The 72,089-nt window shown below is 37.1% G+C and overlaps 1 protein-coding gene across 2 annotated transcripts; it reads left to right on the forward strand.

Annotated features, from left to right (window-relative positions):
* The first annotated feature begins 2,158 nt into the window (after window positions 1-2,158).
* Window positions 2,159-42,774, forward strand: FAM174A (family with sequence similarity 174 member A). Of its 2 annotated transcripts, XR_011964458.1 has the most exons (4): window positions 2,159-2,598; window positions 27,811-27,919; window positions 30,003-30,177; window positions 36,425-36,484. XR_011964458.1 is itself a non-coding variant. In XM_072597370.1 (3 exons), exons 1-3 carry the CDS (start codon window positions 2,159-2,161, stop codon window positions 42,154-42,156), a joined length of 579 nt encoding a protein of 192 aa, XP_072453471.1. In that variant the 3' UTR covers window positions 42,157-42,774. The 2 variants fall into 2 exon arrangements, 1 of the variants encoding a protein (XP_072453471.1); XM_072597370.1 differs by lacking the exons at window positions 27,811-27,919; window positions 30,003-30,177 and adding an exon at window positions 42,153-42,774 and having other exon boundaries at window positions 36,425-36,559.
* The last annotated feature ends 29,315 nt before the right edge of the window (window positions 42,775-72,089 follow it).

Genomic DNA, 72,089 nt, shown 5'->3' on the forward strand with positions numbered 1-72,089 from the left:
AAATAACTAAGCTAGGGATGCTAAGACAGAACAGGGAGGAGGATAACAATTCCCAGAGTGGAAAAAAAAAGGGAGGTCACATACAAGGAATAGCATGTGGACAAGTTTATCTAAAAAGTAGAATGAGTGAAGCACAGTCATATGAAAAAAAACCTGGAAAGATGGATTGAAGCCAAATTGTGGAGGAATTGAAATAATAGGTTGAGAAATTTCTATTTTATCTTAGAAGCAATGAAGAAATCAATGAAGCTTTTTGAACAGAGGAGTGACATAGGTGTGTGCTTTAGGAATAACAATTTGTTAGCTATGTTGAGGATGGACTGGAGAGGGTAGACATTTGCAGGTAGCAATACCAATTAGAAATAATTTCAAATAGTAGAGGTATGTGGTGATAAGGGAGAACAAGTGTAGTGACTGAGTGAAGACTGAGTGAAGGTAGTGAATGCAAGGCACAGTGAGATTGACATGATAAAATTTGGCTACTGATAGTTTATGGATAGTGTGGAATTATGATTTTTATATTAATCTACATAATACATGTAATGAATATATTAATAATTCAGAATTCTCAAAAACTGCCTTGTCTAGCTTGTGAGTCAGAGCTCACAATGCAGCTGAAAACAATTTATCAAATTTTGACAAGGCTCAAAATCACAGGCATCGTTGTGCCTGTGTACCTGAAGTGAATCAAAATTTGTAGAACCTTTTCCTGTCACAGAATTCTGGTCTTGTGACCCACCAAGTCAAGATCCCCAAAGACTGGACTCCAGAATTGTTGTATTGTCTTCCATTATGGGAAACCCTGGGAAACTCCTTGTCCCTGGAAACCATTGTTTGTGATTCACCTTCCCCCCACTCTTTCCATTGTGATTTACGTATACAATCCCTGTCTTCACTTCAGCAAGGTGGAATTGTGATCAGGAGAATTCCCAATTTGCAAATGTTTCCTCATAATGAAACTAATTAATTAAATGGCTACCTGATTACTGCCACTTTGTCTCTGGCCTTTTCTTTCATCCTTTGGTTAGAGACTTAAAAATAGAGTGAAGAGTCTGTCATGAAACAGGGTAGCTGGAAGTACAATTGTGAAATAAAATATTGTAAAACCTTCCCAGAAATAGTGAAGTTAGGAAGAAGGGTGGATTTAGGGAGATAGCATTTCACATAAACTGAGTACGAAGTACCTACGAGGCATTCACAGAGCCACGTTCAACAGGCAGTTTGGAGGCACAAATCTTTAGCTACAGAAAGAGATGAGGACAGGATCCATAATTGTGGGAGTCTTTTGTGTAGAGCTGATGCCTGATTCCATGAGGTCATCCAGAGAGCGTATACAAAAGAGAACTCAAGGCATGATTTCCACGGAAGGACACAGAACAAGAAACAGAGTTTAATAAAGAAGGTTAAGGATGATGAGCCCAGAAAGAACTGGGAAAGAGAAATGTCATGGAACACCGGGGAAAAGATAGCATGTAGGAGCAGCTGGTGGTGACAGGGTCAGGAGCTCCAGAGAGGTCCCAGAAGGAGGAGGATTAAGACCATTGTATGGAACAGCTGGGATTGTTCTTGGTAGAATGGAGCATTTTCAGCTGAGAGCTGGCGTTGGGTGGCAGATGGCATTAAGGAGAAGAGAAGAGAGTAAGCCACTGAGGAGCTTATTCATTCACCCAGCCTTTATTAAGCACGTACTGTGTGCCAGCTCTGGTTCCGATGGCCTTTTTTTTCTAGGAGTTTGACTGTGACCGGGAGGGCAGACACAGAAGTACAACTTGGACAAATACGCTCTCCTCCAGCAGCCACAGGCTCGGCCCGTCCACGCACCAGCTCTATGGCGACGCTCTGCACGCTCGGCTCAGCCCCTCCCCACATCGGCACGTGGCCGCCCCCTGCGTGTGACGTCACCGGACGTTTCCGAATCCACCCTTCCTGCCGTTTTATGGCAACAGCCAGCGTCCCTAGTAGCCGGGGCGTCTCTGGAGATGTGCAAACTTCCGGTTCCCCCCGTGGCCCGGGCCTGGCCTCCGCCGGCGGTTCCTCCTCCTGGGCGTCCGCCTCCTCCGCCGCGGCACCCATGGTTCCTCCCGGAGCCCGGGCCTGGGCCGGGGCCGGGGCGCTGGGGCCGGCGAACGCGGCGTGGTGAGCGGGCGGCGTGGGGAGGATGCGGGCCTCGCGTTGCCGCCGCTGCCGCTGCCGCCGCCGCCGCCTGCTGTCTGCCGCGCTGCTGCTCGCGCTGAGCGGGCAGCTGTCTTCGCTGCTGCCGCTGCTGCTGCTCCTGGACGGAGCGGCCGCCCAGGGCCCCCGGCAGTCGTCCCCGGGGGCCTCGTTGACGCTTTCCCAGCCCCCGCCGCCCAGGGCCTCAGGCACTGGGCTCCCTGCGGGGCCCGGCCTCCCGGGCGCTGGCAGGACCGTGTCCCCTTCCGGGCAGCCTGGGCTCAGCGGCAATGGCAGCGGTCCGGGAGCTGGGCCTGCCGGGGTCGGAGGGGGCGGGCTGGCCGTGTCCCCGAATTCCGGCGACAAGCCTATGACCCAGAGGGCCCTGTTGGTGCTGATGGTGGTCAGCGCCGCGGTCCTCGTGTACTTCGTGATCCGAACTATCAGGTGAGGCCGGCCTGTTTAATCCAGACCCTGCGGGCGACCTGGGGATGGTGACCGGGGGTGGTGACCCTGCGAGCCCTTGGGAGCTACCAGCCGTGTCCAGGTTCATTATGAGAGGGCTCTGATGACTCCAGGGATATTCCAAGTATCAGAGCTGTCACATAGGAGTCATTCCAGATTATAGTAGGGATACAGCTCCATGATGATGAATGTTTAGTCAGAATTCCCTCCACAGATGGTGTCTGTCATGTGGAGAGCCACCCCTCCAGGTACAGCAACTCTGGAAACAGTGAAAAATTAGCAAAATCATGCTTCCCTTATAATGTTAAAATAGAATGATCTACAACACTTACCTTTGATGAAGACTTTTTACAGTTTTACACAATGATGAGTAGTACTTTCATGCTTTTGACAGCTTTCATTTTAGTATAGAGCTAAGAGGATGGAGGTAAGGCAGCTCTCACTGACTCTGAACTCAAGAGATCTTGGGGAAGTTACTTCCTGAGCAGTTTCCACATTTATAAAAGGAGGAGGTTAGATAAGGTGACCTCTACAGACTCTTCCAGCTGCGTCTGTGATTGTGCGAGAGTCCTGCTATGATTTGCCATGCTTAGAACATAACGTTAATATTGAGTTTATTTTATTAACTACATTGACCAAGTTGGTGCAGGAGATGGTTGTCACCAAAATGATGAGGATACTCAAAACCAGCCCCAGAAGATGTTACTATGAATATTTAGACTGGAGAAGAAATTACGTGTTTGGGGTATGATGACAGCTCTTAAAATATTTCAAGAGAACTATGTATAAGATGAATTAGACTTTTTTTTTTTTGCTTTTACTCAACAGAGAACTATATGAAGTTACAAAGAGGCAGCGCCAGCTAATGAACAACTTACTAAAAAATATCCTTGTTGTATTGGAGGTCTTCAAACTGAAGAGCTACCTGTCTAGGATATTTTATAGAAGGTTCATGCTTATATATGGTTATCTCTTAGGTCTTTTCTAAGCCAACCATCTGAGAATCTATCAGTTCATAGATACTTTTATAGAAAAGCTAGTAAGTCACTTTTTATTCTCAAAGGGCTTACATTTTAACACTGAAATGATACTTTTGTTAACTAACAAATGGAATGTTAACTATTTGTCAAGTTAAGTGAACATTATTTGTTTTTTGAGACAGTATCTTAAGCACTGGGGATTCAATTTATATTTGACTCCCTTAAAATGCACCACAGGAAACTGAAGCAGTGAAATAAATAAGGAATTTTTAAAACTATTTTTCCCCATGAACAAAATTCTATTTCCCTCTCCCTGCAACTTCCATTGAGGAAAATGAAAAAAGAAAAGGAAAAACAAAATCCTTATAAAAAATACATAAAGTCCATCAGTACATATATCTTACAGGGGCAGCTAGGTGGTTTAGTGGATAGAGCATTAGTGCAGGAGTCAGAAGAACCTGACTTCAAATCTCACCTCAGACACTTGACACTAGCTGTGTGACCTTGGGCAAGTCACTTAACCCCAACTGCCTCATCCTGGGTCATCTCCAATCATCCTGGTGAATATCTGGTCACTGGATTCAGATGGCTCTGGAGGAGAAGTGAGGCTGGTGACCTGCACAGCCCTCCCTCATTCAAAACAAAGTCAAGTGCAAGTCATGACATTATTTCTCTGATGGCGTGGTCGTCTTTGGCGAGGAAGAATGAACACACATATATCTTATATAAGCGTTGCAGGTAGATAATGGGCTGGTCTCAGAACTGAATAGGAGGAAGAAAGCAAATTGAATTACTTTTGCTCCCTTATGTTGCATTTCATTGTTTTTGAAGTTTTATTGATGTATTTTTGTTGTTACGTTGCAGATATTTCAAGATTATCCTTCTCTGTGAGAGCTTTCTTGTATAGATTAAATAATTAAGCAAAACTAATCACTATAGGAAATTCTTCCATTTGGACTCTGCTGAAGATCTACTTTATGAAAGTAATGAGTACCTTCTTATTTTTCATTTGATATTAATTGACATAATAAAAAGATTAATAAGCAAAACCTAAATTCACATAGAACGTAGGAAAGCAAAATAAATTCCAGCATCAGCCATATTTCAAAAAATGTATCACTCATTCTGAATCTAGAGTCCTTTCTGTTAAGAAATGAGAAACATGGTTCTTCACTAGCCCTCTGTAATTGTGACTGGTCATTGGGCTGATCGGAATTCTTAAGTCTTTCATAGTTTGTCTTTACAATGTTGTTATTGTATGTTTTTATTTTCTTCTAGTTCTGCTCACTTTATTATGTATTAATTTATTCAAGTATTGCTAGGTTTCATTGAAACCTTTCCTTTTATCTTTACTTATAGCACAGTAGTATTCCATTATATTCATATCATTATAATTTGTTTAGCCATTCCATTATTGGTAGATTCCTGCTTAGTTTCCAGTTTTTTATGACTACAAAAAGAGTTTCTATAGGTAATTTTGTACAAATTGGTCCTTTTTTTCCCCTCTTGATCTGTTTGGTGTATAACCCCAGGAAGATTATTCATGGCTCAAAGAGGATGCAAAGTTCAATAACTTTGTGGGCATAGTTGTAAATTACTTTCTGGTGTGACTAGATCAATTCATTGGTCTCCCAACATTGCAATAATTTGCTTATTTTTCCATAATTCTTCCAAACATTTGTTATTTTTATTTTTTTAATCACCTCTGCTAATTGTATGCATGTGAGATGTCTCCTCAGAATTTATTTAATTTGATTTTCTTCAGTTTTTAGTAATTTGGAGCCTTCTTTCATATAGCTTTAGATAATTTTATTTTTTTCTTTTGAAATCCACCTGATCATATGGTAGGTACACTTATTGGGGGATGGTTCTTATTCTTATATTCATGAATCTGTTTCCTGTATATCTTGGAAAAGAAACCTTTGTCAGAGATTACTGTGAAGATTTTTTTCCCCAGTTGCCTTTTTGTCCCTTCTAACTTTAAGCTGTTAAGCTTTGTGCAAAAATTTTTTAATTTTTTGTGTTTTTTTTAAATTTGTTTAATTTTATGTAATCAAAATTGTCTATTTACCAAAAGTCTTTCTATCCCTCGTTTAGTTAATGAGCTGTGTCCCTATCCATGGATCTGAAAAATCATTTTTTCCATGTTCCTCTGTTTGTTTAATAATGTTATTCTTTATGTCTGTTTCATGTCCATTTGGATTTATTTTAGTATACAGTTTATATGTTTGTCTATACTTAGCTTCTAGTAAACTGTTTGCCAGTTTTCTCAGCAGTTTTTTTTTTCCTTAAATGGTGAATTCTTGTCCTGTTAGCTAGGGCCTTTATCAAATACCAGGCTACTATGTTTGTTTATTTCTCTATCTAGTGTACCTAATCTATTCCACTTATTTATATTTTGGTTAACGAGTACCAAATAATTTTACATTACTGTTTTGTAGTATAGTTTGAGATATGGCATTACTTGACCTTCTTTCCACTTTTTAAATCTCTTGAGATCCTATGCCTTTTGTTTATCCCAGTGAAGTTTGGCATTTTGTTTTCTAGCTCTATAAAGTAATTTTTTTTTTTTTTAAATTTGATTGATTTGGCACTGAAATTTTATAGATTAATTTGTTAGTATTGTAATTTTTATTATATTAGCTCTTCCTAACAATGAAGAATGAATATTTCTATGAATATTTGTGTAAAAAGTGTTTTTAGTTTTATGCACTTATCCTGTGTATTATTTTATGAAATTTTTCTATCTCTTCCTGCTGGGTTTTGGTGGTGGTAATATGTAGAAATACTGATAATTTAAGTAGATTTATTTCCCATCCTACAACCTTACTGAAATTATTTCAGTTACTTTTTAGTTAAAGTTCCAGGATTTTATATCATCATTTACAAAAAAACAATACTTTTATTTGCTTCAGTTTCTTTTTCTTTTTGCTGTAGGTAACATTTCTAGCACTATATCAGATGGTCATGATGACAGTTCTTGTTAGAGAGGATTCTAGTTTGTTACCATTTCATTTAATGTTGGTTCTTTACTTTAGATAGATATTATTTATATTAAGGAAATAGCTGTATATTATGTTTTCTTACGTTTTTTTTGCAGGAATGGGAATTTTACCTTGACAAAAGCTCAGTGATGCAGTGGATAAAGAGCCAGACTTGGATTCAGGAAAACTTACTTTCCTGAGTTCAAATCTGGCCTCAGACACTTACTAGCTGCATAACCCTACACAAGTCACTTAACCCTATTTGCCTCAGTTTCCTCACCTGTAAAATGACCTGGAAAAGGAAATGACAGACTACTCCAGTATCTTTGCCAAGAAAATCCCAAATGGGGTAATGGGGAGTCAGACATGTTTGAAACAACTGAATAGCAACAACAAAAGCTAAATTAGGAATTTTTGGAAGATAATATTTATTTAAAATGATTGTACTTTTTGAAATGAATTTTATTACAAAAATGTGTTTGTTGGACTTTAAGATCATTTCTTTCATTCTAAAAATATTTTATTTAGAACCTACTATTGTTAATACCATCGACTGGGAAGAAATATAAAAACAAATCATTGAATGGTGGAAGGAACACTGCCTTTTAAGTCAGAAGATTTATGTTTTGAATTCTGGCTTTGTCACTCATTGTTTCTTGACCTTTAACAGTTTTACCTCTTTGAGCCACAGTTTCCTCAAATGTAAAATGAAGGTATAAGAGCAGATGATGTAAGATTACTAGCATCTGTGAATTATATGGTCCTGAATAAGATGTGGTCCCAGTCCTTAAGTAGCTTCCAATTTCGTACATATTTGCAAGAGTCATAGTTCATTTTATTGATTTAGAGCTTTCCGCAGGGAAAGCTTCATTTTTTCTATGGGACCCTCAAAGTCCAGGGAAAGAGGGCAACAAAGATTTCTGGGTTCAGTCCTGAGGATAGAGGTCTGACCCCAAAGAGAAGTCAATTTTCTGAGTCAGCCAAGAAGCACTTATTAATGCACCAGAAACTATGTAAGTGCTGGGTATCCATAGAAAGGCTAAGAGATCCCTGCTTTCAATGAGTTCACATTTTTTTTTATCATTTTTCTTTTCTATTATATTAGCCAGTCAGATAGGTATGAAGTGGTACCTTAGAACTGTTTTAATTTACATTTCTCTAATCAATAATGATTTACATTTCTCATATGACTACTGATAGCTTTGAATTTGTCTTCTGAAAATCACCTATTCATATACTTTGACCATTTATCAGTTAGGGAATGGCTTAACTTTATAAATTTGGCTTAGTTCCATATATATTTCAAAAATGATGCCTTTAGCAGAGAAATTTGCTGTAAAAATTTAGTCACAATTTTCTTCTTTCCTTCTAATTTTGGCTACACTGGTTTTATTTGTGCAAACCCTTTTAAATTTCATATCATCGAAATGGTGTGTTTTATTTTTCTCATCATCCTCATTATCCCATTCTATCATAAATTCTTCCTTTATCCCTGCATCTGATAGGTAAAGTTTTCCATGCTCCCCTAATTTGCTTATGACATCACTTTTCACATCTAAATCTTGTACCCATTTTGTTAATAATAACTTATCTTGTTATATTATATTTGAAATGTTGATCCATACCTAGTCTTTTCCAAATTTTCTCCAGTTTTCCAAGCAATTTTTTGTCAGATGTTGAGTTCTTGTTCCAAAAACTTGAATCTTTGGGTTTATCAAAGACTAGATTATTCCGGACATTTATTAGTACCATACCCCTCTTGACACTAATCATGTTCTTCCTTATATTGTAGTTATTTGTGCAGGTATCCTATTCTGTTTTCTAGACCATCTTAGGTATTACTGGTGCAATATCCCTCAGGGCCTGATCCAGGGCCCTATAAATAATAGGCATTCAATTTCTTGAATTGAATTTGTCTGAGTTAGGCAGGATGACTAGAGTGGGAAGGAGTACTCATGAATTGAATCTGTTATTTTTTTCTTACTTTTTCTTTAATATATAATTTATTTATTTTTCAGTTATCCACATTCACTTCTACAAGAATTTGATTAAAAATGTTCTCCCCATCTCTCCCAACCCTAGGACAGCATGCGCCTTGTTCACCCCTTCCTCCAGTCTGTCTTCCCTTCTATTATCTACCTTTCTTCCATCCCCCCTTCCCCTCTCTTTTCCTGTAGGGCAAAATAGATTTCTATACTCCATTGCCTGTATAATTTAATTTCCAGTTGCATGCTAAAACAATTTTTAGCATTCATTCTTAAAGCTTTGAGTTCCATATTCTCTCCCTCCCTCCCCACTCACTCTCATTGAGAAAACAAGCAATTCAGTATAGGTCACACATATGTAACAATGCAAAATAGTTCCATAATAGTTATGTTGTGAAAGACTAACCATATTTCCCTCTGTCCTATCCTGCCCTCAATTTATTCCATTCTCTTCCTTGACCTGTCCTCCCACAATAGTGTTTGCTTCTGATTATCCCTTTCCCCAATTTGCTGTCCCTTCTATTATCTTCCCTCTCCTATCCCCTTCTCCCTTGCCTTCCTGCAGGGTAAATAGATTTCCATATCCAATTGAGTGTGTGTTATTCCCTCCTTAAGCCAATTCCTATGAGAGTAAGGCTCACTTGTTTCCTTTCATCTCCCGCCTCTTTCCCTCCATTGTAAAAGCTCTTTTTTTCCCTCTTTTATATGAGATGATTTGCTACATTCTACCTCTCTCTTTCTCTTACTTCTAGTACTTTCCATTCAGCAGTAACTATTTTTTTAAGTATTGTCCCTTCATGTTTCAGCTCACCCTGTACATGCGCGCGCGCGCTCTCTCTCTCTTTCTCTCTCTCTCTCTCTCTCTCTCTCTCTCTCTCTCTCTCTCTATATATATATATTACACACACACACACACACACATATATACACATACACACCCACATACAAATACATACCTACACATACATAATATATACTTATATACATACCTATACATACCTTCGTATATATGTATGCATGCATGTCTGTACACACACACACATATATATATATATATATATATATATGTATATATATGTATATGTATATTCCCTCTAACTACCCTAATACTGAAAAAGGTCTTATGAATTACAAATAAGATTTTTCCATGTAGGAGTGTAAACAGTTCAACTTTAATGAGTTCCTTAACGCTTCTCTTTCCTGTTTACCTTTTAATGTTTCTCTTGATTCTTGTATTCGAAAGTCAAATTTTCTATTTAGCACTGATCTTTTCAACAAAAATGATTGGAAGTACTCTATTTCATTGAAATTCCATTTTTTACTCCTGAAGTATTATACTCGGTTTTTCTGAGCAGGTCATTCTTGGTTTTAATCCTGTCTCCTTTGACCTCTGGAATATCATCTTCTTCCGTTATCTGTATTTTCACAGTACTTGAATTGTTTCTTTCTGGCTGCTTGTAATATTTTCTCCTTGACCTGGGAACTCTGGAATTTGGCTACAATATCCCTAGGAGTTTTCCTTTTGGGATCTCTTTCAGGAGGTGATCAGTGAATTCTTTCCATTTCTATTCCAGAATATTCTAGAATATCAGGGAAATTTTCCTTGATAATTTCTTGGAAGATGATGTCTAGGCTCTTCTTTTGATCATGGTTTTCAGGCAGACCAATAATTTTTAAATTATCTCTCTTAGATTTATTTTCCAGGTCAGTTGTTTTTCCAATGAGATATTTCACATTGTTTTATATTTTTTCATTCTTTTGATTTTGTTTTATAATTTCTTGGTTTCTCATAGAGTCATTAGCTTCCATCTGCTCAAGGAGTTCACATTTTAATGGCCTTTCCTGCCCGTACCCCCAGTACCTTAAGAGAAATCTCTGAAACCAAGGTAGGTATGGCTTATGGATGGGGTCTCCACCAAATGAGGATAATATGGTAACTCCTTAAAAAATACATTCCAGCATACAATGTGGAGATCAAGCAGCTGTTTATTTCCTTTGACAGAAATCATATAAGAACTATAAAAACACACAGGCATACATTAACTGATACATAATACATCTTGTTTCACCTATTGTACTCCCTCAGGAAAGTCCTGACAAGTAGTGTTAAATGAACATTTTACATTTCCCTTAGACCTGTACTATTTAAGCAATTCCAAGTTCTAGTTCTTCTCTCCAGCCAAAGCATGACTGTTTAGTCTTTCAGCTATGGAATAATACTGCCCCGGTCATCTCCCCTGACAAGCATGCTGTTAAGAGACTCTTCCCTCTGGTTCCCTCTGGGCCAGTCTCAATCACTGTCATTTTTATTTTTTTGAGATATACAACAAGGTTGTAAATATCCAGTTCTCAAAATCACCAGACAAAAATGTAGAAAGCAGCCAAGGTACTCAGATACACTTGGGTAAATATGTCTCTCATGCCCTTGTGCTTATGCTACAAACTACTGTTAATACTCGGGAGAAGAAAAGAAAGAAGAAAAATCTCCTCATTTCCTTCACAATTGCTGGAAATCCTAGGGATAAAAAAAATAAATAAATGAATGAAAAGAGTTAGGAGTCCAAAAAATTTGGGACCAATATTTGAAACTTGATTCCACTTCTTACTATATGATCTTGCCAAGGAAATTCATCTCTCCGGGTCTCTGTTTCTGCATATGAGAGACTGGACTATCCCAGAATTACAGAAATTGGGAGTTGAAATAGACTTTATCAGTCATCTAGTCTAGCTTGTTCGTGAAAAGAAGTCATCCAGCTTTTGCCTAAAGATTTCCAAGGAACAAAACCTACCAACTCTCAAAGCAGCCCATTTGTCTATTGGACAGCTCCATCCAACCTTAGGAGATTTTCCCTGATATGAAGTCTTACATTTTCCTTTTTTTACCTTCTTTCATTTCTGGTCATACTCTCTGGGACCATAAAAGTCAAGTCTGATCTCTTCTTCACATGACAGTCATTCAGATACTTTAAGAAACCTCTTATGTCTTCTTCAAGTATTCTTCTCTCTGAGCTAAAACACCTTTCAGATCTTCAACTGCTCTTCAGTGTCTTTCAACATCCTGGTTTCCCTCATCTGTACATTCCCAACTTTTCAATATGCTTTTTGTTTGTTTCATTGAAAAAATATTTTATTTTAATTTATGGAATAAATTTATGGAATAAACAAATAAATAATAAAATTATAGAATAAATAAGTAAATAAGCATTTCCATAACCATATAATAAAAAAGATAATTGTACATAAAATGGCAGATCTATGATGTACAACTTGCTATGCCTTTTAAATATATAATAGTTACCACATAATTTTTTTCTTTTTTTCCTCCTCTCTCCCACCTATCCTCCTCCAGAGAGTGCTACCATAAATAGGTATATGTATGTATATGTGTGTATATGTAAAATTACTCTATACGTACTTTCATTTTTCAGGTCTTTCTCTGGGTGCAGATAGGGTCTTTCTTCAGGTATCCTTTGTAGTTAATTTGGGTATTTATGATAGTCAAAATGACTTATTCTCCCAAAGTAGTTCTTAAAACAGTATTACTGTTATTGTATACAATGTTCTCTTGGTTCTTAGCATTTCACTCTTTAATAATTTTGTGCAAGTCTATTCGTGTTTTTCTAAGCTCATTGAGCTAGCCATCAAAGTCTGAATCAATGGCTGAACAAGTTGTGGTATGTGATTGTGAAGGGATACTACTGTGCTATAAGAAGTGTTCAATATCCTTCTAAAACTGAAATATTTAGATGAGTACAGTCTTCCAGGTCTGACTAAGAGGAGGGTGGGTCTGTGCATTCCTTATTGTGAAAGCTGCATCTCTTTTACTTCAGTCCAAGCTCAGATAGGCCTTGTTAGCCAATATATCACTTCTGACTCCTTGGGGCAGCAGTCCACTAAACTCTCCACAACTTTTTCAGATAAAAAAATTAGAACCTTTTGCCCTTGTCTCATTTTGTGGTTATGTAAATGAGCCAATACTGCGAATGCTGCCTATCATCTCTTAGAGACTGGCAGAAAATAGTAACTGGGTGATTACACGTAAACTTAAGTATTTGTGTAAAATTATTCCATTATTCACTTTACAACCAAAAAGTGGTCCCTGTTTGACATAGCCTCTCCTAATAGAATGGAAGTGGAAGAGAAGAAAACTTAGTTTAGTTGTTTCTAAGTAAATTGAATTTCTCTGGATATAGATTGCCATGTAAATGGAAATACAGTTTCTGCTACTCTGTTAAATGCTAGGGAATTTAGAACGTTAAGGGGCTTTTCAGTGCTTGCCGTGGAGCTTCCTTAGCAACTTCTGAAGATGCATGTGGCTCTTTGCTGAAGATGACAAAGCAGCTTTCCTTCTTAACCACAGAGTGGGAAGGGCTTATGACTCAGTGGCTGTTAAAAAGCCAGTGAATCCTCCCTTTGTCTCTTGATTTCCTATGAGAACTGGTAGACTTTGAGTGCATGTTAGCTTAGGCAAGCCTGAGCCTAGACTCTGGCTGCCTCTCCTTTTTTTGTGTTTCTTTCTAAGCCCAGGTGATTAAGTTTGGGATGGAAAGTTCCAACCTTAGAGGCAACCTTGTATATTCAAGTTTGAGACTTTGGTTCCCTCAGAGCTGACTAGTAGCAGGGGTCTCTGCATTGAAGAAGGGGATCACTAATAAGAAGAGCTCTTCCCATGGCCTACTTTGCACTTTGTTTTAGGGTCAGGTTCAGTGAAGGACTCAACAAGTCACTGAACTTTAATGTGCAAGGATACAGGACCTTTAGTTTCTCTAGATGAAGGGGGAAGCGAAAAAGCATTTATATATTTATATAGAGCCTAGCATGGTCAGACACTGTGCTAAGTGCTTTACAAAAATATCTCATTGGATCCTGACAACCCTGTGCGGTAGGTGTGATTATTATCCTAGATTTACAGATGAGGAAACTAAGGCAGATAAGAAGTTAAGTGAGGTCAGATAGCCAGTCTGGCATTTGAACTTGGGTGTAGGCACTCAAAGCCTGGTCATTGTGTCAGCAGAGTTTGGTGACCTATGTGGTTTTAGGCACCTACCAAGTATGAGAGGCCTAGACTTCACATGACTGGGACTTTTTTTTAATACCTCTGAGTGACCCAGAAAATCAATCAGGTAAGGCAGGCCCAATCAGGTCCTGGGCATCTTTGTCCTGAGCCTACCCCATGTATACTAAGACAGTGAGGAAAGAAACTATATATCCGGGAAGCTAAGAAAAGGCCATGGACCTAGAGATGAGATTTAAAGAAAAAAGATTTAAAAACTTAACATTAAGAATCAATACAAAATCTATATTATGTTTAAATTATTTGACCAGTTTCATTTTGTGTCAAAACACTTTTTCAGGTTAGTTCTCTATAATTTTTCATCAACATTCTCTGTCCATTCTCATTAGCCTTTTCTCATATAATTTTAATTACTGTACTCTGTGTGATTCTGCAAATTTTGCTTTGCATTATTTCATAAAGTACTTTTTAGATTTCTTTATAGTCCTCATATTTGTCCACTTAAATTGTTTTCTATTATTCCATTACTTTAATGTGTCATTAGTTACATTAACATACCATTTTCTGATTATTGCAATTTAATATGCTTTCAGCTTTTTTGATGGTTTTGTTTGTTTTTGCAATTAAATAAAATACTCCTATGAAATGAATGGGCAGCTCTTTTCACTGTTTTTGATAATATTTTCTGGATATATTTGTAAAGGAATCATTGAAATCAAGCAGTAGGATTTTTCTCTTTGGAATTTTTACTTAGTTTTTCATATTTTAATATTTCCTTTGCTTTCCAGTTTTTATTTTCCTCTGAAGGATCCTTTATTTGACCATATAAATGTGAGTTATATTTATAATATTAATATGGATTTATGGTATCTTTTTCTTCACCTGGAGCTGGAATAACAGAAGAGATAGGGGGAATGATAAGGGGAGAAAAGACAGATTACTGTGAATGGTAAAGTTAAAAAATAAACCAAACAGTGGCACAAAAACAAAGCGTGGTACCCCCATTTTCTTTGAGAAAATGCCAGCAAAGCTGGCATCACCTGGTTAGTAATTGTTTTTTGCATTCCCAGCTTAGTGTTCAGTGTATCAGTCATGACTGACTGATAAATTATAAAAAAGTACAAAATGGTCCAGTGAATAGAGTACTAGGGTTGGTATCAGGAAGAGCTCAGTTCAAATCTAACCTCAGAAATATACTGGCTCTGGGCAAGTCATTTAATCTGTCTCAGTTTCCTCAGCTGTAAAATGAAGGTGATAATAGGACCCACCTTCCACTTTTGTTGTATCAAATGAGAAAACGTTTGTGAAGCTCCTAGCACAGTGCCTGACACAAAGTAGGAATGTAAATGCTTATTACTTTCCTTTTTCATAGAAATCACATACATTAGAACCAAGGTATTGCTAAAGATTTGTTTGGAATAGAGCAGACACTATTCCTATCTTCTTAAAGACAAAAGGTTATTGTTGGCTTTTAGATATAGAAGCACACATTTTGATTGTTTATATGGCTTACTGTGTAGAGATTTGCTTTATAGAGGCTTTGCCCTAGGAATTTTTGTGAGATAATTCCCAGAGGTTTCTTTTACCCCAAGGTTGAAAATGTGGAGCCAGTGAGCCATCTTGTACGTGTGTGTATGTGTGTACAACTTTATTTATAAATTTTAACTATTTATATTCAGATATCTATACTTCATACTTTAAAAAAAAGTACTACCAAAGATTATTATGTTCCTAATGGGGGTGGAATTCCTACTGAAAATTCTTGGCAATTGTCAAAAATTTGTGAGTTGGTATTTTTTGTTTGTTGTTTTTTCTGACTGTAGAGTAATAAAATCAGTTTGCCTTTTTTTGGACAGTTAACTAGAAACAGAGAGAAAAAATTTCCAGAATACCTTTTGAACAAAAAAGGGCCAAAAATCAATTTGATGTCCAGTGTGAAAAATAAATATTTTTTATATTTATTAACTAATTTTGGTATTAGGACCAAAGTTTGTTTTTTTTTTCCTTTTCTACTTCCTCATCTAGAAATCAACCAGCATGGGTGATCTCAAAGATTTACCCAGGCCATGGTCTAATCAGACAGTAAAAGAAATTCTAAATTTAAGCTGGTGCGGGTATTCTTGTTCTTTGTGTTTACATGGACAGGTCCTGGGAAAATGTTGATTCTTCCTATTATCAAGGCATGTGATATGGAAATTGATGTCTCTTTGACCAAGATTTGAATGACCTAAGTTATAGTACCCCAAGGTAGCCCACTTTCCTTTTAATTAACCAGTCAAAGGTGATTAGGCTTCCCTCAGGAACACCTCCTTTTCAAAGGGCCGATAAACTGTGACCCCACCACCATTAGGAGTCTTTAGTCTAAGAGAGATGGCTAAATGAGCATTTTTGTTAGTAGCCTACAGGTCTTATTAATAAAATTATTAAATTACCCAGAAATTATCCCTCAAACCTTTTTAAACATCATGCAAGGCATAATAAAAACACCCAGGCTAACCATTTTTCCAGTGTTTTATCAGTAGTGTAGGTTTTTGTTGTATAAAATACATGCACTCTCTGTATATATACATTTTCCTCTAGCTTAGTTCTTAACTGTGCTAAGTGTTAACTTGAATTTTTTTTTCATTTATACATATTTAGTGCTTGTTACATAAAAAAAAAAGTTCACATCTAATAAAAAACCACAGGTAGACTCAGTGAATTACATTGATATGCTTGCTCTCTTTAACTGTCAGAGTAGTAAAATGAAATAGACTTTTATTTTGTTATGTTTAGTTTATCTGCAGCATATACTTTTGCGTAAAATTTTATCATCCTTGTTTTAGTAGTTTAGTTTTATTTTTATACTGTAGCTTATGAGAGTCAGTGTAGGCTTAGTGGATAGAGAGCAGGATCTGAAATAAGGTTACGCAGCAGGTTTTCTGTTATATTTCAGCTGTGTAACGCTAGGCAAGTCGCTTCATCCCTCAATGAGACAACTCTTTAAAATTGGGTTTCTTAATTTGGAGTCCTTAAATTTATTTTACTACATATTTTGATAACTAAATTTCAGTAATTTGTAATCCTATGTGTTTTATTTTATGCACTTAAAAATATTTAGAGAAGAAACCCATAGATTTCACTACATTGTAAAAGGGGCCAGTGTCACACAGGTTTAGGGGTAGGTAGCCTGCAACTATGAGGGCTACATGTGCCCTTCTAGGTCTTGGGTGTGGCCTTTTGACTGAGTTCAAGTTTTACCGAACAAATCATTTTATTAAGGGGATTTGTTTTGTGAAGTTTGGGTTCAGTCAAAAGGCCTCATTTGAGGACCTAGAGGGCCACATGTGGCTTCCAAGGCTGCAGGTTCCCCACCCTAGTTAAGAACGAAGTAAGTTTCAGTATGAGGTGGTGATCTGCATTGGTAGAGAGATTTTTCTTACTTGAAGTTCCCTAAATCAATAAAATCACAAGTATGGTACAAAAAAAAAATCCTCACCTATTCAGAGGTGTAAATTATATAAAATTTCATTGTGTAGGAAACTCTTTGTGTTGAAATTGCCCTCTACCAAGGTAAACCATTGTAGCCCAAGCTATATAGCTTAACCTTCAAGAGCTCCACATAAATGCCCAGTGACTGGAGTCATTTAGCTTGTAAGTGACAGAGGTAGAATTTGAATTTTACTTTGTTATTAAAAGAAATGATACTTACAGAATTTTACATTTGAAACATGCAAGCCACAAATTACACAAAATAGCCAAACAGGAGAAAACGTGAATATCTGTTTAGGGAGTACCGATCATAAGTCGCTATGGACTCTGTCATGTCGTGCTGTCTTCCAGATGTCATTGCTTTAATCCTAGTAGTTGTAGGTAGTGATTCCTATATTCATTGAGTCATTTTTTTCTTATTTTTATGAATAATGTCTCATACATAACAGTGACAAATTTTTACTTGAAATGTTTTCCAAATGAAAATGTGCATTTTTAAAGAAATATAAGTGCTTCTTAAAATCACAAATCCAGTAGTTTTTAGTAATTTTTTTTCCCTTCGTGTTTGAGGACAACAGTTGCAATAATAATAATAATAATAATAATAATAATAACACTAAAATAATGCACAGTCCATAGTCTAAACTTTTGTGACTTTCAATATTGTCCATGATTTTCTGTATTTAATATCTGTTGGTCATTTTAAATTTAAAAAATCATGGAAATGACATAATTTTAGGGTTGTAAAATTTTGTTGATCTTTGTAGTAAGACATCTTATTTTTACTGTAGGCACTGCATTTTAAAATATTTTGCTGGAATTTTATTATTTTACTTATTTAATAATAGTACTATCTCTGCTGTCTCATTTAGTGACTTTTTTTTCTTGTGACAGAAAATAGCTTTTAAGAATTGGTGGAGTCATTTTTTGAAAGAGATTTCTGAAGCTTCATTTCACCTTCAAGGCCCATGAAAAGTTTAAATTTGACCAATTCAGTTAAAATAAATGTTGAGATTAAACAGTTCAGTTAAATTCAGCAATTATTTATTAAGCTTCTACAATAAATGCAATATACATATATACACAACAATTTTTTTTAAAAGCATACTCTATGTTGGACACTGGGAGATATACATAGAAGATACAGATTCCTAACCCTCAAAAAGATGTTTCCTTGGCAGAAAAGTTACCAATGTTGCTATAATAAATGTATAAATGTATTTTTAATTACATTGAATTTTATTAACTGTATATGTACACATACACACACACACACACATACATGTTGTACTCTATGTGAGACACTGGTGATAGAAAAATAAAAGTCTTTGTGCTCAAAGAACTTTATGTGTACCAGAGGGATACAACATATACACAGAGAAAAATAAATACAGGTTAATTCAACAAAGGGTTTCCAGGAAAGGCCTCTCCGAAGAAGTGACCTGAGCTGAGACTTGGAAGTTCGGGAAACAAAGGGAGGAATTCTATTTCCACAGGATTAAAACTACTCCCAGCTTTGAGTGATAGCAGAATGTAAGTCAGAGGTGATTAGTTCCAATCAGAGTTGTGACCTAGCAGAACCAGGCTTATGATCAGGTAAAAGGTCAGAAGCTTGTATGCATACTTAATGAGCCGTTTGAAGGAGAACATGAAGTGGGAGGTTCAGGAGGCTACATCTAGTGGGAAATTCGAATTGGGAACAGCATAAAAAACTTTGCATTTGTCTAAGCAAGCATATTCACCATTAGGTAGCGACCCATTCACTAGAAATGTAGAATAATTGGCGGCTAACTTAAAATGAGAATTTTCCTGGCTTCATGATGAGTATTGTTCTTTGTTTAGAATGAGCACGTTTCTCCCACAGAAGGCAGATCAGGTTTTTGTGTAGGCATAGTGGGAGTTCTTTGGAGCCATTCTTTAAAAGGTACTCTGATCAATGATGTCATTGATGCACATCACAAATTAGCCACATCTTCTCATCCTTTGTAGCTCTTGCCCTTAAATCTTCCTCTCTATGATTTCTTGATTTTGCTTGCGTAGCCGTGGAATAAATGGACAGTCATCTGTTATTCATTCTCATTACATGATAAGCTTAGCTTCTTTTCTAATCAAATAGCTTCCTGACATCCATGTTTCTTCTTCTTGATTGACAATTCTCTGAATTCTAGCTATGCCCAGCAAATGCTTCTCTTTTGCTCTTTGTGTGGCCTATATCCTTAATCTTTGGAAACAATGGCATTCCATCACTCACAGCCATAAATAATGTTCCTACCTAAATGGCTTATAGAAATTTCAAATTCAGGATGTCTGAGACAGAACTCATAATTTTATTAAACTCATTCCTCCAGATTTCTGTGCTTCTTTCTAGAAACTCAGCTTCACAGCCTAGGAGTTATCTCTGACTTACCTCTCTACAGTGACGGGCCAAGGTTTTTTTGTTTGTTTGTTTTTTGTTTTTTTTAAATCACACCTATATAACATCTTTCATTAACTTCTCTCTAATTGAATAACCTCTATTCTTATTTCAGGTGTTTTGTTTTTAGCCTCAAATCTACATTATTATAATAGTCTTCTATTTGGCTTCCCTGCCTCCAGTCTCTCCTAGTGTCTCATATATGGGTCCAAATAGTTTTCCTAATATATGTCGCTCTCCTGCCTTACCTCTTGAAAATTTTCAATGGCTCCTTTAACTGCAGAATAAAATAACAATTCCTCATCCTGGAATTTAAAATTGTTCACCTACCTTTCCAGACATTTCTTTTTGCTCCTATAACAGACTTTATTCCATTCTAACTGGTCTGTTGGTTTGGTTGTTGCCTGGCATTTCATGACATTTCATCTTCTGCCTCTTTGCCTTTGCATAAGTGATCCCTTACATCTGGAATGCTTTCTCATTTCAACTCTGTGTCATAGAATCTCTAGCTTCTGTCTAAGCATTGCTCAGATGCTACTTCCTCTATGAAGGCTTTCCTGCACCAACCTACCCCTAGCTACTAATGTTGCCTCTTCCCAAATTACCTTGTAATTGTATTCTATATATAGCAGCTTCTTTCCCTTTCCCCTCTCTCCCTCTTTCTCTCCCTCTCCCCTTCCCCTTCTTCCTCCCTTTCTCCCTCCTCCTTTTCCCTCTCAGTTCTTGCTCAAGAACAAGCCTTAAGCCCAATTCACTCTGGAGCTCATAGATTGGACAACAGGGCCCCACCCACCTAGCACAATGAATGTAATTAAATTATTAAATAGTAACTGTTTCTCTTTTACCTAGGAACCCTGAAGGTCTTCCCCTCCCACTTTGATTTTTTGTTATTTTTTCTTTTATTAAAAGGGGCTGTCCCTTGAGTAACTACTTAAAGAGGCCAATTCATTGAATTGGGTGTATCTCACTCAAAGTGAGAATCTGGTAAGACCTTAGTGTGAAATGGCTAAGGTCCCACATTACATCCTGGGCCTTCTCCAGTGGTCCTGGTAAGTGTCAGGCCTTGGACCCAGATGACTCTGGAGGAGAAAGTGAGGCTGGTGACCTTGCACAGCCCTCCCTCACTCAAATAAAGTCAAGTGCAAGTCATGTCATCATCTTAATCTCATGGTCCTCTTCTAGAACGAAGGACAAAAACAACATTGGAGGAATTTAATAAATGAATGTTTTCTTCCACCTTTTGTAGGAGATTTTTCCTGATTTCTGTCTACTCCCCACTCCTAGTGCTTTTACCATGAAATTACACCTTCCATCTACTTTATTTATAGCTTTAATGTATGTAGTTTTGTTTTGTTTTTTTTTTTTTACATGCTGTTTCTCATTAGAATGAATGCTCTTTGAATTCAGGGACTTTTTTAATCCAATTGTTATCATTGACACTGCACATTGCCTAGTTCCGTAGCAGGCCGGATGATTGATTCAAGCTTTTGTCACTTTTTTTTTCCAGAACAATTAGTTCCACCAATAGTATACTAATATACTTAGTTGTCTTTCCAAACCTCTTCAGCCTTAACATTTTTACTTTTTTTGTTTTTTCTTAACCGGTTTCAGGGTATAAAGTAAAACCCCGAAATTTAAATTTGAATTTCTGTTATTAATGATTTGGATTGTGTGTGTGTGTGTGTGTGTGTGTGTGTGTGTGTGTGTGTGTGTGTATATATATAGTTTATTTTTTTCTCCTTTCACTCTTTTAAACCCTTACAATCCAGTTTCTGACCTTATTATTCCACTGAAACTGCTTTCCCTATTACTAAAGATCTCTTACTTGCCGAATCAAATGTCCTTTTCTTAGTGTTCATTCTCCTTGATCTCTGTAGTTTTTGACATTGATCTCTGTAGTTTTTGACACTATTGATAACTCCTTTTTGATTATTTCATCTCTAGATTTTGGGCATACCATTCTCTCCTGGTTATCTTCCTGTTTCTCTTAGCTCCTCTGCCTCCTTTGCTGACTCATCTTCCAGATCATGCCCTCTCACCTCATGTGTCCCTAAAAGTTCTCTTGTCCCTCTATAATACTCTACTTGGTGATCTCATCAGCTTCTCTGGATTTAATTACCATCTCTACACCTACAATTCTCAAATCTACCTATCCTGCCTTAAACTCTTTTCTGACCTCCAGTCTCATCTCCAACTGGCTTGCTGACATCTTGAACTGATTGTCCAGTAGAAAACTTAAACTGAATATGTCCTAGCAGAAGTGGATTCCATCTTTATGTTTCTCAGATTTGTCCCCCTTCTGTCCTCTGATACTGTCACCTCTCTAGTGCCAGCCTTCATATCTCGTACTTGGATTATTGCAGGAGTCTGCCTGTCGTTTCTCCCCACTCCAATCCATCTTCCATTTAACCACTAAAATGATTTTCCTAAGGCCAAGGTTTGATTATATCACCACCCTATTCAATAAACTCCTGTGGGCTTCCCATTGCTTCCAGGTGCAAATACAAAATACTCCATTGGGCATTCAAAGTCCTTTATAATCCAGCCCCCTCTTACCTTTCCAGTCTTCTTACATTTTACTCCCCCTCCAGTCCACTGTGGCCATCTCTTCTCTGGGTATTTTCTTTAGCGGTTTCTCCAAGCCTGGAATGCTCTCTGTCCACCACTCTGACTCCTAAAATCCCTGGTTTCCATTAAGTCCCAACTAAAATCCACCCTTCTAACAGGAAGGCTTCACCAACCCTTCTTAATTATTCCTTCTGTTAATTATTTCCCATTTATCCTGTCTGTAGTTTGTTTTGTATATGTTTGTTTACATTTGTTCCTTATTAGATTATAAGCTCCTTGAGGGCAAGGACTCTCTTTTGCCTCCTTTTATATCCCCATTTCTTAGCACAGTGCCTGGCACATAGTAGGTGCTTAATAAATGTTGATTTGATTGATGTATAGTTAAAGTTTTTCTTTTAGAAACTCTTCACAACCTTTCTTCACTTCTCATTCATTTGCGTTAGTTTCTTGTATAGCTTGGAAAATTGAAATAAATTCATGATATTTTGATGTAAAGATTTTTCTCCATTCAAGTTTCTCCATGTGGAACTTGTGGTATAAATACTGAAATAAACCTAATTTCTGGCAAAATGCTTTCCTATTTGTCCCACCCCCCACACCACCCCAGTTCTTATCAGATAAGGATCTCTCACTCCCCCATCCCCAGGACTTCTTGTTGTTCAGTCATTTCAGTGATGACCACTCTCCCTGACCCCCTTTCTGCTTGTATGGTAAAGATACTGGAGTACTTTGTCATTTCCTTTTCCAGTTCATTTTACAGATGAGCAAACAGAGGCAAACTGGGTTAAGTGACTTGCCTAGGGTTACACAGCTAGTAAGTGTCTGAGGCCAGATTTGAATTTAGGTCTTCCAGACCACTCCTAGACCAGGCCTAGCTCTCTATCCACTGTCTCCTAGCTGCCTCATTTAACTCCTTACCTTTCACTGCTTACTCCCATTAGTAGGGAAGGCTGTGATTTTTTCCACTCTACTTGCAGTTTCTTTCAAATTTTCTTTGACTTAGTAAGCCGTGGGAGCTACTTCCCTGAGTAAAAGACTCAAACTTCAAGAGACCTGGGTGGGAGTATTTAAACTCGTCTTCCATCACTACCACTCAATTGAAGTTCAGAGGTTTCCGGTGACTTTCTAATTACCAGGCCCAGTGTTCTTTGCTTGAGGTTTAATTTTCCTTAACTTTTAAGTAGCATTTGGAACTGAATACTCCCTGTTATACTCCTTCCTGGCTTGGTTACCATGACATTATAATCCCATTTTTTGCTTTCTTCTGCCTCTTAAAGATGAAAATGATGCAAGGCTCTGTCTTCATCTGTCTTATCCTCTCCTTCCCTTCTTTTTTCTCATTTGCTTTCCTAAGTTCTTTCCCTTAGGTGAAATGTCTTAGATTCAGTTCTTAACAATTCAGTGCCAAAGACCCTTAAATATCTGTTTCTATCCCTGCATTTCTCAGTACCTAATCTTCATCTATGCTCTCACAGAATACCCAGTTACCACACATGGCAGATGATAGGATTGAGTTTTGTCCCACTCCTCTTTTCAAAGGAGAACAGGGTGAGATAAAAACCATCTTCCAAAACTATTTCTTCATTTCTGTCTGTTGAAGTCTTATCCATTTTCAAGGTCCAATCTGAATTTAGCCTCTTATATTGTATAAAGATGGTTAGTTACTTTTTTTTTTTATTAATTTTTAACATTTATTTTCACACAATTTTGGGTTACAAATTTTCTCCCCTTTTTTCCCCTCCCCCCCCCCAGACCCAAGCTTTCTAATTGCCCCTGTGACCTATCTGCTCTCTCCTCTATCCTCCCTCCCTGCCCTTGTCTCCGTCTTCTCTTTTGTCCTGTAGGACCAGATAGCTTTCTTGACCCCTTAACCTGTATTTCTTGTTACCCAGTGGTAAGAACATTACATTTGGTCCTAACACTTTGAGTTCTAACCTCCTTAGCTCCCTCCCTCTCCACCCCTTCCCCTTGAGAGACAGGCAATTCAATATAGGCCATATTTGTTTAGTTTTGCAAATGATTTCCATACTAGTTGTGTTGTATAGGACTAGTTATATTTCCCTCCATCCTATCCTGTCCCCCTTTACTTCTATTTTCTTATGGTCCTTTCCCTCCCCATGAGTGTCGACCTCGTATTGCATTCTCCTCCCCATGCCCTCCCCTCCATCCTCCCCCCCACCCTGCTTGTGCTCCTGTCCCCCACTCTCCTGTATTATGAGATAGGTTTTCCTATCAAAATGAGTGTGCATTATATTCTTTCCTTTAGTGGAATGTGATGAGAGTAGACCTCATGTTTTTCTCTTGCCTCCCCTCTTTATCCCACCACTAATAAGTCTTTTGCTTGCCTCTTTTATGAGAGATAATTTGCCCCATAAAATTTCTCCCTTTCTCCTCCCAATATTTCTCTCTCACTGCTTGATTTCATTTTTTTTTTAATATATGATCCCATCCTCTTCAGTTCACTCTGTGCACTCTGTCTCTATGTATGTGTGCGTGTGTGCATGTGTGTGTGTGTGTACTCCCACCCAGTGTCCAGATACTGAAATGTTTCAAGAGTTATAAATATTGTCTTTCCATGTAGGAATGTAAACAGTTCAACTTTAGTAAGTCCCTTATGATTTCTCTTTGCTGTTTGCCTTTTCATGGTTCTCTTCATTCTTGTGTTAGAAAGTCAGATTTTCTTTCCAGCTCTGGTCTTTTCATCAGGAAAATTTGAAAGTCTTCTATTTCATTGAAAGACCATTTTTTCTCCTGAAGTATTATACTCAGTTTTGCTGGGTAGGTGATTCTTGGCTTCAGTCCTAGTTCCTTTGACTTCTGGAATATCCTATTCCATTCCCTTCTATCCCTCAATGTAGAGGGTGCCAGATCTTGTGCTATCCTGATTGTATTTCCACAATACTTGAATTGTTTCTTTCTAGCTGCTTGCAATATTTTCTCTTTCACCTGGGAATTCTGGAATTTGGCCACAATGCTCCTAGGAGTTTCTCTTTTTGGATCTCTTTCATGCGGTGTTCTGCGGATTCCTTGAATATTTATTTTGCCTTCTGGCTCTAGAATCTCAGGGCAGTTTTCCTTGATAATTTCATGGAAGATGATGTCTAGGCTCTTCTTTTGGTCATGGTTTTCAGGTAGTCCCAGAATTTTTACATTGTCCCTCCTGATTCTATTTTCCAGGTCAGTTGTTTTTCCAATAAGATATTTCACATTATCTTCCATTTTCCGAATCTGCGCGGTATGTTCTGAGATATCTGTCTTTCTCGAAAAGTCCTTAGCGTCCATCTGTACCATTCCAGTTTTGAAAGATCTCTTTTCTTCAGTGAGCTTTTGAATCTCCTTTTCCATTTGGTCAATTCTGCTTTTGAAAGCATTCTTCTCCTCATTGGCCCCTTGCACCTCCCTTGCCAGCTGAGTTAGGCTAGTTCTCAAGGTGCCAATTTCTTCAAGATTTTTTTGGTTCTCCTTTAGCAGGGAGCTGATCTGCTTTTCATGCTTCTCCCTCATCCCTCTCATTTCCCTTCCCAGTCTTTCCTCCACCTCTCTAACTTGATTTTCAAAATTCCTCTTGAGCTCTTCCATGGCCCGAGCCCATTGGGTGGGCTGGGACACAGAATCCTCGATTTCTGTGTCTTTGCCTGATGGCAAGCATTGTTCCTCCCCATCAGAAAGGAAGGGAGGAAGTGTCTTTTCTCCGGTAAAGTACCCTTCAATAGTTTTATTTCTTTTCCCTTTTCTTGGCATTTTCTCCAACCAGTGGCCTGACCTCTGAATGTTCTCCTCACACCCACCTCGCCTCCTGGTCCTCCCAGCCAGCGTTTGGGGACTGAGATTCAAATGCTGCTTCCCGCCTTAGGATTTTTGGCGGGGGCAGGGCTGCTATTCAGTGTTAAATTAAGTTCAGGTGCTGAGGTCAGGGGCAGGGCCGCCTCTCAGGCATAGTTCCCTCTGGGGGTTTATGCACAGACCTTCCACAATGGATCCAGGCTCCTGCCCGTTTGGGGAGCCCCCGTCTGCAGCCGCCTCTCAGCCCCCACCTCCCGGGGGGGCCCAAGCCATGGGGGCACCCCACTCCCCTCTCAACCCACCAAAGAGACTCTCTCACCCATCCCCATCAGTCACCTGTTGGTGGGGGGGCCCGTGCCGCCACTGAAGATCCCACCTCCGGAGCCCTCTCAGATCTGTGCCTCTCAGAGCCGTGGCCGCCGCCGCGCCGCAGGTCCGGGCTGGGCTCCGCGTCTGCAGCGCGAGGGACCTTTTGAGAGAGGTTTGCAGGTCCCTCTGTGGGTGGAGGGACCCGCGTGGCCGCTGGAGATCCCGTCCCGGTAGCCCTCTCGGATCTCCTCCCCTCAGTGTCGCAGACGCGGCAGGGCCGCACTCTGCTCCCCGTGCAGGCGCCCAGTCTGCGGCGCGAAGGACCCCCCGCGAGAGGTCCGCACGTCTCTCTGGAGCAGGAATCTCCCTCGCTCCAATACTCCGTGGTCTCTGGGTGCAGAATTCGCCCTGGCTTGGTCCCCTCTGCCGTTCTGTTGTTTGTGGGTTCGGAGCTATGTGTATGTGCGTCTTTCTACTTCGCCATCTTGGCTCCGCCCCCAGATGGTTAGTTACTTGATAAATTTTGACTTCAGCTGTTTTCTAGGGAACCATTTATTATAGCCATACCTTAATGATTTACCTAAATTACTACTGTTTATTTGAGTCATCTTGATGCTATAGAAAAAAAATTCTAACTCAATCTGTAGTTCATCCCTGAAGTTAATTTTACATGACATTCATTCTACCTCTTTATCTAAAAAAAGCAAGAATATTTGAGACAACTTAGAGCAGTGGTGTCCAAAGTGAGGTCCTTGAAGTAACCACAAGGGAGCTGTAGCTTGATCCTTAGGGTTGGAAGTTTAGCCATTCAGAGAGTGAGAAGAGGTCACAATCTACCTTCCCCCATGTGGTAGATGTGACCTTGTTTTTTACTTTATGCCCCTTCCATCCCCACCCAATATGCAGGCATGTAGCTGGTGCTGTTATTAGAGCACTGCACTTGGAGTCTTGAAGATCTGAATTCAAATCCTATCTCAGATACTAGTTCTGTGGCCCTGGGTGAGTCACTTAATTTCTGTTTGCTTCATTTCCTCAACTGTAAAATGGGAATAATAATAGCATTTACTTTTCTGAGTTGTTGTGAGGATGAAATAAAATAATATTTGTAAAATGGTTAACTAAGTGCTTGGAACTTAGTGGTTGGTTGTTGTCCTTTGTTCTTGAAAAGGACCAAAATGACATCACCATGATAAAGTGAAGTTTCAGTGTGTCCCACTGTGGCTGATCAGACCAATACAAGCTTGGAATGCTCTACCACAGATTGGGTACAGATAGTCCGTGTGAACATTTGGGGTGGTGACTCCAAATTTGCACATTCTATGTTTACTTTGCGCTGTTTCAATTCTGCTTTGCTCATAGAGCATAGCACCTTTTCTGATGTGGGCACACCATGCTGAGTGGTCCTGCTCCAGTGTCTCCCATGTCCCACAATCAAATCCAAAGTTCTTGAGAGAGACTTTGAGAGTGTCCTTGTATTTCTTCTTCTGATCACCACGTGATCACTTGCCCCATGTGAGTTCTCCATAAAATAGTCTTTTTGGCAAGCATACATTTTGTATTCAAACAAGTAGCCAGCCCATCGGAGTTGCGCTCTCTGAAGCATAGTTTGGTTTGGCAGTTTAGTTTGAACTGAACTGAAACTTAGTAGATGCTATATAAATACTTATTCCCTTTCCTCCCTCAACAGTATCTGGCATTCCATGTCTGTCTGGGATATGGGTTCCTCAGGAATATAAAGATTAAACCTGACCCCACCAAGGTACTCATAGCAGCTGTGACTGAGCGGAATTAGTAAGGTAAATGGTAGTTTGTCTTAGAATTCTATGTGATTTCACTTTCATAGCATAAAAATCATTATCCTAAACCTTAAGAATTTTCTAATGAATGAGAAGTTAGGATTTCTGTTTTTCAGAAATTCAGAACACCTGATATTTTCCCAACATTAGGAATTTTGAATCAAGAGCCAGTTGTCCAGGAGGACCTGAAGCAAAGCTTCCGTTTTTTCCTTTCCTTTTTTTTTTTTTTTTGTTAGGCCTTTGACTTCTTGGCCTTTTAATTGGAGATGACATTTTGAAAGCTAATGAAATGTTTACAGAGAATTTTTGAGATGAGAACTGCTTTATAAATACAAGACATTTAATAATGATGATTATAATTGCAAATAGCAATGACATTCATTGTGAAGTACAAAAGGATCACCTTTCTCTTAATAGCTTGAATATGTCTGTTGATTTTTTTACTTAATCAGTATGCACTGCTTTGGAACATTCTGAAAATAAATATGCTCATATTAATAAAAATCTAATTCATTTGATACTGTTTTTTCCATTGATTCAGAGTGTCATGTGTATGTATATATTATATGTGTATATATATATATTTGTGTGCATATATGCATATATAAATTTTTTATACAAACATAATATATGTATGGGGGAGGGGTTGTGTGTGTGTGTAGATATTATATATAATAAACTGGAGGTAATCTCGAAAGGAAGGAACTAAGATTAAGGAGCAATGGAAAAGGCTTTTTTTTGTTTTGTTTTTTGCAGCACTTAGGGCTTTAGTTTAGACTTTAAGGAAGTCAGGAAAGCCTAAAGGCAGATGGGGAGGAAGGAAAATGTTCCTCCTCCCTCCCTAAAAGCATGGGGGACAGTCAGTGAAAATGATTAGAGATGATATGTTCTTATCAAGGAACAGTAAAAAAGTCAGTGTCTCTAGATCACAGAATATGGGGAAAGGTATAAAGTATAAGAAAACTGGAAAAGTAGGAAGTGGGCAGGTTATCCATGAAGGGCCTTAAAAGCCAGATAGTATTTTGATTCTGGAGGTCATAGAAAGCCACTGCAGTTTTTTGAACAAGGAAATTAAAGCTCCATTTATTCCTGTGTTATCCATTGTTTTCAACAGGAATTGAAAGTTCCATTTTGTCTAAAGTTTTTTCTGCATCTATTGACATAATCCTATGATTTTTGTTTTTTGTTATTGATATGGTCAATTGTGCTAATAGTTTTCCCAATATTGTGGTAGATGTTGTGTACAATGATTTCCTACTTCTCCTCACATTGTGTTATGTATGTTTATGAAGGTCTTATATTTCTTTGAATTCTTCACATTGAGCATTTCTCATTGTGCAATAATACTCCATTGCATTCTTTGACCCCAGTTTGTTTATCCATTTCCTTGTTGATGGGCACCAACTGTTTCTAGTTATCTATTACCACAAAATATGCTTCATGATTATTTTGGTAACTGCGATTTCCTTCTTTGTCTTTAACCAATAACACTATCTCTTGGTCAAAAAGACACTTGAGTCACTTTTTTTTCATATTCCAAATAATTTTGTGGAACAATTGGACCAATTTACTGTTCCTCCAATAATATGTTAATGTGCCTGTTTTCCTATATATCCTCCAGCATCGTCTTATTTCCATCTCATGTTATCTTTCCCAATTTGTTTCATTTGATGTTAAGTTTCAGATTGGTTTTAATATATGTTGGTTCTTATTAGTGATTTTTAACAGCCTTTTTTCCTTTGGCTGTAAAAAGTTTGTAGAATTTTTTATGAAAAAATGTTCATATCGTTGGATCACTTATTCATTGGGGAGAATGGCTCCTGGCTTTGCACATTTGTCTTAATTTTCTATATATGTAGAATTTCAGACTTTTCTTGGAGAGATATAGCACAAGTACCCCCTTATCCTCACCATGAGTTTCTCTCTTTATGTTGTCTGAATTTTCATGTGATTGAAATTACCTGTTTTTTCTTTCTTTTTTTCCACCTGAGTACCCTTATCTATTATTTAGTTAAGAATTCACCCTCTAAAGATAATTGGGAAAGATTATCTCCCTCTAAAATTTCCTTTCACTTTTTTTAAGGAAGTGATGAGGTAAATAGTGGTTGTGAGCAGGCTACATCTGACGGAATTCAAAAGAACAAGAAAGGACATCATCACAGAAACACATGCTTAGAAGAGAATATAGGCTCTTTACCTGGCTGTTGTTGATCAATCTCAAAGAAGACCATAATATAAGGAAGGTGATGCCATGACTCGTAAGTGAATTGGATTTAAGTGAGGGAGGACTGTGCAAAGTCACCAGCCTCACTTTCTTCTTTGGCGCCATCTGGGTCCAGGGGCAAGATATAGATCAGAATGACTGGAGATGGCCCCCAGGCACCTGGCAAGAGCAGGAGAAAAGAGGTACATGGCCATAGGACCATGGTGCCCTCAAGATGTAAGGGGGAAGTGAGGAAGGGAAATTCACATCAGAAGGACCCTCTGTATTGAACTTTTGGGAGGACATAAGATAAGAACCACACAGAATTGTTAGATGAGGATAGGTTGTGCTCTTAATCATTGCAGCACCTCAATTGATGAGATCATGGGTCTACCTTCTTTTTACATAGGTGGACCAGATCAGTGTTTCTCATGTCTCATGACTGTGTCAGACCTTTTGTCATGTGTCCTGTATCCATTTGCAACTGTAGTTTCTGTTGTAAAATTCTGGTCTAAACGGTCTTTTTTTTTTTTTTTTTTAAATTTTAAACCTAACTACTTTCCAGTTTTCCCTGTACTTCTTATTGAATAGAGAGTCTCCAAGTTTCTGTTCTTCAGTTTATTAGATACTAGACTACTGAGTGTAGTTGCTTCTGATTCTACTTCCTCCCATTCCATTATTTAGTGAGCATCTCTATTATTTCTTAAAATTGTCTGTCCCCCATTCCAAACTCTACAAGTATAGTGGTAGCATGGAATAATGGATAGTGAGCTAGTCTTGAAGTCAGGAAGATCTTGGCTTGAGTCCCTCTTCTAACACCTACGGCTTTGTGAACCTAGAAAAGTCATGTAACTTTGTAGTGTAAATTAAGTTTCCTCATCTGGTAGTTCCATATACCAGTGAAATCACAGGTACCATTTTTATCCCTGTCTTCTCTGTATAGTAAGCCTTTGGTAATTTGGTATAGAATTAAATCTGAAAATTTAAGTATTATCATATCATTTTGTCATATTTGAGTAGGCATCTCCATTTACTGCCAGCTGCACTGTTTAGTTTTGACTCCACCACCATCAGCGTTATGCTCTTCCAGAGTAGGCTTATCACTAGGAAACTCGTCATCATAGAAACCACTTCAGCTTTGGTATTCATACTTCATCAGGGCCCTTAATGGCTTCTGCCTCACTGATTGCAAGGCTGAGCAAGAAACTCCTCCCATAGTCTCCCTTTATAGAAAGATCAAAATCCTGGTTGTCTTTTCATTTGACATTAACTACCCTGCTTGGTTCTAACTGTAGTTTACATAAGTCTTGAATGTTTATTTGTTACACTGACTTGACTTTCACATATTTTATGCATTTCTGTAGTTATTTTAAATAGAATTTTTCTTTTTTACTGCCTTATCCTACTGATTTCTGTTTTTCCTATTCAAAAATGCTATTATTTCACAAACTTACTTTGAATCCTGGTGCTTAAATTATTTTCTCAAATATTTTCTTTACTAATTATCCAGGGTTTTCTAAGTAAATACTGTAATCTCAAATAAGGATGATTTTGTTTTCTCTTTGCCAATGCTTATACCTTTAATTATTTCTCTTGTCTTATTGCTAAAGGTAGTATTACCAGAACTTACATGCCAAGTAATAATGGAGAAAAGAGATAAACATGCTTTACTACTATTTATTAGGAAAGCTTATTCAACACATATGCTTTTGGTTTTAGATATATGCTTTTAATCCTTTTTTGTATCATCCTTTATACATTTTTATTTTTTATGTTTTATATGATCCTTTTGTGCTTATTTTCATCTAGATGTTTTACTTTAATTATTGCTACATTATCTCAAAGATTTTATTATCACAGTGATTTGGTTTGTTTCTATTAATAGTGGTCTATGATTTCCTCTCTACTTATCTCTCCCTTTTTTAGGTATTGGGACCATGTTCTCTCAGAATCGCACTTTGGTAGTGTTTTCACTTCTTAAAAAGTAGCAGAGGTATTAATTCATCCTTCTGGATTAGTGGTCTTCCCTTCTCTAAATGACTTTCTTATATGACTCTTACTTTAATTTTCTAAGTTGCGTTAAACTCTATTTTGTTTATTTGGGCAGTTTAGATTTTTGTAGATTACCATTCATTCCTTTATCTTTTCATCTTTCCTAGCATTTAGTTGTGTATAGTAAGACCTAGTAATTCATTGTATTTCCCCTCTATTATGAATATACTTTATTTTTAATATTTTTTCAATTGTGTTAACTAATTATTGGCCTTTTAATCTTCTCAAAGACTCAACTTTTTATTTTGCATTTCAGTTACCTTTTAATTTTCCATTTCATCAATTTTTTTCTGATTTCTGCTGTTTCATATTCTTTTGAACTTCTCTTGGGTTTATTAACTTTATTTTCTAGCTTTTTTTCAATTAATGGTTAGTTTATTAGTCATCTTTTTTCTACTTAATATATATTATTAGTAAGAGAGAACAGTTGTCCTTTAAGGACTCCTTTAGCTACAACCCTAACATTTTGGTGTGTTGTCTAATTATTATTTTCTTTTGTGTAATTGTTGTTTGCTTTTATGTTGTGTTTTTTTTTTTACCTACTCTTTACTCAGAATGCCAAGTTACCATCTAGTTTTATATATTCTCCTTTTGTTTCTTACCTTTTTTACTAGCTAGGTCCTGGTTAATGTGAATAATGAATCCTCTGAAGTATTTTCATTATTCATATTTGAACGACTTGTTTCCATTGGGTTAGAACCAGTTACCATTATAATTTACATAATTATAATTCTGAACAGTGAAAATTCACTTCTGTGGCTTCACACTAATATGGACCTTGCCATAGTATGTTATGGACTATAATGGCTGCATTGCATGTTTCTCCTGTCAGTGTTCATTGTTTCTAAGTGTTCCAACATTGTTTTTACAAAGGTACCATATGATCATGGCGTGTGGGTGTATTTATTTAAGTTTTCACTATTCAGACCATCTTTTATGTTTCAGCTCTCACCTCTTCAACAGTTTGTTCAATTACAATTCTTCCACAATTTTTAAAAAATTTATATTTCTCTTATATTAGGCCATTAAGAGAGGACTATTTAGAACTTCTAGGGCTGTTTTATTACATATGTAATAGTACAGCATTACAGTTCAACTAGCTTTTTATTTTTGAATTTAGGTTCTATGCCATTTGATGTGTGTGGATAGATAAGTATACATATTAAATAGTAATATTGTTTCATTATATATGATACCTTTAAGCCCTAGAGGCAGCATGGTGTAGTGGATACAGATGTGACCTTGGAATCCAGAAGATGTGAGTCCGATTACTACTTGTCATTTTATTGACCTTGTGATCCTTGGCCATTTGTTCAACTTCCTACTATCCTAGACCACTAAATCAAAGATGATTAAGTTTCAAAGCGGATGTTGATTTGCTTTGACAGAGTGAATTTCCTTATGTGGAATACTCCTTAAATAGTGAAATCAATGGGTTTTTTGTTTCTTTAAACTTTATATGTAATGTAGTTCTCTTTTACCTCTTGTGAATTATTTTTTTTGTCTGATAGCAATATTGCAAGTCTTTTAATTCTTTATTTGCCTTCTGTCTTTATGAAATTTACTTTAGATTTACTTGCTTGGGAGATAGCTCTGACTAGCCTGACCAAGTTCCTCCCTGCTCTGCTCCACCCTTCCTGTTCCACTCGATCAGCAAGCTCCTCCTACCACACGTAACTTAGGCTTCCATGTGATCTAAGTAGGTCACATGAGCCTATTTATGAATGGGAAATATCTTCCTGCTTAAATTGCCAGAGGCAGAGGTGAAGAGAATCTCATTCCAGGCATGGAGAGCAGACTAAGACAAAATATAGCGTCTGAGGAAAGCCAGAATTCACGTTGAATTCTAACATGAAGGACTATTACATATGTTAAGGCTAGAAAGGTCTGTTGGGTGTGTAGGTGTGAAGGATATTCTCAGCTTCCTTTGAAGGGAGGAAGGTTGAAAGGAAAGGCTGGCTGGGTTTCTGCCCAGAATAAATTCACTGGTGATTGTTCTCTCTGCAGCTTGGTTTCCTGACTCCTTGTACATGAAAGTCCTTTCCCTACCATCTCACACATTTGCATTCCCTTTTTTCACATGTAGGTGAACCAGATCAGTGTTTCTCATGTCTCAGGACTGTGAAGGGGTTGTTTCATAGGTGTGAGAGGACCTCAATAGCTGTACCCCAAAACAAAAGTCTTTGTGAGGTTGCTTGTACTGGCTGTGTGGATTTAGGATGGGAAGGCTGAATAGCATCTTTCTGCTTAAGTACATCAGCTTTCAAATGTTATTCATAAACCCTGTATCTTATATGGTACTGCTTTTTTATTGATTCAGCTTTAATTACTATAGTTTTATTTTTGTTTTCTTTCTTTTTGTTTTTTTTTTTTTACTTCACTTAGAAACAATTTCCTCCTTCAAAAACTTAAGGAACCAACAAAAGGGAATTATTCTTCCTAACAAGTAAGAAATGGTTGCTGGGGACATGTACAAAAAAAATGTCCACTTGCTTCTAGAATTTGTTATATAAGACAGAAAAGCTGAGCATAGTCTGTTGTGTTTCCTGTTTTTAGCCTTTGAGAGATTAGGTTCAAAGGATGAATAAGAAGGATCCTATGGATTAAAATGCTTAAAGAAAGAGTCATCTGAGCAGGGACAGGAAACTCAAATATGAAATTTCTGAAGATCCAAAGAAATGATTTCAGGGAAAAGGAAGAAGGAGAAATACCATATAAAAACTCGCTAACTGACAAAGAAAGATTAAATGACAAAGGATGATCCTGGGTTTGTGTCTCAAGATTGTAAATCTTGTCCGACATTTGAATGGTGTCAGGAGTGCGAAAGTTGAGAATGAATAAAGGCTGACAGAGAATCCTTTCATGGTGAATTCTTCATTGTGGTACAGCAATGACTATCTTGTGTCATTTGGGATTTTCTGAAGCTTCACTAGCATTTCTGCTTTGTTCCCTACAATGATTTTTTGTTGCAATTTTCTGCTAACCTAGTTTGGATATGTTTTTATGGCAGAGTCTCTCAGGCAGCCTTTTTTTGAGTCACTAAGATAAAGCTAATTGTTTACATAATTGGTGTTATACTTCTTTCTAACAAAGGTTATAGCTTTTTTTAATAAGGTATTAGGACTGGGCTTCTAAAAGAAAAAAAAAAGCTAAGAAGTAGGTTTGTGCCATCTTTGAGAACTGATTAATGTCTTTAGGCTTTTAATATTGACTTCTGCCCCTTTTCACACTACACCAGTCTACATACGTGTGTACTTGTTTATATTAGGCAAGCAAAAACCTCTCATAATCATAATCATTTTATTTCATTTTTCTCTTCTCATAGTTCCAGGACTGAACAGCCCAATTTTTCCTCAGCTTATTCTCCTTAGGTGGGAATATTCAAATCACCCCAGTCTTTAGTTAATTACTATCTAAAGGACCTCATGTATGGACTGTGTCTTCAACAGTTCTTAAGGCATATATTCATTCCTCTTAATTGCCCTTATTTCCCAAGGTCGGTATTACTGAAAAAATCCTAGCACAGAATATACTATTTCATTATGCTGAATACATCATTTCAAGGTGAAAAAAATATGTAGCTTATGTAGGGTATCACTAGATGTGTGTATAGTGTAAGTAAGGGTGAATTTAAATGAAACAGTGTAATAGTAACTTAAGGTTAATGGTGAGTGGGGGGAAGAGTGAAAGATCTTCCCCACCCATTAATAATAGGCCTCAATACCTTTTGTTAATTTCTATTGAGGCACTGGGTCAGAGTCCTGCCCTCCAGCTCTGAAAAGGGTATAAATACTCTGAAGTGAGGTTTTACTTTGGGCCTTACTCATTGGAAGTGTTTTTGTTTGGCCAGATGAGACTCTGGGCAGCCTTTAAGGAGCCCCCCTGCCTTTGAAAACCCACATGTTGATGTTTCTCTTTCTGGTAACTATGTATGTATGGTCAGACAGTTGGAAGCCCTGTCTGTTGATCTTTCTGTTTGTAATTTCTGGGTTTGTATTTTCTCTAAAATTCAGGGTGCTGACGTTTTCCCCTGAACTAAGTGAATGATCTATGTGCCTGATTAAAGTAAATTGTTGACCTCTCAAAAGTTTCTTTCCTTTTATAAAAGCAGGTCTAAGAACCTGTACAGCAGGCCCTCCTATGTATGCTAGGGTCCTTGCTGTTACAAATAGTTAAGTTACTATCAAATGAGAATCTTCCATACATTTTAACTGCTCTGTAACTAATTTTTTATCATGCATATTTTGTAGAATGAGAAGAAGAAATAGAAAGACGCGAAGATATGGAGTTTTGGACACAAATCTAGAAAATATGGAATTAACACCTTTAGAACAAGATGATGATGATGACGATACAACTTTGTTTGATGCCAATCATCCTCGAAGGTAAATAAAAATTCAGGCTAGTAGATAAAAAAATTATGAGGAGAATCATGGTTTTTTATATTATCTTCTGCCTTCCTAATAGCCAGTTTTCTCTGCTTTGGCCATTTTGGCTGCCTTGTCATCAGTCTTTACACACTAAAATTGCTTTGTTATATATATATATTGCATGTGCATGTGTGCATACATACACACACATATGTTGTGTTATTTAGGAAAAATCCTGTAGAACCAAATTGTTCATAAATATTTGTTGTACTTTACTTGCCTGGCAAGGCTGTTGTGAAGATAACTAAGGTAAGACCTGAAAGTTAATTCAAAAAAGTAAATATCTCACATGTACTAGTGTACCTTGTGCATAATTGAGCATTACAGTTGTGATTTTAAGAAATTTAAATGCAGTGGAGCCATTATTATGTTCCTGCAAACCTATAAAAAATGAAATTCTGTCTGTAATACATTTACTCCTGTAAAACTTACTGGTGAAGAAATTAAATGATTTGTTCTCATGCTTAAAAATATGTTATAAGCTTGTTAATTGAGTATAATCTGAGAGGAATGCTAGGTTAAATTAAAGGTTTAATTATATAACTAAATAAAAGCAGTCATTTTATTACTGTAAGGTGTATGGAGTAATAAGAGTATTACCAAGGGTGCTACCCAATTATATATACCCATATATCTCTGCTTTCAGTCAAAATAAAAAGTAATATATAATTAATCAACCATCTCATATATATATGTACACACACATATTTACATATATGTGAATACATACCATAAATGTATGTATGGCTTAAAATCCTATTATGTTCTGAAGTAGATTAAATATTACCTTTTCAATCTCATTCAAGTCTTTGTTTCACAGTATAAAAAACTTTATGACAAAAAGTGCCTAAATGACATTCCCAGTGACAACTGTGAAAAAATTGATTGGAAAGACCTTCCAATTATTGTCTATAAATAAGAACACTCTAGTTAATGAGTTAGGTAATAGATTATCTGATGGATTTATATTATCAGAATAAGTAGTTTTTAGCTATGCTAATTAACTTTTAAATTAGATTAGATTACTTTATATCAGTCCTGAATGGGTTAAGCATACCAGAATTGTTGGGTTTTTAACACTAATTCTAAATGAGAAAAAAATGTGTGTTAGGCATTTTGTGAAAGACATCTTGACCTTCATTAAATAACTAATAATATGAAAAACTGTCAACATTTCATAGAAAATATACTTAATGCTTTAACAAGACTTCTTAGTGTCAATAATCATTTGAAAGGAAGACATATAAGTATAATATAATAGATTTCCATTCATATGTATGTTTTTTTCTTGAACCTCTGAAGGATATTGTCTCTGTTGTTGTTGTTGTCATTATTAACACTATTGTTATTATCATGGTAATACCTTATTTTCATAGAAGTTCTTTGGATATAAATTGATTCACAGGAAAGTATGATAGAACTAAGCATATCCCAGTGAGATAGACTACTCTCCACTGAAGAATTCCCTTGACTGATGCCTCGTTTGCAGTTTGTAACTTTAAATAGTTTCAGGGCAAGGTTAAGGGGTGGTAGGAGAGTGATAATTAAGTTCCTTATCCAGGGTCACGGCCAGGATGTGTCAGAACTAAGATCTTGATTCCCAGGCTCTCTCTAACATGCTGTGTTCCCTATCCATGACATGAAGGACTCGATGTACCATTAAGGGTTTGAGTCATCTACAACATATCAGCTCACCTTGATAAAGCTCTTCAAATATTTGTTTCATTCCAAAATCCCTTTAAAGTACAATTATTATTATCCCACATTTACAGGTATAAGGAAACTAGTGTTTTTCGAGCTTTGCCTTCTACTACCATCATTCAGTAACTTCCTCTCCTTTGAGGTTCATTCAGTCTATATCTACCATTACATCAAAATCCTGATAACTGTTGCCCACAGATCTCCAGGACATTCCCCTTGTTTACTTGCTAGGCTTACAGTCTTTCCTTCTTAATTCCTACCCCTAACCTCACAGTTCTTCAGCTTAGTCATTTCACATGACCTACTCTTCCGTCCCATTATAGCCATACACAAAAGTGGTTCTTCCCTTGGTCTTATTTCCATGTTCCCAATCTCTGAAATACCTTATCTGACCACACCCCATTGTTATTTCATCCCTCCCTCTACTTTAAAACCATAAACCACCTTCTTCCTCAACATGACCTCTTATCCCACCCCTCAGGTCTTTCCTAGGCCATCATCGGCAGTAATTATGCTTTCCTTCCTTCACTTTCTTGATTTTTTTTTTGGTGAACCAGTTCATCTCTGCACTGTCTCATTACTGATCTTTATCTGCCAAGACTCAGCCTTGAATCACTTCCATCATTTGCCACCATTGCTCCTGCATATGTGCTGCATAACAGAGCTGGAGAAAATCATGAAAATTTTCATATTGAGTCCACTACGTATTTATGTTAGATAACCTCAACTGGTCCCTCACTACAGTAAAACCATCCTTTTATACTTCTTTAATTAACTCACTGTACAGTTCACCACAGCAGCTTATCCAAACCTTTTCATCCTTCCTCAAACCTCCCATGGCTCCTCCTTCCTTCTAACATTTGAGAACCTAGTCTTATATGTCAAAGAAAAAGTTAAGGCCATTCTCCCAGAATCCCGTTTTCTTTCCTATTCCTCGTTTCTCACTATTAAGATGCCTCTCTGCCTTCAGTCATGTCTCACCTGAAGAGGTTAGGTTGCCCTTCTTACAAAGGCAAATGCCTCCTACATGTGCAAGTGAACCCATTCCATTCCATCTTCTCCAGCAGGTTATCTCCTCCATCTTCCATATACTTTCACCTATCTTCACTTGCTCTTTTTCTATTAGCTGTTTACAAACATGCCTTTGTTTCTCCCATCCTTAGAAAACCTTCACATGATCCAAGTGCATTTACACTAGCTAACATCCCATATCTCTTCTGCTTTTTTTTTTTTTGGCTTAACTCTTGGAGAAGCCTCTCTATAGAGCCTACCTCTGCTTCCTTTCTTCTCTCACTCATAGCTCTTTATAGTCTGTCTTTCAACCCCATCGTTCTTCTAAAACTGTTCTCTTTAAGTTATGAATAATCTTTCAGTTACCAAACCTAATGAGCTTTTTTTTATTTTCAGTCCTTATCCTTTTCCACTTCTTTGCAGGCTCTGAAATTTTAGATCACTTTCTCCTTAATACCCCTGTCTCTCTAGGTTTTCGTGATACTACTGTATCCTGATTCTCCTTCTACCTGTCTGACCGATTCTTCTCAGTCTCCTTTGCTGAATCTTCTTCCAGCCCACTAAAGGTAAGTATCTCTCCTGGACCCTCTTCTCTTCTCCCTTCATACCATTTCACTTGGTGATTTTAGCAGCTTCCATGGTTTCAGTTATCATCCCTATACTGGTAATCCTGGGATCTACTTATCCAGTCCAAACATTTCTTCTCTTTTAAATCTTCAGTTTCACATCCCCAGTTGCCTGTTAGACATCTCAAACTGGATGTTGTATAGATATTTTAAATGCAACATCTCCAGAACTGAGCTCATTATCTTATTCCTTGAATCCTCACATCTTCCCAAGTTCCTTATTATTATTAGGGGCACCACTATCCTCCCACTCTCCCAGGATTACAACTTATCACCTTCAAACCCTCACTTTCACCTCCCTTCTCCAATCTGTCACCAAGTTCTGTTGATTTTATCTTGTTAACAACTCTCATATGTGTGCTTTTTTCTCCTTTGATATTGGTTATCATTTGCTTCAGGACCATGTGACTGGTCTATCACAATAACCTGCTGGTTGGTCTCCCTGCTTCATACCTCTCTTTATTCTAGTCCATGTTTCACTCAGCTGTCAAGTTGATGTTCCTGAGGCAAAGATCTGGCCATCAAGTCCAGTAATCCAGTAAACATTTATTAAATGCCTCTGATGTCCCAGGCACTCTGCTAAGCACTGAGGATACAGTTAAGAAAAACTTAATCCCTGCCCTCAGGTTGCTTACAATCTAAAGGGGGTAAGGGTCAACCTATAAAAGGAAGCAATAAATCAGGGGCACCAGGCTATCTTGTTCTATGTAGTTGAAACCAGGCAGAGGAGCAGATGCAAAGTAGACTGAGCTTGGGAGTCCAGTTTCTATCTTCTAGGCAATGGGAGGATTTGGTGCTCTACCCTCCAGCCCTCCAATCAAAGGGTAGAGGAATCTGAGGGAGTTAATGTCAGTCCCAGCTTGACCTAGTAACATGGTGATGAGATTAGAAGCGATGTGCCCCTGGGAGTAGAATCTTGTTCCGAAAGCTGAAATCAGACAAGATTACAAATGCAGAGTGCAATAGCCATATCAGCTCCCATTCAGTGAACTTCAGCTCCCTGTTACCTCCAATAGAAACTATCCTCTGTTTAGCATCCAAAGTCCTTCACAATCTGACCTCTTCTACCTTTCCAGTCTTCCTGTACCTTACTCACTCTCAGGTGCTATGTGGTCCTGTAACTGGCCTCCTTGCTGTTTCTCATACAAAGATATTCCATCTCCAGATTCTACTATTCCCCAGGCCTGGAATACTCTCCCTCCCCATCCCCAACTCCTGACTTCACTGGCTTCCATCAAGTTCCAGCTAAAATCGCATCTTTTTTGCAATCCCCTTAATGCTAGTTCCTTCCTTCAGTTAATTTTCTCTAACTTGTCCTATATATAGCTTATTTGTTCATGGTTATTTTCATGTTATTTCCCCTGTTGGATGTGGGCCACTTGAGAGCAGTGACTGTCTTTTGCCGTTTTTGTTTCCCTGGTGCCTGGCTGCTTATTGATTGACTGATTTCTTTTTAACACATAAACATCTCATAATTGAAACACAGTTCCAATACCAAGTCTATTACTAGGATACATTGCTTCTCTGACAGTGGTTAAGAATATGAATACATAGGATCCTAGAAACTTATCATTATAGGCAAATTCAATTCTTGGAATATTATTTGGCCAATACCAAACAGGTGGGAAGAAAGTGTTCAAGCATTAGTTAACCCCATAAGACAATCCTGTAAGAATATTAAAAGTCATTACAAGAAAACAATCATAATCTAAAAGCTGCCTTTCAACATCATTCTTGAAAGGCTTGGAAATGGTAAAGTGTAGTCATCGTCATTGTTGTTCTTATTATTCCTGTAAACCTCATTGGTTGACATTTAAAGTAACAAAAATCTGCTTTTTACTGTAATTGGTAACATAGCTAAATTTTATTAAATAGTGTTTTTTCACTGAGGCTAATATAACAGAATGTCTGTTTGGAAAAAATAAACTAAAGTGAGAAGTTTTAAAAGTTTTAAAATGTATTTTCATTTCATTTTTATTTGCCTATACTAATATAGTTGAGATATATATCAAAATAGTTTCATTTGATAAATTGATAAAAATAATCAGTACATATAAATACTTACATGTCCTAAATTGACAACTTTGATTATCTCATTTTATTGTTCTCTTCCCACCTCCACTAAAACTTTATGAAGTAATAGAACTGTATATAACTATGTAAAAAAGAAGGGGTTTTTAAATATTATTACCTACTTTTTTTGGTTGCAGATGAGAATGTGCCTTTTAATGAGAAAACTTTGTTGGTGAACATCAAAGAAGAAACTTTTGATTAAGGAATAAGAAGCCAATATCAGTCACAGCATTGGGGGTATTAAAGTTATGTATATTATGACCTTTAATATGTTGTTGAAATTAATACTGTATCAGTTTGTTGCATCTTTGTATATATAGGAATGTTCTATTAATGAACTCAAATCTGGAGAAAAAGAAATGCAGTATAATAGAAATCTACTTGAAAATTACATTAAAATAGGGTGTTTTCAGCTTTGGTTTTTTTTTTTTTTTTACTGCTTTCCATAGTTTCTGTTTATATTCTAATCAGTTCATATTAATTGTTTTGCTGGTGTAATATTCTAAGTAATTATCAATTGTAACTACCCACTGAAGTACAAATTCTATGATTTAATTTGATTTTTTTTCTCTAACAAAATGTATTTCCCATTTTGGGGGAAATGCCTGATGTATTGCTTTGTTTCTGAGTATGTTTTAATTATATAACTATATGAGTTATTGTATGCAAGCAATAAATGTGATTTTAAATTGTTTTAAATGTTTTAAAAGGAATATGAAAGGCAGTGTCATTTGAAGATAAAAGCTTATTTCCAAAATATTTAAAAGTTCTGTGGTATTATTTCAATAATATGTATTTCTCCTAATTTCTAGACAAGTTTTGTGACGTTACATATTACTTACATTGCCACTACATACAATTCTGTAATTTCATAAAATTGAATATATTTAAGATATACATTTCAAGGACTTAAAAAAAGATTTTTAGACTCAAGATATTTCCAGAGATCATTAAATTTCAAAGATTTTCTACCATATGTTTTCTTTACACGTGTAGTCAGATATAGTTTTATACACTGCAATGAAAAACTGAGATAATTGCATAAATGGTAAGGGCTGTCGTGCTCATTGACATTTATATATTGCATTATCTCATTTCAGTCTCACAGCAGCATTGTGAACTATCTATTATGTGTTATGATATATGGTTGCATATATGTTCTGTAATGACTATTATTTATAGTACCGATCCCCATTTTGCATTTTTCACCTCTACCTGTTAGGTAGTTTCCTTCAAAGCTCAGCTGAGGCATGAACTACTTGAGGCTTTTCCTGATACTAGCTGCTAGTGCTTTCCCCAATCAAAAAATATCTTGTATATGCACACACCCACATATACATACATATACATGGATATTCATGTATATATGTACATATACATATAATTTAATATTTATGTGTACACAGACATATGTCTGTATGCACACGATAATATACGATTATAATATGTAATAATATATAATAAATATACGATTTATTATATGCATACATATTTCGCTTGGTGAATTTAAACTCCTCAAGTCCAGAGAGCTTTTTTTTTTTGTCTTTGTATCCCTGATAGATAGCACTGTACCTAGTACATGGTAGGTCCTTAATTCATAATGGATTGATTGAACTAAGCTTTAAAGACAGGCTGAAATAGACTCTTTGGAGGCCATGTAGGTAAGTACCATTCTCTTACAGGGAACCAAATAACAGGTAGAGCTTCAGAATGGGCCAGAATCATTAAAGCCTTCAATAGAAAGAAGCCTTCTGCTGCATGAGGGCTCTGAGGTAGAACAGCTCCCATGTTCTCCAAGAAATTAACAAGCAGAGCCACAGGTGCCAATGACAGGTAATCCAAGAGGTCAGAGGAAGAAAAGCATAGTATTTGGTATTCCCCACTGAGAGATACTTAGGTGGCTACTTACTGATAACAGCAACAGAGTTCTTATCTTCGGATCAAAAATAAAATAGGAAATCTGCTGGTTACAAGAAGTCAGGTAACTATCCCTGGGGACCCTGGACATAAAATCCTAACTGAGCAGGGAGGATTTGGGCTAGTCACCTGACACAAAAACCTCTGTTTGGATAAAGTTAGGAGGACCAGAAGTAGTATGTTATTATTATAAGTAGTATGTAAGTATTATAGTTATACAAGCTGTTGGGGGAGGGAGGGGAAGGAGTCCTACCAAATTCCTTTTATGACCAATAAAGTGCTGATAACCTAAACTAGGAAGGAGCTAAAACAGAAAACTGCAGACTAATTTCCCTAATGAATGTTGATGCAAAAATTTTAAATAAAATACAAGCAAGGAGATTACAGTAATATCTTCAGGTGATATCATACACTATGACCAAGTGGAATTTATACCAGGAATGTGGGGCTAGTTCAATATTAAGAAAACTATCAGCATAATTCATTGCATCAGTAACAAAACCAACATAAATCATATGATTATCTCAATAGATGCAAAAAAGGTCTTTCACAAAATACAACACCCATTCCTATTGAAAACAGTAGAGAGCATAGGAATAAATTGAACTTCCCTTAAAATAAGTAGTATTTATTTGAAACCATCAGCCAGCATGATCTGTAAAGGCGATGAGCAATGTCTTTCCAGTAAGGTTAGTGGTAAGGCAAGGATGCCCATTATCACCAAGATTATGCAATATTGTACTAGAAATGTTATTGATTTCAATAAGAGAAGAAAAAGAAATTGAAGAAATTAGAATAAGCAATGAGAAAGCTATCACTCTTTGCAGGTATTATGTTATAATTGAAGAATCCACTAAAAAACTAATTGAATTAATTAACAACTTTAGCAGAGTTTCAGAATACAGAATAAAACTCACATAAATTGTCATAATTTCTCTGTATTACCAGCAACAAGAGATAGAGACATTTCATTTAAAATAAATGTAGACAGTATAAAATATATGGGAGTCTACCTGCTAAAAGAAACCCAGGAACTATTTGAGCACAATTACAAAACCCTTTTTACACAAAGACAGATCTAAACAACTAGAAAAATAATTGGTCATGGATAGGTCAAACAGTATCATAAAAATGACAGTTCTACCCAAATTAATCTACTTTATTCAGTGGCATACCAATCAATGTACCAAAACAATTATTTCATAGAAATAATGATAAAATTTATTTGAAAAAATAAAAGGTTAAGAATACGGAGAGAATCAAGAAAAAGCGTGGAGGGTGGCCTCACCCTACCAGACATCTTAAACTCAATATGTGCAAAATTGAATTTATAATTTGCCCCCTATCCCAACCCTTTTATCTTTCCAACTTCCATCTTACTGTCAAGGGACAGCATTCGCCCCATCAAACAGTCCATAAACATCTTCTATGTGCCAGGCATTGTGGTAAGTATTAAGGATACAAAAAAAGGCAAAACAAACAAATAGTCTCTGCTCTCAAAAAGCTCATAGTCTAATGAGAGAGACAATATGAAAACAACTGTACAAACAACTTAGGTTTTTAGCCTAGTGAAAGGGAGTCATATATACCCCTATATCTTCTCTGATATTACCACTGCCCTGCTTCAGGCTCTCATTGCCTCATCCCTGAACTACTGCAATTTCATTTTGACTGGTCTCCCTTCTTCAAGAATCTCTATTCAAATCTACCCTCACTTACCTCACTTACCCATTCACCTGTCAAGCTGATCTTTCTAAAATGCAGGTCTATGTACCTCCTTCCTTCAGTAAACATCAGTGACTCATTCCTCTAGGATCAAATATAACCCTTCACAGCCTATGTTTTCTGTCTTTCCAGTTTTCTTGCATTTTACTCTCCTTTGTGAGAGCACTTTGTGATAGACACTGATTCCCATGCTATTCATCACACATCATACTTTTATATGCTTGCTTTTTACTGTCTGTCTCCCATACCTGGAATCTTCTCTCTCCTGATTTCCTCCTTCTGGCTTCCGTCAATTCTATCTCAAATCCTATCTTCTGAGGTCTTGCATAGTTATTTTTAATGAAGCTGTCTTCTCTCTAAGGTTATTTTACTTTACTTTTGTATGTATCCTGTATGTACACTATTGTTTACATATTGTCTTCCCCGTAAGAAAGCAAGCTTCTTAAAGTCAGGTACTTGTTTTTGCCTTTCTTTGTATTCCCAACAATTAGCTTAATGTCTGGTACGATAAGTACAAAGTGTTCTTTGAGTTGTAACTGATCTGAAAAATAAGCTAGGCAGAGATAGTCTAAGGCTCATCAGACTACCTGAAAGCTATGATGAAAAAATTAGACTGGATATATTTCAAGAAATCATAGAAGAAAACTGCTTATATCTTTTAGAACTACAGGGAAAAGTAAAAATAGAATCCATTAATCACATCATGAAAGAAACCGCAAAAGGAAAACTTCTAGAACTTTATAGACAATGATACAGAACTTCCAAGTCAAAGAGAAAATATTGGAAGCAGACAGAAAGAATTAAACTACTAAGAATCCATAGTCAGCATCATATAAGACCTACCACAGTTAAGGAGAGGAGAGTTTATAATATAATATTCCAAAAGGCCAAAATTTTCCAACAAGAATAATCTACCCCCAAATTGTGTATAATCATATGGGGGCAGGGGGAATGAACTTTTAATAAAATACAGGAATCCCAAATATTCCCAATTAAAAATAATAGAATTGAGTAGATTCTTTGAATTACTAATACTGGAATCAAGAAAATCACAGAAAGATTACATTTGAACAGTTGGAGGAATCCATTAGATCTGTTAAATAGATGGAGAAACAAGCGTACCATCAGAACCCTAATGTCTAATAGAGTCTTATATGATCAGACAGAGGGCCTAGGAATAGTCCTGTTATTTTTTGGTGATCTTAAGACAGTACAAGGGAGGGGAAAGAATTTTCTACTGAGGAACAGAGAGAGGGGAAAGGAATGATTTTTATGAATTCACCTAAATGGAGTGCATAAGAACAAAGATGGAAAAAGACATGGGAAAATTGCTTAAATTGGCCCTTATTTTCATCTGTACTGGAAAAAGGAGAGTCAAATACGTAAATCATATACAAAAAAAAAGATTTTGTGTAGAAATATGTAAACGATTTGGAATCAGAGACGACAGAATGATTCAGACAGAGGGAAGATTCAGGGAGATATTAGTTATAAGCAAAATAAACACGCATTAAGTAAAAGATATTTATAAAGGTTGGCCTTGTAATAGATACTGAAGAACAGCAGATGCAGAATAAGAAATTTTTTTTTTTTTTATAATCCTGAAGGTGAAACAAGTAAAAGCAATTTAAGAGGTATAACCCATTTCAGTAAGGTTCCATTTCCAGCTTCATATTTAGAATTAAGAGGCAGCTAGTTTAGTATAGTGGATAGAGCAATGAACTTAGAATCAGCAAAGTTTCATTTTAAAACTGGCCTCAAATTAGCTATGTGGCCCTAGGGAAGTCATTTAATCTTAGCTTGCCTCAGTTTCCTCATTTGTAAAATGTAGATAATAATAGTATCTACCTCCCAGAATTGTTGTGAAGATAAAATGAGATATATTGGTAAAATATTTTGTAAATTCCAGTAGTAGTAGTAGTCGTCATCGTCATCGTAGTAGTAGTAAAAATTTAACACAGCAAGAACTCCTTAGCTGATATGATCCTGTCTGTATTTAACATGATTCACAGAAGAATCCTCAATTACCAAAGTAATGAGTGTGCAAGCCACTCTGGTATCTAAAATTTTAGCACACAACTTTAAACTATTCCCTGAATAGATGTTATTTCCTATTTTGGATTGATTAGAACAACAATGGGAGTGTTATTGGTTGTTAAAAGCCTCCTTGGTTATGCTCAGAGTATTAGCTGATGGCAGATTTCTTCGACAGATATAAGATAATCTGGTAATCAAATTGGAAGAAATAATTTTAAAGTAAGTCAGAGTTAACTAAGTGCATCTGGAAGGAAATTAAAGCTTCCCTAAAGGCAAATAAACATACACTGAGGCACAGAGATGTTATTCTCTTAAGGCAACAGAGTTAAAGTAAAAATTGTCTTTGTTACTGCTAAGATGTATCCATCTCCCTATTGTCTGTGATGCGAGTATTTGTATTTGGCCATTTCTTTCACTTCTTTATATATGTATTCGTATGTAATTAAATTTTGCCAATTAGTACAAATACATTGAACAGATTTTTAAACTTTCTGTTCAAATCTAAGGGTTGTCTTTTAATAGCTACATTGTGTTTTGTCCATGTTGTTTGGTTTTTAGGTTTTTAGTCCTACTCTTAGGTGAATTAAATTACATTACCTTTGGTATAAGATTTGTCTCTCCTCCAAGCTGTTGTAAGTGTGCACATGTGACACCTACCCAGTTTTTGTCTTTGTTCTGGAGAATGTCAGTTTTAGTAACACCAAATTTCAAGTCAGGTGGGGGGAGGAGACAATTTCTTTGTATCTTCCCTTTCTTTCTTAACCCTTTCTTTTACCAGGCAGCCAATATCTACTTTTTAAAGAATGGCCAAATAAAACTATACAAACTAGAAGACCTACAACCAGTTGTAAATAAATAATAAGTAAAGTATGGCTTGATGTCAAAACCAGCATATTATATTATGTACTAATCTGTCTATTATGTGTTCCTCTGGCTACCATCTCAACGGGAATCTTGTTGTCCATATCAAAAACTTTTAAATGGAGTACTTAACCCTCTAACCCCCAGAAATTCTCATCTTGGGGCACTGCTGTCCTGGTTAGTGGATGTCTCAGTTGTCCACTACATCTATTTTCCCTAGGGTCCATGCCTCACTTCACACTCCGGCCATCATTTGGCCATCAGGCTTATTGTTACATGTATACTCACATCCCTCTCATCTTCTAGTTCTTGAACCATTAATTCTGCAAATACTAGTGTCAATTTACTCCTCTGTGAAGCCATTCACTATCCAAACCAAAGTACCATGTTCTGGCCATAAATTACCTGTAGGCATTGTCTACTCCTATTGGAATATAAGCTTCTTCAAGACAGAGACTGTCTTCATTTTTCCATTTGTATTGCCAGCATTCAACACAGTGCTTGGCACATTATGGCCAGTACTAAGCACTTTTAAGAAATATCCTTTTATTTATTCACATGCTAGGGAGAAAGTCAACAGAAAACCTTTCCATCCACCAGTGCTCTGCCTGGACTCACTCTCTGTTATCCTCACTATCCTAGTGGTACTAAATCCTTTAATTGCCAAAGAACAATCTCCTCCTTCACCAAATTCAGCAGTTCATTCTGTGATTCCCATCCACTTCAACTCTACCTCTGATGTCCTATCATCCTACTCTAGATATGCTTGCCCTTTTGAAGTTCTGCTCTTTAACGAACAAACTTTCTTTAACTTTAAACTTCTCCTGCTGCTTTCATATCCTGGCACTTACTGAGATTTGGATCTTTTCAAATGACACTTCAGATGATACTTCAATTTTCAATGCTTCTTCTCTGTATAACTTCTAATTCAGTAATTCCAGTCAGGGAGTAAAAATAGTCCTTGCTCTACTTTTCCATTTCCAGATTCTCCTTCTACCACCATCACTTAGCCATATCTTTCCCTTATCCAGATCTTAATGGCTATCATCTATCAAACCACAAGATATTCTTCCCCTTCACTCGAGTTCAGGATTTGGTTTATGGAGTTCCATTCCTCCTCAATTCTTGTCTTCTCATTAGGAGACTTTAATATACATATTGATATTTCTTCAAATGCTCTAATTTCTGAGTTGCTTAATCTATTCAGCTCCCATGGTCTACTGCTCTGTGCTTCAGCCACCCACATAAATAGTCATGCCTTTGATCTTGCCACAACACATGTTCCTTGTCTGTGTTCAAGAACTCCAAAATGCCTGAATCTGATCATATATGTTTAAATCACTCCATTTCTCCCTGTTGGAATATCCCTAATCTTATGCTTCATCTTCACCATGACTTCCAATTTCACTATTCCTTGAAACATTCCCAGGCTATTACCCTTTCTTTATCTATACTTCCTTCTCTTCGCAATTTCAACTCATTGTTGAACCAGTTTATTACTCTGCTCTCCTCCTGACCCTCTTGCCTTCCTTTCTTATCACTAATTACCTTGCCACAATTTAACCCAGGATTGCTCATATCATCTCCTCCTTTGCTCTTATCTATACTGCTGAATGGAAAATTGCACCAAACATCCTTGATAAAACTCAGAAGGATGGTTTGTTAAGAAGGAATACCTAATACCTAAAAATAAGGTATTAAGTATAAAGACATTTGTAAATTACTATGGACAAGGATGATGGAAGATTGTAATAATTGTTGCATCCTAAAAAAATTAGTGAAATTATGTCCAGAAAACTTGGTATGAAATCCACATTAAGTATAATAATCCTAAGAACATTCATCAATGGTGCTAGCAGGACAACAGATATCATTTTTTCTCCAAATGATTTATTGATCCTATAGTCAATGATGGCAGATTCTAACAACTCCTTCCCCAATATGGTAGAAAACAGAAGTAATTCTTACCAAAATAGAATCTGGAAGAATATCTGAGTCAGAACAAGAGTCAAAGGAGAAAAATCTACATATAGAAAATCATATGTAATTTACATGATAACATTAAAGAACAAATTCACAAGATATTTCATGGAGATATAGATATTAACGAAATGGAGAAAAAAATCAAAGATAAAACTATTCCTTTAGCAAAGCAATCAAGGAGTTATCAACAACAACCACTTTTTTTTCTCTCTACAAAAACTGATATAGATTGTCTACACATGTATCCTTTGATGAAAATTAGGGAAGACCTTGGGTAAGCTTTTTCAAACTATTTTCTAGAGATCACACATTCACCATCATAGCTGACTATAAGGTGCAGAGATCTCACTGTTTATTGTTTGTTAATTATTTTAAAAATGACATAGTAGAGCAAAAAGGTTGCCTTTAAGGCTTTGCTCTGACATGCAGTCTCTCATATATGGGAGAGAAATAGCATGCTACAGTGGACAGTGATGGATTTGGAATTGGAATATCTGGTTTCAGTACCAGCCCTGCTACTTACCATCCATGTGACCTTAGGCAAGTTACTTAATTCCTCTTGACCTCAGATTCCTCATCTGTAAAATGAGAAAATTGAACTAGATATCCTCTGAGGTCCCTTCCTACCCTAAATCTATAGTTCTATGACCATATTGTTAAATTTTAAAAGATCCCTTCATATTGCCCTGGAAATTCAACACATACCACTGGGGGAAAAGTTCTGTCTTCAGTAGCTCTTTGATTTAAATGTCAAGTGAGGCATAAAGCAGAGAGAAATATGAATTCCAAAAATGTTTTCCACTATCAAGAAGAATGTTCTGTGAAGGATCTAAATGGAAGAGGGATTCCCTAGAGGTGATGAGTTCCTACAGATGCTGTCTTTGGTAAATGACATAAAGTTTATTTCATTAAATCTGTAAATATTACAAGATCTCCTAAATGAGATAAGTGATTATTCAAAAGAAAGAGGCCTAAGAATCAGGAAAGGAAAAAAGCAAATGGATGGAAAATGCCTACTTTTCATATTGTTTAATTCAATTGGGTAGTGAGTCACTAAAAAAAAAAAATGTCTGGAATATGATGGATGATAATCTCATCCTTTTCCAGTCACCAACTGAGTGAAGCACAGCTACATGCTTGTTGCCATGCGCCTATGCTCCCATGATGTTTTCTTGGATGTTATTAGATACCTTCAGCAAGGATAAAAATCCAATGAGATCAGCTTCCACAGTAATGTTTAACTATTTAACTTAAAAAGACTGTAAGCCAAGACCATATTGGAGGGAGAGTGCGTGTGCAACTTTTGTTTACAGATGATTGTGCACTCAGAAGCGTCTGAAGCCAAGATGCAACAGAATATGGATTGATTCTCTGCTGACTGTGCTAATTTTGGCCTGATAATCAACACAAAGAAAACAGAGGTCTTCCACCAGCCAGCACCACACATCCATACATCATTAGTCATGGTAAATGGAGAAATTTTGAAGACGGTAGATAAATTTGCATACATTGGCAATGCACTTGCTAGGGATGTCCATATAGATTAAGAGGTCATCAGATATTGCCAGAGCTAACTCAGCATTTGGGAGATCCAAAGAAAGTGTGGGAGAAAAGACGTATCAGGCTGCATTCAAAATTGAAGTTATACAGAACTGTTGTGCTGAATTTATTGTTGTATGTCTGTGAAACCTGGACAGTACACCCAAACTGACTCACTTCCACCCAAATTGTCTCACAAAGATCCTGAAGATTATCTGGTGAGAACTGCTTAGCATTCAAACTCTGTTATAATGAACACAATTCTGATGAGCTAACCACAGAGTTTGAATACCAAATGCCTTTGTCTAAAAGACTATTTTATGGAGAACTCACACATAGTAAGCACTCATAGGGTGATAAAAAAAAAAAAACAACAATATAAAAACATTTTCAATGTATCTCTGAACAATTTTAGTATTGACAGTGAGATATGGGAAATACTGGTACAGGAGTGTCTGGCATGGTGTACCCACATCAAAAAAGGCACTGAGTACACTCCATGCGCAAAGCAGAATCATAGAGTCACAAAGAAAACATGAGTTGCACAAATCTAGAGCTATTTCCATTTGAAATGTTCTAACATACCACTTGTGCCAAATCTGTGGTAGTGCCTTCCTGAATTTGTATTGGTCTGATCAGCCACAGCTGAACACACCTAGCCTGACTCCAACATGGTATTGTCATTGGTCTTCTTTAAAAATGAGGGATGTACAGCAGTATCTAGAACAGGGACTTGAAATAGACAATGAAGTTGGCTCAGAATTGAAAAGTGAGAGAGTGGCCTAGATTACATTTAGGAATGTCTAGTGATTTAGACAATCTCCACTCCCAAACATAGAAATTGGTATTTTTAATACAAATACTATTCCTATGGTACTGTACGGTTGTCAGTCTTGGAACCCAGAGAATTTAACAGAATCAAAGTCACAGTTAAAGCAAAAGTATTGGAGAGATAATTAGAGAACAAATGGACTGCAGTATTAGAAATGGTATAAGCGATATCAACTAGGAAATGTAGGCTTAGAGTTGGAAGTGAGTTTGTCAGTTCATGAGAATAAGGTATAACTAAGGGACAGCCTAGATGCTATACTGGTACCCAACCAATGTAAAAAGATCTAAAAGTAGTCCCCTCACACATCAAGTTGGTCCTTTGTGGGGATCTATGGGATAAAACTGGACAAGAATCTCACAGTTTTGTTAAGGTAGGAATGTATTATGATGTACACTGATGATGGGAATATTCGCATTGATGAGATTATACATGCACTGATGCCTTAATATGCTGGTAAACGTTTAAGAATGAGCTCTCTGGGGAAAAAAAAGTATAGACTACATATTTTTAAATTTAATCTGCATTATTGACATTTTCTCTTATCATTTTCTTCAGTCTAGCTAATCAATACAATAAAACAGGTCCTGACTTATGGCATTTGCCTATTTCCCAGGTGTCAATGCCCACTTCGAAAATTAAACAATTGCTCTTCAGAGCAAGCGTGCTTCTGTATATGTAATGAGAAATTAATTTACTGTTTCTTTAAGCTATCATGCTATGTCAACTCCTAGAAAAAATTATCTGTGTTCTTCATCTTCACTTTATCATTTCCTACTCACTTCTTTTCTTTGGAATTAAAAAAAAAAGTTCACATAATTTTACAGTGCATCTCCCCAACCCTAATCTGATCCTCCATAACACTGAAAAATAGTTATGACAAAATATACAATGCATGCAATCCCCCTCCTTCCTACCAAGAGTAGTGAAAACTTTTGTTGTGATTATTGTTGTTTTGTGTTTTCTAGGATCAAACTACGTCATTCCTATTAATCTACATTCACTTTCCTTTTAGTCTTTATTTTTTCCTTTTACCTTACTGTAGTCTTTATGTAACTTGTTCTCTTGGCTCTCTTTTCTTCACTCAGAATCATTTTGTTCAAGTTTTAGCATATTTCCCTGAATTCTTCATTTGGCATTTTTTACAGTTAAATAATAAACCATTACATCATATACCAAATCTTTTACATCCCCAATCCAAGGTGCCCAGTCCATTATCAATTTTTTTTTTACTACCACACACAAAAAAATGCTGTGAATATTTTGTTAGATAGAAATACCAGCTATCATCACCACCATCATCATCATCATCATTGTCATCATAATCATCTAGAATCTTTATTTTGATGACCTCTGGCATATATCTCTAGTAGGATCACTAATCGAAAGGCTGTGAAAAGAAATGATTTTTCTGGCATAATTTTAAGTTGTTTTTCAGAATAGATTAATTAATAGCTCTACCAGTAGTATAATAGTACAATATTTGAGACTGAGATGCAACAGAGCATAATATGGATCAATTCTCTGCCACTTGTGCTAATTATGGCCTGAAAATAAAACACAAATAAAACATAATTTCTCACAGCCAGCACTGCATCATCTATACAAGGAATCATCAGCTACAGCAAATGGAGAAATTTTGAATGCTGTGGATAATCACTTCCATATAAATTGTCTTACTAAGGTTCTGAAGATCACCTGGCAAGATAAGGTACCAAACACTGAAGTTCTTTATGGAGCTGAACTGCCAAGCATTCAAAATCTATTTCAGACAGTGCAACTCTGATGTGCTGATCATGTTGTTGAAATGCCAAATGTATATTTGCCTTGACAGAAATTATTACTAATAACCAATTATTAATATTGGGGGGAATCTAGGCTTTTTTTTTTTACCTGTTTCCTCATTCAAAGTCTTGTGAAGGATGGGACTGAAGAGACATTCTCCTCAGTCTTGGCCAGGATCCTACCCAAATGGGAGAGCTTATTTCTGATTAAAGGGTAAAGAAAATCTAATCTAGGTTGCATTCCAGCCCATTGTTCTACTCTGGTATGACTGACTGGAGGATAGATCCCTTTTTTCAGATGGCTGGAGGCCTAGTAGTCTGGGTGAAAATGAGTCTCTTTGTCCAAGACTGACATGATAAAAGCCATGTCCCCCAACCCCACATTAGAGTAAGCCCATCTCTCTTTATAATATTTACACTCATTTCTGAGTTGATTTCCATCCATCAGCAGCTTCCATGATTCCTCTTTGGTTACAAGAAAAATCACTGGTTTCAGTTTATTGATTATTTGCTAAACATAATTAATAAATTGATGAAGTGTTACCTAGAAACTCTTTCTCTCAGATTTTTCATTCTTCTCATCCTAAAAGACTATTTCATGAAGACCTCACACAAGGCAAATGTAAACACAGAGATCAGAAAAAAAAAAAGAAAAGAAAAGAAAAACCTGTATAAGAACACTCTCAAGGCCTGTCTGAGGAACTTTAGAATCAATTGTGATACATGGGAGACACTGGTACAGAACCACCCAGCATAGTATGCCTGTATCAGAGAAGATGCTGTGCTCTATGAACAGAGCAAACTTGCAGTAGCTCAAAAGAAATGTGAGATGTGCAAATTTAGACACTCCCACGTTTATGTGGAGTATTTGTGCCTGAACTGGGGTAGAGCCTTCCGAGTAGCATAGGTCTGATGAGCCATAGTCAGATACACTCTACCTTCATCCCAATACAGTGCTGTTATTTTAGCACCCTTTAAACATGAAGGATGACAACCAACACAGCCAGTTCCTATTTTACTACCATACATATCCAACATTTTCAGTTTTAAAATCAGGTTTTCCAATTATTGACTGCCAGGTAAAACCTCAGAATGCATTTCTTTTACTATGTGGAATATTTCTTTACATGATTATTCACTATTTAAATGTTATTGTTGCTCAGTTATGACCAACTTTTTGTGATCTCATCTGGGGTTTTCTTGGCAAAGATACTGGCATGGTTTGCCATTTCCTTCTCCAGCTCATTGTATAGATGAGGAAACTGAGGCAAACAGGTTTAAGTAACTTCGCCAGTGTCACACAGCTAGTAAGTGTCTTAAACCGAGATTTGAACTCAGTTCTTTCTGATTACAGGCCAAGTACTCTATCTCCTGCACCCCCTCCCTACCTATAGATGTGTTTTTTCAAAAACTCTCTTTATAAACTTTGCTAGATTTCTATAGAGAAATGGTTCTTGGTCTCACATGTTTATGTAAATTCTCCATATATTTTGGGTATCAAACTTTTATTTATTTATTTAACTTTTAACATTCATTTTCACAAAATTTTGGGTTCCAAATTTTCTCCCCTTTTGTCCCCTCCCCCTACCCCAAAACACCAAGCATTCTAATTGCCCCTATCACCAATCTGCTCTCTCTTCTATCATCCCTCTCTGCCTTTGTCTCCATCCTCTCCTCTGTCCTGTTGGGCCAAATAACTTTCTATACCCCTTTACCTGTATTTCTTATTTCCTAGCAGCAAGAACAGTACTTGACAGTTATTCCTAAAACTTTGAGTTCCAACTTCTTTTCCTCCCTCCCTCCCCTCCCCCTCCCTTTGGAAGGCAAGCAATTCAATATAGGCCAAATCTGTGTAGTTTTGCAAATGACTTCCATAATAGTCGTGTTGTATAAGAGTAATTATATTTCCCTCCATCCTATCCTGCTTCCAATTACTTCTATTCTCTCTTTTGATCCTGTCCCTCCCTGTGAGTGTCGACCTCAAATTATACCCTCCTCCCCATGGCCTCCCTTCCATCATCCCCCCCACCCTGCTTATCCCCTTATCCCCCACTTTCCTGTATTGTGAGATAGATTTTCATACCAAAATGAGTGTGTATTTTATTCCTTCCTTTAGTGGAATGTGATGAGTAAACTTCATGTTTTTCTCTCACCTCCCCTCTTTTTCCCTCCACTAAAAAGTCTTTTGCTTGCCTCTCTTATGAGAGATAATTTACCCCATTCCATTTCCCCCTTTCTCCTCCCAATATATTTCTCTCTCACTGCTTGATTTCATTTTTTAAGATATGATCCCATCCTCTTCAATTCACTCTGTGCACTGTCTCTATGTGTGTGTGTGTGTCTGTGCATGTGTCTGTGTGTGTAATCCCACCCAGTACCCAGATACTGAATAGTTTCAAGAGTTACAAATATTGTCTTTCCATGTAAGAATGTAAACAGTTCAACTTCAGTAAGTCCCTTATGACTTCTCTTTGCTGTTTACTTTTTCATGCTTCTCTTCATTCTTGTGTTTGAAAGTCAGATTTTCTTTTCAGCTCTGGTCTTTTCATCAAGAATGCTTGAAAGTCCTCTATTTCATTGAAAGACCAATTTTTCCCCTGAAGTATTATACTCAGTTTTGCTGGGTAAGTGATTCTTGGTTTTAGTCCTAGTTCCTTTGACTTCTGGAATATCCTCTTCCACACCCTTCGATCCCTTAATGTTGAAGCTGCTAGATCTTGTGTTGTCCTGATTGTATTTCCACAATACTTGAATTGTTTCTCTCTAGCTGCTTGCAATATTTTTTCCTTAACCAGGGAACTCTGGAATTTGGCCACAATGTTCCTAGAAGTTTCTCTTTTTGGATCTCTTTCAGGTGGTGATCTGTGGATTCCTTGAAGACTTATTTTGCCCTGTGGTTCTAGAATATCAGGGCAGTTTTCCTTGATAATTTCATGAAAGATAATGTCTAGGCTCTTTTTTTGATCATGGCTTTCAGGTAGGCCCATAATTTTTAAATTGTCTCTCCTGGACCTATTTTCCATGTCAGTTGTTTTTCCAATGAGATATTTCACATTATCTTCCATTTTTTCGCTCTTTTGGTTTTGTTTTGTGATTTCTTGGTTTCTCATAAAATCATTGGCCTCCATCTATTCCATTCTAATTTTGAAAGAACTATTTTCTTCAGTGAGCTTTTGAACCTCCTTTTCCATTTGGCTAATTCTGCTTTTGAAAGCATTCTTCTCCTCATTGGCTTTTTGAACCTCTTTTGCTGATTGAGTTAGCCTATTTTTCAAGGTGTTATTTTCTTCAGCATTTTTTGGGGTCTCCTTTAGCAGGGTGTTTACTTGTTTTTCATGCTTCACTTGCATGTCTCTCATTTCTCTTCCCAGTTTTTCCTCCACCTAACTTGATTTTCAAAATCCTTTTTGAGCTCTTCCATGGCCTGAGCCCATTGAGTGGGCTGGGATACAGAAGCCTTGACTTCTGTGTCTTTCCCTGATGGTAAGCATTGTTCTTCCTCATCAGAAAGGAAGGGAGGAAATAACTATTCACCAAGAAAGTAACCTTCTGTAGTCTTATTTTTTTTCCCCTTTTCTGGGCATTTTCCCAGCCAGTGACTTGACTTCTGAATATTCTCTTCACACCCACTTGTCCTCCAGATCCTCCTAGCCAGTGCTTGGGGTCTGAGATTCAAATGCTGCTTCCCAGCCTCAGGGCTTTGGGCGGGATCAGGGCTGCTATTCAGTGTGAGATTAAGTTCAGGTGCTCAGGTGGGGGCAGGGCCACCTCATGGACTCATTTCCCTCAGGGGGTTTATGCAGAGACCTTCCACAATGGATCCAAGCTCCTGCCTGCTTAGGGAGCCCTGGTCTGCTCCCGCCTCCGCTGCTGCCTCCCAAGGGGGCCTGAGTTATGGGGGCACCCCACTCCCCTCTCGGCTACCTGAGAAGAACCTCTCACCAACCTTTGGCGCCCGTGGGTGGAGGGACCTGCATGGCAGCTGGAGATTCTGTCCCTGAAGCCTGCTTGGATCTGCTCCTATCAGTGCCGTGCAGCCAAAGCAGGGCTGGGCTCAGCTCCGGGTCGCAGCGCGATGGACCTTTGGTATCTGTTTTCAGGGCTCTCAGGAACAGAAATCTCGTCTGCTCTGTTATGTGGCTTCTGCTGCTCCAGAATTTGTTGGGATTTCTTTTTTACAGATATTTTATGGGCTGTGGGTTCGGAGCTAGCGTACGTGTGGCTTTCTACTCCGCCATCTTGGCTCCGCCCCCCTCAAACTTTTGTTATAAACGTTTGAGGTAATGATCTTCTGTCCTCAAATGAGTTTCTCTTTTTATTTTTGCTACATTAATTTTTGGCAAAATCTTTTAAATTTAATGTTAATGAAAAATATTTTATCTCATCCCTTGTCTATCATTGGATTAAGAATTTTCCCTTAATCATAGGTCTAAATGATTTTTCCTTTTCTCTTCTAATTAAATATGTATATGTGTGTATGTATATGTATATATGTGTATATCTGTGTGTTTATGTTTAGTTATTATGTCTACTTGAACTTTATTGTGATGCATTCCAACTGCTCTTTTTGTCTATGTGTTCCTGCTCTTCCTACACTGCTTACAGGGTCAAGATTTTGGCTGCTGGTAGGGAGTAAGAAGACCACAAGCAGAAGTAATGAGATGTGACAGCAAGGGGAAAGTGGTGTGGACAAAGTAAGTAGACTTACAAGGTCAGCATGACCTTCTCCTTCCTAAGGCCTACCACTGACTCTTGTTTCTCTTATTTACAAATGAAAGGTCACCCTGGGAAGAAGAAATTAGAGGACTTTAGTCAGTGGCAGGACACTAAAAATAGAAAAACATCAGCTGTAGAAGTTTCATTTTCATGAAGGATCCCACATTCCTGCCCCATCCCATCCTGAATCCTCACACAGCCTTATTGGATGGCATGAATTAAATGTCATTCAGAAACCATGTCACATTGTTAAGACTCCAAAATTAGGTCCCTTTTCTAGGATGAATTTTCAAATGTATATATGTGTGTGTGTGTGTATATGTGTATATATGTATGTATGTCATTTTTGTATAAGAAGACTTGAATAAAAGAAAAAAAAATGAAAGTGAAAAATAGCATGCTCTAGAGATGGAAAGGGTGCTTCATCATTTGTCCTTTGGGATTTTCTTAGATCATTGTATTGCTGAGAATAGTTATGTCATTCACAATTCTTCATTGAACAATATTGTCATTACTGTGTGTAAAATTCTGGTTCTGTTCACTTTGCATCAGTTCACGTAAACCTTTTGAGGTTTTCCTGAAATCATCCAGGTTGTCATTTCTTGTAGCACAATAATATTTCATTACAATCATGTACCATATACCACAGTTTGTTTAGCCATTCTCCAAGTGATGAGGGATCAGTTTCCAAATGTTAGCCACCACAAAAAGAACTACTATAAATATTTTTGTAGAAATAAGTCCTCCTCCCCACACCTTTTTAAAAAATGTCTGTGGGATATAGACTAGCAGTAGTATTGCTGGATCAAAGGGCAGGCACAGTTTTACAGACCTCTGGTTATAGCTCTAAATTGCTCTCCAGAATGGTTGGATCAATTTGCAACTCCTCTAACAGTACTTCAGTGTCCTAGTTTTCCCACATCCCCTCCAACATTCATCATTTTCCTTTTTTGTCATATTAACCAATCTGACAGGTGTGGGGTGGTACCTCAAAGTTGTTCTAATTTGCATTTCTTCAATCAATAGTAATTTAGAGCATCTTTTTTAATATGACTATAGATAGCTTTGATTTCTTTGTCTGAAAGTTGCCTCTTCATATCCTTTAATCATTTAAGATGATTTTTTTTCAAATAATAATATTCTGTCCATATTATTTTCTACATTTAGTGGCAAGTTCCTTTGTAAATGAACAATTACCTGGTAAATCAACACCCATGATATGAAAATCAATTGATCAATGAACACATATTAAGTGCCTACTGTGTGTCTGGCACTGTGCTTAGTACTGGGGATACAAAAAGAGGCAAAAGATAGTCCTTGATCTCGAGGAGCTTACCTTCTAACGAGGGAGACAACATGCAAACAAATGTATGCAAAGCAAGCTATTGAAAAGAGAAATAGGAAATAATTAAGAGGGGGAAGGCACTGGAATTAAGAGTAATTGGAGAAGGAATCCTATAGAAAGTAGGATTTTAGTAAGGACTTAAAGAAAACCAGGGAGGTCAGTTTTTAGAGTGGAGGAATAGAGAGTTTACCAGGCCTGAGGGATAGCCAGAGAGAATGCGTGGAGCTGAGAGAAGAAAAAGGAAAGTCCATGAAAAAAAATTATATATAAAAATTTGGAGCCAACATTGAAAAATATTCTTAGCAGCCAACGTGGGCCTTGAGATTGAAGGAATGGAGGCAAGGGATGCTGCAAATCTTCCTGTTTAGGTGAGATTTTGGGGGGATGATAATTGGGGGGATAGTAGAATCAAAGATAATTTCACAATTTTCTTTGTTTTATGCAAGAGAAGTCCTCTCTCTGATGTCTGTCAATGATATTTTACTCACTTTTCCTCATTTCCTAGGTTAGGATTGGTGGAGAAGTAAAAAAGTAAAAAATATGTTACATCCACCTCTCTATGTAAGTTTTCTGATTTTTCGGCATTGTAATTGGTTGAGAAGACAAAAGGAGAAAAAAGAAGAGAAAAGTTAATCTGTCTCCTCAGATGGCTGTCTTTGAAGAATTATTGGACCTCTCCATTAAGATAGGGGCCTGACTCATGGCTTTGACTGGATGCATTAAACATTCCTATGAAAACCTCCTACACTCAGGATTTCATCCCTCTGTACTAGTATAAGGGCTAAACAAATAACAAAGTTAGCATTGTTTGTCATTATGACTTACCTCTTACCTTTTTACACCTAGGCTGCAAACTCTAAAACATGCAGAGCTGCAATAAACAGATTAATATTCACTCTCTCAAGGTGTTTTGTTTTTGTCTGAGGTGTCTTATATCCATGAGATGGGCCAACGAACAGTATTAAATGTGTACGTGAAAGTATACAAGATTAGCGAGCAATGTCAATTCATTTTCATTCATAAATAAAGAATAATATTTATAGTTTAAAAATTTTTAATAGAAAACAACCTTCTATACATTTGGCTGTCAAAAAACATGTAGCAGGATATAGTAGCAGAGGTTACACAGAAATAGTAATAATTATTATTAATGATTATCGTTAACAAATTGCAGTAGTTATAGTGAATCTGCCCTAACAAATTCTACTCCTTGTGCATTTAAAATTCATATTTTAGATTTAATGGTAATTGACTGCATAAAAGGCACGTGTGAACTGCATATTGTTATTATTCAATTCTTTCTGACTCTTTGTGACCCCATTTGGGGTTATCTTGGTGAATATCCTGGAGTGGTTTGCCATTTCTTTTCCAGTTGATTTTACGGATAAGGAACTGAAGTAAACAGGTTAAGTGACTTTCCAGGATCACAACGCTAGTAAATATCTGAAGCCAGATTTGAATTCACCAAGATGATTCTTTCTGACTCCAGATCCAGCACTCTGTTTTCCATCTACCTACCCCTATGAAAGAAGGGGAAGTAATATCAGTTTAACTATTAAAATTCATCTCTTGTTATGATTTAATGGACTCCATACTCTCTGCATTGACGTCTTTGAGTACAGGTGAACATTCAAATGTCACTATGTATAACACTTAGGAAATGTGATTTATAAAAGAAAACTTTTCCACATCACTCTCCCTATTACAGCAATATATAGCACTAGTGGTATTGGGATTAATCTTAAAGCATTTGAGAGTCACCTGAAATGACAATGAAGAAAGTATAAGCATTTTTGGGTGCCTAGCTCTTTGCTAAGTGCTAGTAATAGAGTTCCTGAACTCAATGAGCTTACATTCTAACAGAAGAGCAAAACATAAAGGTAAATGATGGCCGAGGGAGAGTGTTTTGTCCTCAACAATCACAGGGATGGTGAGTGACACAAAAAGACAATCCAATGACCTTTTCTTTCTCCAACATATCCCAGGAATCTTTTTATCCTGGAAGATCACTGCAGCCCTACAATCTGCCCCTCAGAAGTGCCCTATGTCCCCATCTCTGATTGGATGGCAATAAACAAAGTGTATTTGTGGTCCAAAGAGGTCCTGCCTCATACAGCTAGATCTGCTTCTGATAGTGAAGGTAGGGTACTATTATTTTTCAGGCTGCCAGCAATATAAACGGGTATTGGAGTTGGCTAATAGCTTTATAAGTGACAATCTTTTGAATATTGATCTTTTCTACCCATCGAGTTTATTCAATGACTTTCTACGAACTTTTGGCTCTTTTATTTGATTTCTTGCTTCCAACCTTGACTCAGGTTCATTTGTAACAAACACAACGTGTATTTTTCATACCACATACAAATAAATGTTGACAAAATGAAACCATGACATTGTGAGATTTTGCTTTGAAAGTGATAGTTCTTCTTGAGTAGAGTGTCTTTTCTTCAGTCATTTCTATTTCTGGGTTTGTTGAATGCTTGCCTAATGTTTTTCTTTTTTTATTTAAATTTTTTTTCTGACTCTTGCTTACCTAGCCTTTTCCTCCAAATTGGTATCTTTTTAATTATCATAACCAGTGTCAATGAGATATTTATGATTTTTAAATGTTTTCAAGTAATTTGTTTTTCCAATTACATGTAAAAAATTGTAACTTTTTTTTTTTATTATTTTTTGAGTTCCAAATTTTCTCTCTCCCTCTTCATTGAGAAGGCAAGCAATTTGATATAGGTCATATATGTGCAATCATGCAAAAAATATTTTCATATTAGTCATGTTGTGGAAGAAAATAAAGACAAAAAGAAAAAAAATACAGTAAAATAAAAGTAGACGTTGACCTGAATTCAGATTCCATTAGTTCTTTTTCTGCAGGTGGATAACATTTTTTTTAGCATGAGTCCTTCATAACTGTCCTTGGATTGTATTGTATTGCTAAGAATAACTAAGTCATTTCATAGTTGATCATCATACAATATTGTTGCTACTTTGTAGAGTGTTTTCCTAGTTCTGCTCACTTTACTTTGGATCAGGTCAAGCAAGTCTTTCCAGGTTTATTATGCCCATTGTTTCTTACAACACAATAGTATTCTATCACAATATAAATAATTTTGAAACAAATCTTTGATTTTATTGGTGTAGGATGTTCCTGCTTGGGAGTATTGTCTATAAGTGCAGATAGGCACATTTTTTTATACCCTATAGAGTGTCAGAGAATTGCTAGAGCATCGAGGGGTTGATTGACTTGTCTAGGGTCTTAAAGTCAATATAGGTGAGAAGTAGGACTTGAATTGCTTTATTCCTGTTTCTAAGACCAGCTCTCTCTATATAAAAATATAGATATCATTTCATTATGTAGCTTTTAAGTATAATAGGGTTTCCCTGCTTATCATTGTTACATTTACCTATTTTTATTAACACATCTACCTTTAAAAATTCTGCAGCTATAAATTTTATTTTAACAATTAATTGTAATGTGTGTGTCATATTCATGTTCATAATTATGATTGCTTGTCTTTTTACTCACATTGTGGTTCTTAATCCATGTTCTTTAGAAGAACAAAAGAGAGAGAAAGGAATCATCTGATTATCACCTCCCCCACTTCTCCCAATCCAAACCCAAATATCACTGCATTAATATTCTTCCTTCCTTCCTTCCTTCCTTCCTTCCTTCCTTCCTTCCTTCCTTCCTTCCTTCCTTCCTTCCTTCCTTCCTTCCTTCTTCCTTCTTCCTTCTTCCTTCCTTCCTTCCTTCCTTCCTTCCTTCCTTCCTTCCTTCCTTCCTTCCTTCCTTCCTTCCTTCCTCCCTCCCTCCCTTCCTTCCTTCCTTCCTTCCTCCCTCCCTCCCTCCCTCCCTCCCTCCCTCCCTCCCTTCCTCCCTCCCTCCCTCCCTCCCTCCCTCCCTCCCTTCCTTCCTTCCTTCCTTCCTTCCTTCCTTCCTTCCTTCCTTCCTTCCTTCCTTCCTTCCTTCCTTCCTTCCTCCCTTCCTTCCTTCCTTCTTTCCTTCCTTCCTTTTTCTCTTCTCCATTCTTGTAATTATTCCACAGCAAACAGCACCTTTACTGTCATCCAATTGGCTTAGAGGTGTAATGAGTGCAAGAGCCCGTTTATCATTGTGGGCAATATAAAACAGATCATTCAGCAGTACAAAATATCACCTTCATGTGTTTCTTCCTGTGAAGTATCTCCCTTGCATATATGGCTATCATTTCAGGTTCACTGAAAGATTTAAAACTAAGATAACTTTGTTTAATTATCCTCTGGTCATAAATATAAGGCAGGGTATAAAATAGGAAGATACACTTGCTAAAATTGTTTTCTACTATGATGAAAATCCAAATAAATATAAATTCTCTATGGATGGTAATGTCATAAAGGTTCTCTTATTTGTGGAACAAATACTGTTTGTATTAAGTCTGAGAATACTTAAGGGTCATCTTGATGAGATTCATAATTAAAGAAGTTTGATATAGCCATCCTCACAGGGATTAAAAAAAGTGGATAAAAATGTCATTGCCTAAGATATGTCCACACGTGTATGGTGTATGTATGGCACACATGCATGAATGTATGTATACATATATGTGTTTTGCATGTACACACCTATGTATGTATGTAACTGCCTGTGCTTGCATGTATACATGTTTTACTTATATAAATCAGCACAGTGACACACATAGTAAGTGCTTAATATTTCTTGACTTACATGAGCATATATTTGACACATGAGCATATATGTATTGCATTTATACACATGTTCATATTATATGCATACACTAACAGTGTGATATATATGACTACTACATGTGCTTAGAGACCCATTTATTCATCTGTGCATGTATGTACAGATATACAGATATATGTACATATATATGTATATATACAGATATACATATTTATACAGATATGTATAGATACGCCTATTCACAATTCATAGGAAGGCAAGTGTATATAATATGCATATATGCATACATAGTTTGACTACAATCACACATGCATGTCACTGTCTATTTTCATATATATGTAAACTATTATGAACGTGTATATGTCCCCATATGCATAAACATATACATGTATGTGTTTTTTCTGACCACACAGTACAAATATAATAGGACACACATGTGCATTTATGATGTATTTGTGTATATGCATAAATATGTGTATCTGCATTTATTAATCTGTCTATATGATATATGCATACACACACCTATGTGTGTATATGTGAACTATGGATATGCCTTATAGTTTTTTCATTTAACTTCATATCATAATCTAGCAATAAAGCTTAGAAACATAGATAGACATGCGCATTTATATCACACCCCCTAGAGATGCATGATGGAGGAACCCTCCTTTTGCTCATAAGAATAATGCTTAATTAACTAAAATTCCCATCCTTAGATTTCTCCTTCCTGTTGAGCACAATGTTGAAGGACAACTCACTGAACTCTGGACAGTAAGAAGAGCCCTTCCCATCTTTGGGTTTGCTTTGAACACATGGCTCCTAGGCAAACCGATATCTTGGAAGGAGCTTCTTCTTCTTCATGTCTTCTTTCCTTTGGTTCAGGGCTTCTCAGACTTGGTGGTTGCCTAAAATGACTCAGGTTACCATACCCTGATATCCTAATGTTTAGATGTATGATTAGATAGAGATGCAGAGCCAGGTCCAAAGAAGCTAAGGTCCACTCTATCCTTTTTTTTTGATGTATTAGGACACAATATGCCTTCACCTTTGTTAAATGTTCAGTGATTTATGAATGCCTCATTTCATCCCAACATGGATCCTGAACTTAGAAGGAATTGGTGTTCAAGTCAGGCCTCCAACAACTGTGTCTAGTCAAGAATTATTTCTGTGCCAAATCTGAGTTTGAGAAGTAGGGAAGTGGTTTACTTTTTCTTTCAGAGTGACCCCCCCTTATTCTTCTGAAAGTGATGTGTGTGTGTATGTATGTGTGTGTGTGTATACATGTGGGAGGGAACATACGGGGAGCTACAGAGGACATTCAAGTACTATTTTCACTCTTTCAGAAGTATAACCACATTAGAATCATAGAATGTTAAATGTGTAAGATATGGAAAGCACTTTAAAGAGTGTCCATTCTAACCCCAGCTCCAAGAAACTGAGGCCAGAGCTAAAGTCACACAGTTAATGACAGCAATGAAACTACATCCCAGATATTCCAAATCTAACTAGTGTTTTTTTTTCCATTGCCATGAAGTTTTCTACACTGAAAATGAATTGCTCCAGAATATACTCCTGATCTTAAGCTGTAAGTGGAATTCATCTTTCTATCATCTATACTAAGAATGAACCAGAATTCATTTTGCTGTGTTATGTAGAAGCACCCTTCCTGTTAGCTTATCTTTTGGGTGGCATGTAGAGATTTGGGTGATTAGAGATAATTAATATAAGGACAATTAGATGATCCTACATATTGCAATAACAACTTTTTTATAAAATTATAGATGTTTATATTGCACAGTTCCTTTGCTCAAGAACTCACAGAAACATTCATTTAAACAGACTATCAAATTCAAAGAGCTGTAAATTATAAAACAGACAATTCTCCCAGGAAATCAAGCCATTCTCATTGAGAAGCCATGCGTTTTCTTAGCAAAATTGTAAATGACATATTTGTGGCTTCCTGAGCAACAACCAGGGCACATAAATTATTTAAACACTGCCACCTTGACTTTTACAGCTAAATAAACTGGGTGGATACTCATGTTCTCTTTAGCATTGATTTCTCAGATTTATATTCTCCCCATCATTTTTTTTTTAATTTGACATATGAATTGAAGGACCTCTCCTTGTATTATTCGTTAAAAGTAAACATTAAATTCAGTGGGAAGGAAGAAAGGGCCTGTAAGTGCTTCACTTTGAATTTTCTTTTGAATAGGTTATATATATATAGTCTGATTTTACAAAATTCATAAATCTGTCAAAAATTTAGTTCTGTGACTTTTAACTCAAATGGTTTTATAGTGTTTGCATGGAAGAATATATACTGCCGAAGTAAAAGCAACATTGTTTTTCTCATTTTGTTCTATAACTTATAGATAATGAAATTCCAAAGAATAAATTAGTTTTCATTAAAAGTTAATGTATTAGAAATGGAAATATTTGGGAGTAACATGCAATTTTATGAAAATGCCTTATTATTTTTTAAAGAGAAAGAAGCATGAAATCTTAGAAAATAAACTGTACTAAGAATCAGAGAGCCCAAGTTTCAGTTTTATGACCTCTCACTAACTGTGTGATTATTACAAAATTGCAACCCTTATGGGCCTCAGTTTATTCTCTAATAAAATGGCACAAATGATATTTGTTCTGCCTGCTTCATGGGCTCCTTTGAGAATCTAATATGATGTCTGGAACATACTTTGCAATCATGTTTTGTCTATGTTTGTTGCTGAATTATAAAGTGCTATGTAAATCGTAAGACATATGCACACAAAACTAATTATTTTGTCTTCCTACAAAGTGTAGCACTTAAATGAACTAGCTTATGTACCTGTATATATAAAATGTAATTTAGATTTCCCCTTCCCATGTCCCTCCTTGGATTTTTGTGCCACGAAATTAAAAAAAAAAAATAAAAACTTCAATGAGTATTGGTCCCATATCTGAAGTAATTTAACATTCTTTTTTTTTTTTAATTTCTTCATTTATTATGAAATAAATGACAAGAAGCATGGCATAATGAAAAGAGGACTAGACTTGGAATCAGGAAGATGTTAGCTTAAATCTCTACTAAGATTTTAAAACAACTGTGTCATCTAGGCAATTTATGTGACCTCTGTGACCCACAGTTTCCTCACCTGTAAGGAAGATATTATAATATTTGTAGCACCTACCTCTTAGGGTTGTTGTGAGGCTCAAATGAGATTAAGTATGTAAAGCTCTTTGCAAAACTTAAAGCTCCAGGAAAATACCAATCACTATTATTATTCTCCTTTTAAAAATGTTTTTCAATGATATTCAGACATATAGTATATAGAAGAGTGGAACCTGTGGCCTTGAGGTCACATGTGGCCCTCTAGGTCCTCAAGTGCAGCCCTTCGGATGAATCCAAACTTCACAGAACAAATCCCCTTAATAAAAGGATTTGTTCTGTAAAACTTGGACTCAGTCAAAAGACAGCACCCAAGGACCTAGAAAGCCACATGTGGCCTCAAGGCTCCAGCTTCCCTACCCCTGGATAGTAGAAAGACTATTGACTCTGTAGTCAGAGGAAATAGATTTACATTGCATCTTTAAGAGTTACTACCTCTGTGATTGTGAGCAGATCATCTAACCTCCCTAGGTCTATTTCCTCATATGGAAAATAAAAGTATTGGATTAGATGGCCTCTGTGGTTCCTTCCCACTCTAAAGTTCTGATCTGAAATATTTGTTACTGAGACATTCTGGAAAGAGTCAGTCACACGATCTGCTATTATCCTGTTATTATATATTCACATTTAGTGTTCTGCAGACCATTACAAGGTGAAAAAAATAAATGCTTTTAAAAATGAATAAGCAGGGTGGAGCCAAGATGGCAGAGTAGAAACACACAAATACGCTAGCTCCAAACCCACAGCCCATGAAATATCTGTAGTAAAGAGCTGCCAATGAATTCGGGAGCAGGAGAAGCCACATAACAGCGGAGCGGATAAGATTTCTGTTCCAGAGGGACCTGCAAACCTCTTGCAAAAGGTCCATCGTGCTGTAGACGTGGAGCCCAGCCCAGCCCTGCCCCAGCCCGGCACCGAGAGGAACTGGTCCGAGCAGACTTCAGGGACTGAATCTCCAGCGGCCATGCGGGTCCCTCCACCCACAGGCTATGGGGGTTGGTGAGAAGGTCTCTTTGGTGGGTCAAGAGGGGAGTGGGGTGCCCCCATACTCAGGCCTCCTTGGGAGGCAACAGCAGAGGTGGGAGCAGATCAAGGCTCCCCAAACAGGCAGGAGCCCGCATCCATTGTTGAAGGTCTCCACATAAACCCCCTGAGGGAACTGAGCCCGTGAGGCGGCCCTGCCCCCACCTGAGCACCTGAACATAATCTCACACTGAATAGCAGCCCTGCCCCAGCCCAAAGCCCTGAGGCTGGGAAGCAGCATTTGAATCTCTGACCCCAAGTGCTGGCTGGGAGGATCAGGAGGCAAGGTGGGTGTGAGGAGAATATTCAGAGCTCAAGTCATTGGCTGGGAAAATGCCCAGAAAAGGGAAAAAAACCAAGACTATAGAGGGTTACTTTCTTGGTGAGCAGGTTTCTCCTCCCCTCCCTTCTGATGAGGAAGAGCGGTGCTCACCATCAGGGGAAGACACAGAAGTCAGTGCTTCTACATCCGAGCCCACTCCATGGGATCAGTTCTGGGAAAAGGTCATAAAGAGCTCAAAAAATTTTCAAAATTATGTTAGGGAGGTGGAGGAAAAACTGGGAAGAGCAATAAAAGACTTGCAAGCAAAGTATGAACAACAGATCAGCACCCTGCTAAAGGAGACCCAAAAAAATGCTGAAGAAAATAACACCCTGAAAAATAGGCTAACTCAACTGGCAAAGGAGGTTCAAGAAGCCAATGAGGAGAAGAATGCTTTCAAAAGCAGAATTAGCCAAATGGAAAAGGAGATTCAAAAGCTCACTGAAGAAAATAGTTCTTTCAAAATTAGAATGGAATAGATGGAGGCCAATGATTTTATGAGAAACCAAGAAATCACAAAACAAAACCAAAAGAGCGAAAAAATGGAAGATAATGTGAAATATCTCATTGGAAAAACAACTGACCTGGAAAATAGATCCAGGAGAGACAATTTAAAAATTATGGGACTACCTGAAAGCCATGATCAAAAAAGAGCCTAGACATCATCTTTCATGAAATTATCAAGGAAAACTGCCCTGATATTCTAGAACCACAGGGCAAAATAAATATTGAAAGAATCCACTGATCACTACCTGAAAAAGATCCAAAAAGAGAAAATCCTAGGAATATTGTGGCCAAATTCCAGAATTCCCAGGTCAAGGAGAAAATATTGCAAGCAGCTAGAAAGAAACAATTCAAGTACTGTGGAAATACAATCAGGATAACACAAGATCTAGCAGCTTCTACATTAAGGGATCGAAGGGCATGGAATAGGATATTCCAGAAGTCAAAGGAACTGGGACTAAAACCAAGAATCACCTACCCAGCAAAACTGAGTATAATACTTCAGGGGAAAAATTGGTCTTTCAATGAAATAGAGGACTTTCAAGCATTCTTGATGAAAAGACCAGAGCTAAAAAGAAAATTTGACTTTCAAACACAAGAATGAAGAGAAGCATGAAAAGGTGAACAGCAAAGAGAAGTCATAAGGGATTTATAAAAGTTGAACTGTTTACATCCCTACATGGAAAGACAATATTAGTAACTCTTGAAACTATTCAGTATCTGGGTACTTGGTGGGATTACACACACACACACACATGCACACACACACACTCATAGAGACAGAGTGCACAGAGTGAATTGAATAGGATGGGATCATATCTTAAAAAAAAATGAAATCAAGCAGTGAGAGAGAAATATATGGGAGGAGAAAGAGAGAAATGGAATGGGGTAAATTATCTCTCATAAAAGAGGCAAGCAAAAGATTTTTTTTAGTTTGGGGAAAAAGAGGGGAGGTGAGAGAAAACATGAAGTTTACTCTTATCACATTCCACTAAAGGAAGGAATAAAATGCACACTCATTTTGGTATGAAAACCTATCTTACAATACAAGAAGGTGGGGGACAAGGGGATAAACAGGGTGGGGGGATCGATGGAAGGGAGGGCATAGGGAGGAGGGTACAATTTGAGGTCGACACTCACAGGGAGGGACAGGATCAAAAGAGAGAATAGAAGTAATTGGAAGCAGGATAGGATGGAGGGAAATATAATTACTCTTATACAACACGACTATTATGGAAGTCATTTGCAAAACTACACAGATTTGGCCTATATTGAATTGCTTGCCTTCCAAAGGGAGGGGGAGGGGAGGGATGGAGGAAAAGAAGTTGGAACTCAAAGTTTTAGGAACAACTGTTGAGTACTGTTCCTGCCGCTAGGAAATAAGAAATACAGGTAAAGGGGTATAGAAAGTTATTTGGCCCAACAGGACAGAGGAGAGGATGGAGACAAAGGTAGAGAGGAATGATGACGGAGGAGAGAGCGGAGTGGTGATGGGGGCAATTGGAATGCTCGGTGTTTAGGGGTTGGGGGAGGGGACAAGGGGGGAGAAAATTTGGAGCCCAAAAATTCTGTGAAAATGAATGTTAAAAGTAAAATAAATAAATAAATTTAAAAAAATGAATAAGCATATTTAGTCACAAGGTCTTCTATAAATTTA

This window comes from Notamacropus eugenii, chromosome 3 (assembly GCF_028372415.1).
Source record: "Notamacropus eugenii isolate mMacEug1 chromosome 3, mMacEug1.pri_v2, whole genome shotgun sequence".
Lineage (NCBI taxonomy): Eukaryota > Metazoa > Chordata > Mammalia > Diprotodontia > Macropodidae > Notamacropus > Notamacropus eugenii.

Bases quoted from the DNA above. Each gene is read 5' to 3' on its own strand.
- FAM174A (XM_072597370.1), top strand. From the start codon at position 2,159: ATGCGGGCCTCGCGTTGCCGCCGCTGCCGCTGCCGCCGCCGCCGCCTG. The intron at 2,599-36,424 runs GTGAGGCCGGCC...CATATTTTGTAG, and splicing joins TTCGTGATCCGAACTATCAG to AATGAGAAGAAGAAATAGAA.